Raw genomic sequence first — 72089 nt, 5'->3', positions numbered from 1 at the left:
CATTTCCCACAGGAACAGCTGACCAGGTCAACTCCTATCTTCGCGAGGCTGCTATCACCGTTGCTTAGTTTCCGGGGCTGTCACCGCAACGCTCCTCTCCAAGCAGAAATCTGGCCAAGACAATAGCCAGGGACAAGCCAGTGAGTACTTTGAATGTACTCGCAAACATTATGAACGCTGGGATAATATAATTGATAATCATGCACTGAAAAAATTTCTATGATCACATCGTCAGTCATAAATAAAACATCGTTTATGCACGCAAGCAGGTTGTTTATATGCAACATGAATAAGCAATAATGGAGTGGGGAATAAAATGCCGCAGTCGAGCATCTGAACGACACCACCTAAAGGGCTTATAAAGTAAATAAATAACAAGCAATGCCACAGTCAGGCGTCTCAGCGACACCACATAAAGGGCTTATAAAATAAATAAATAACAAGCAATGCCACAGTCGGGCGTCTTAGCGACACCACATAAAGGGCTTATAAAATAAATAAATAACAAGCAATGCCACAGTCGGGCGTCTCAGCGACACCACATAAAGGGCTTATACAATAAATAAATAACAAGCAATGCCACAGTCGGGCGTCTCAGTGACACCACATAAAGGGCTTATAAAACAAATAATCACAATGAATATCCAGGAGGTAGAACCGTCCCAGGGATACTCGATAATACAAATGGTGCAACGGGTTAGTCCATCACAAAATAGTATTCACGGTCCTCACAAGTCACCAGTCGGTATCCAAGTTTGGTTTAACAATTTCACCTCCGAAGACCGACACTAAGACCAACACTTGACCCATCCCAGACTGTAATCCTTAACCATGGACATGGCTATTCGAATAGGTTTAATCTCTGCAGAGGGTGTACTCTTTACCCACGAGTAACGGATTCCTTTAGTCCATCGGGACTAATTCCGTCTACGGCCTTTTAGTTGAAAACACGCCTAACTTGCACACACCAGCTTAACTCATCGGTGTCTGGAATCACCCACGACACTTGTTAAGCAAAACTCTAAGTGGGGAGGCTACAACCTCGCGTAGCATGGGATCAAATTTATATCGCGCGCTCTAAGGGGTGGCCTCCCCTCTCGGTCCCAACCGGAAACACCCATGCCCCCTGACCAGGTGGCATGCCTGCCGGCTACAACCGACATCTTCCACCATGGCCCCTCTGTATGGTGTGTGCTGGAAAGGGGTTGATGACTTACTGAACCGTACCCTACCTGCGGCAGGGACGAGTGGTAGTACGAGGCAAATATGGGGGTTAGTGGAACAAGACTCGATCTACGGCCGACTCTGGAGGCTTATAAGTTCCCTGCATGACATGTATATCAAATATATTTCAACCGACGAAATCACCACCCATTATACCTTACTATGCCATACCGGACATAACCGTCCCGATGGGGACCGGCGACAAGCTCACTCCTACCCAAGGCAGAGGCTTTCCCGGATTCCTTTCCGGCATGCATGCAAGGCACATGAGGATGATTACCATCACAAGTATATTCATTTCCAACAGCAAGGAAATCACTAATATGCCTTCATGCAAATGATCACATCGCCACATAAAATAACGAGTTCTCCGAAATGAGATGGTGTTATAAACGAGTCAACTAACACACCAAAAATATTATGCCGGGGTTCAGAATGCTTGCCTTCATGGTGTGGAAGGGCAGGGTGCACTCCAAATCTTTTGAAAGCTTTCTTCTCTTCCAAAATCCTATTTTCAAAAATATGCAAATAACATATATTTCAAAAATAGTACAAAAAGGTTGTTTGGAAAATTTTCAAATAAATCTTAAAATAAACTAGATAGAATTTGAGGGATGTAGGAAAAAGAATCAACTCATTTGGAGTTGTATTTAAAAAGTTAAGCTCAATCAAAGTTTGGTCAAAATTTGTTTTAAAAAATAAATCAGAAAAGAAAAACGATTCGAATATATACGTACATGTCGAAAGCTTACTCTGGAAATACGCCTCCACTTATCCAGCGTGGACTGCGCGTGGGTCACCGACGGTGGGCCCGCCTGGCCCACTGGTCAGGTTTGACTGGTCCACGCGCGCGTCGTCTCCCCCTGACCGAACAGAGGCGGAGCTCCGGCGAGGCTCGCCGGCGAATGGCGGCGTCCCTCGGTAATCTGAGCGCATGGGCGTGCTCAGGAGGTCGAGACAAACTCGGGGGTACCCGCGACGGTCGCCGACGTGGACGGAGTCGCCGGCGACGAGCTTCGCGGCGGAGATGGCTTGAGACTGCCTGCGTGCGGAGACGAGCTCGGGGCTCCTTAAATAGGCGATCGGGGTCGGTTCCGATGGTGGCCGCGGATAAGGTCGCCGGCGACCGCCATTCTGTAGCTAGGGCGTCGTGGCGGCGACGAGCGCTAGTGGACACACTTGTGGATGAGCTCGCGCTGTTCCAGGGGCCAGGTGGCGAGCGGGAGAGGCTCGGGCGGCGCCGACATGAGCAGGGGCTGTCGGGCGGCCGTGGCGGCTAGCTCCTGGCTTGCCGGGGACGTGGCGAGGGGCGGCTTGGCGTGATGCGGTGAAAAGGGGAGTGCGTGGCGTGGTGCTGCAGAGTGGGCCAAAACCAGAGGGGCCAGCGTGTTGGCTCGGGCGTGGTTCGTGCAATACGCGCGCTCTGGGCGCGTCCAGTGCACGCACGGAACGTGCTCGACGAAATGCCAATGCATGCCACAGGGCTCGGGTGAGGCTGGCACTTAGCAGACCTAGGTTAGGAGTAATTGGGAGTCTAGTGGACAGGTTAGTTTGATCAGAGGTGCAAGTTCACAGTGCAATGACAAAATTCATGTCAAAGCTGTTCATGCACTCTAGGTGTTTGACAAATTGCCACAGGCACCTAGGCATTTCTTGGAGGGGCCAAAATCTCTAGATGGTGGTCTCATTAGATGAATAAGAGGGTGGTGAGGTTAGTTTGTGAAAAGCACAAACTTGTTAGTGCAAGTTTTGCAAAACTACAATTCTGGATAGGAGATAAATGGCATTATTTCATGAACCAAAAATATTCAAATGGGTGCATGCTCCTGGACTTAGGGGTTTGGTAGGGCTGTCTACAAGTAGGAGAAGGCACAAGGTCACTGGAGCAAAAATAAATAGGGTTGTAGTAGAAATCACAAGGCTGGACCAGAATGGAAAAGAGGTTGATTCACTCAAAATTTTCAAAGAACATCACTGGGTTTTTGCATAATATTGAATCATATGCTACTACCAACATCCCACAATTTTTGTGGAGGCCAGAAAGAAATATTTAAATGGGTTGTAGTGCAAAATTGCACTCTGGACCAGAGAAGAAAAATTGGGTGCAGAGCTCAAAATATTTCATGAATAAAAGATATTTTTGTATAAAAGTGATTTAAAAACATCACATGACATCTCCAAATTTTGGTTGGAACTTTAAGTGAATTTATCAAATGGTTGTAGTTCAAATATGGCCATATAACCTTGAAAACCAATTTTCAAGAAAATAAAGATCAGGCAAATTAATTATGTAATTATTTCTACTAATAAAAGAAAAGTTTTTCTTGAGAGGTTAAACAAGTCCAAAAACATATTTGAAAATTTTTCACTTTGGGGAAAAACTCCATAAATCAAGGGAGGAAAAGGTTCAAAAATAAAAAGGAAGCCCAGAAAATAAAAGTTTTTAATTTCCTGGCAAAATTTTAATTAATAAAACAAGGTCAAAAATTTGGGGTGTCACACCTTTGCCTTCATATGCAATATTTTACTTTCCGCTGCTATACTCTAAGAATTGCAGGTGTAGGTTGATTGGTTGACTTGTCATAATTGGTAAAATCTTCTCATAACTAAAAATGGGAAAGGGAAAGATTTTTATTTGGTTAAATAGTCTAATCACCCCCTCCCACTCTAGACATACTTCCGATCCTACATGCGTAATAGGGGCGGCAAGGCCCGGATACGGGCATGGCACGGGGGCGCGGGTGTGGGTAGGGGCTAGCCGAATCCAACAACGAGGGGTGGCACCGAGGCTCTAAGATGAAGGATCTGGACGGCGACAGCGAGGAGCTCCAAGCGGTGGCGACCTCCTGGCGGCACCGGGACCTACGTGGGAGAATAGCCCGGCAGGGGTGAGATGAATGGAGAAGGAAGATAGGGACGAGGAGCTGGGCGGCGAGGTCAGCCTGGCAGTGGCAGCAGCTCAAAGTCACCAGAGGCGGGGCCGAGCGACGGGAGCACGGGGACGAGGCATGGCCGAGCGGGCGGCTCGGGCGCAGGGGCGCGCATGCAGCTCAGGCCGGCGGGGCGCGAATGGGCTAGGTGGGTCATGTCTGGCTGCTGGAGGGAGGCGGCTGGTTGGCTGGTCCCCTGGCCGTCTGATTTGGCTGCGGACGATCGGGATCGAGGCTCGTTAGCTCATGGTTGTTCGACTTGGAGTTGGCTGCGCGGGTGGCTCAGGTGGCGGTGGCGTCTCGCCAAGTTACATGAATTGGATGGCTAGTGCGGAATCTGAGGCAAGGGTGGCGACTGGGAGGTCGGTGAAGGGTAGGGTTTATGAATGAGGCAGGGGATGTTTAAATAGGAAAGGGCTAGGGTTTCGGGGGGGGGGGGTTCGGAGCCCTCTGATGACTATCGGACAGTTTCCGCTGGAGGGTTGTAGACTAGGTGGCTTTAAGTGGGTTCTCTAGAGGGGATTGGGCCAAGGGACAGAAGAGCATAGAGACCCGACACAAGGTTTCAGATACCGAAAACGTTTAACAATTAAACCGTCTACAGTCCTGCCACATTTAATGGCTGGGATATCAAATGGACTCTGAATGTGATGAAAGTTGGCAGGTGGTCTACCTAAAATATAATAAAACCGCATGCCAACTTTCACCCCATTCTGAGGACATTTTATTCCCACTAATAAAATAATATTATAGAGGTGTCGCGGGCGTGGGCGAATGTGTCTGTACTCGGAACGGTCAACAGAGAGAACGGGGAGAGCCATCAACTACGGGCATATGCATGTTTTTAAAAGAATGATGACATGGAGTGTTGATGCAATGTGAATGATGCGATGATGAATGCCACAAATAGATGAGACACATGGCGACAATGAAAATAAATGGAAGGTAACTAATAGCGTCGGTTCTGGGGCATCACATCCCTCGTACTCAAAATTTTACTGCGGATGAGCTATCAATGTTAGTCACTCGAAAAGGACCTATGGGACCAGGTATTTTCGTGCAAAGACTCTCTCAACCATTTGTGCCTCCTTCTCCCGACTGAAATAAGAACACCACGACAGCACCTGGGAAGGGTCCCTTCCCCAACAAGATGCCCTCCGACGCACAAGAAGGCAAATTTGAAGACACACCTTCAGTCAGCCATGCTGTGTGTGCTGTTGCGACACACATCCCACAATGGGCAGCTAAGGTCACCAAATCTATATACTACTTATAGCGTACCAGCTTTGAATTGGGCATGATCATCAATCCTAGCCATTCGTCTGCTAAATCCAACAGCTAAAAAGAGTACGATTCGTAGTGAATAGTACATCGTTGCTCCATCCACAATCACTGGTACAACGAGGTGCTATACAAACGGTTGTTAACCCCTTTCCGCGACAGCGTTTTGAACTGTCGCCAAGTGAGTGACTGCGATAGGGGGGTCCTTCCCACACGACCCCGAAACCGTCAGGGATAGGGAGCTTTGATGCATACAGTTGTCCCAATAAAACTGTTTCTGATATCTTAAATATCTGAAATGTTTCATCCTTGCAACTCGTTTGTGCTTGCATTGCCATCGTAGTAGGTATTCTGTTGTGCTACGTTTACAATGTCCGACCCATCACAAATAGTTCATGATTATAGAAGCAGTGAATCACGCATATTTACTTTTCCTCGACTATATGTGATTCGATGTAAGAGCGCATATAGTTGTCCCTATAAAACTATATGTGAAGCTTGAATACATCCCACACAATTCATTTGTCGTACTCGCGTCGAATGAAGACCTATCGCATGCGTTCTTCTATGACCAAACGTTTGCGATGCGCACAACATCATAAACAGTCCATAAGTGTAAGCGTGTGTGATAAGGTGACTTTCACAAACATTTAATAAGAAAGAACTATGTGGGTGCTGTTGTTAATCACACACTTTTTTTCTTGGCTGATCGTGTGTGCAGTAGAGATTGATCATCCACGTAGTGAATCCGAGAAATGTGTCTAATCTCCACGTCTATCGCGGATGTTCCACTTTCACAAACCATGTGCAATAATCCCTAATTTAATCCCAAATTTAAAAATCACATATTTCGAATTTGAAAGTAGGCAATCACTTATCTCATATCGAACCATGTTTATTACAAATATAGGTTCAACCACGAATGCATAATTTGATGCATAGGTACATATACTGAAGAACTACAGAAGCACCAAGTAAAGATGATAGAGGCAAAGGTGTCCCGATGTTTCGATGAGATGGTGGCTATCGTTTTTGTGGGAGTCGACCTTGACGATCCGACAACGAACGTGCGAGACGTCGCGCCTTAGCAATCGCTAAACCAACTTCCAAGGGGTTATTGACCATGCAGGAGCACGATCAACCTGACCACGAGGTTCTGTTTCCTGCAAGCAAACAAAGAACAAGCAAGAAACTGAGATTGCAATCTGGATATTGCGAATATAAGACGAAAGCTTTATTGATCAAGGTGGGGTTCTGTGACGTCTTGGTCTGGTCGTTGGACACAAACGAAGTACGAGAAGTTGCAGCTATGGCAAACTTTTAATCTAAACAAAACCCAAAGTCTAAACGATGCCCTAAGGGCTGTATATATGGAGGAGAGAGGGAGAATTTCGTGGCCCTTGGTGGAGGGGTCCGAAACCAACCCTAACTCTTGTTTCCCCACACATACGGACTCTAAAAACAGCCTATACTTAAGTACTTCGAAAATACATGGGCCTGGCCCAATAATAAGGTGACACAGCACCTAGAATAGCCTCTAGACGAAATTTATGATGTGGCATCTTGTATATTTCGTCCCATGCTTCATGCACTCATTATGGTGGCTTCAAAGTCTTGGAATCATCACTTGTAACTCCGTTCTTGTTCCCCTTGCGCATGCCATCATCTCCATGCTTGAACTTGCTCCAAGGTTCATCATTCTTGTCCAAGCTAGGCCCTTTATTTGTAAGCAAAACAAATGTATCCAATTTAGGCAGCATCATATTCTCATGAACATTAGAATCGTTACCAAGAAACGAAAGTACCTGATAATTCAATTGGCGTGCGTGAGCTCTAGTAATTGGTCCAGTATGTATAGCAGCAGGGGTTATGGGTGTAACAATGGTATTGATGTCCTCATCATCCTCCCCTTCTTGAAATGAAGTCGTCCTCGATGAAAGTTCATCGTCCTCACCCAAATAAGGCTTCAAATCTGCAATGTTAAAAGTGGGACTAACCCCAAAATCTATAGGCAACTCAAGTTTATATGCATTATCATTTATTTTCTATAACACCTTAAAGGGACCATCAGCACGTGGCAATAGCTTTGATTTGCGCAAATTTGGAAATCTATCCTTACGCAAATGTAACCAAACAAGATCTCCGGGTGCAAACACAACATGTTTTCTACCCTTATCTCCAGCAAGTTTATATTTAGCATTCATACGCTCAATGTTTTCCTTAGTTAACTCATGCATTTTTAAAATCAATTCAGCACGTTCTTTAGCATCAAAATTAACCTTCTCCGAAGATGGAAGAGGCAACAAATCAATAGGTGCACGAGATAGGAAACCATACACAATTTCAAAAGGGCACATCTTAGTAGTAGAATGCAATGAATGATTATAAGCAAATTCAATATGAGGCAAGCATTCTTCCCACATTTTCTTGTTATTCTTCAAAACAGCCCTAAGCATAGTAGACAATGTTCTATTGACTACTTCAGTTTGTCCATCAGTTTGGGGGTGACAAGTAGTACTAAAAAGCAGTTTAGTCCGCAACTTAGCCCATAAACATCTCCAAAAGTGGCTAAGAAATTTTGTATCACGATCTGAATCAATAGTATTTGGCACACCATGCAAGTGAATAATTTCACGAAAGAACAAATCAGCAACATTAACAGCATCATCGCTTTTATGACATGGTATAAAGTGTGCCATTTTCGAGAACCTATCCACGACAACAAATATGCTATCCCTCCCCTTCTTTGTTCAAGGTAAACCTAAAACAAAGTCCATAGATATATCCTCCCAAGGAACACTAGGTACAGGCAAAGGCATATATAAACCATGAGGATTGAGTCGTGACTTAGCTTTTTGACATGTAGTGCAGCGAGCAACAAAACGCTCAACATCCCGTCTCATCTTTGGCCAAAAGAAATGTGTAGCAAGTATATCCTCCGTCTTCTTGACACCAAAGTGTCCCATTAATCCTACTCCATGCGCCTCCTGCAACAACAAAAGACGAACAGAGCTAGCTGGAATGCATAGCTTGTTAGCACGAAACACAAATCCATCGTTAAGAACGAACTTGTTCCAAGTTCTCCCTTCCTTACAATTCTACAATACATCTTTAAATTCAGCATCATGCACATATTAATCTTTGGTGGTCTCCAAACCAAATATTTTAAAGTCAAGTTGTGAAAGCATAGTATAACGATGAGACAATGCATCAGCAATAACATTTTCTTTACCCTTCTTGTGTTTAATGACATAAGGAAAAGTCTGAATGAATTCAACCCATTTAGCATGTCTACGATTCAGTTTTGCTTGACTTTTAATGTGTTTCAAAGATCATGATCAGAATGTATAACAAATTCCTTGGGCCATAAATAATGTTGCCATGTTTCTAAGGTCCAAACAAGAGCATATAATTCTTTGTCATAAGTAGAATAGTTCAGACTAGGCCCACTCAATTTTTCAGAAAAGTATGAAACGGGTTTGCCATCTTGTAATAACACACCTCCTAATCCAATTCCACTAGCATCACATTCAAGCTCAAAAGTCTTATTAAAATCAGGAAGTTGGAGTAAAGGAGCATCTGTCAACTTATCTTTCAATACCGTGAAGGCTTCTTCCTGTGCGGTACCCCAAACAAAAGGCACATCCTTCTTTGTAAGCTCGTTGAGAGGTGCAGCAATGGTGCTGAAATCTCTCACAAAATGCCTATAGAAACCAGTGAGGCCAAGGAAACTCATCACTTGTGTGACCGTTTTGGGCCGCGGCCAACTCTCAATAGCTTCAATCTTGGCTTTATCAACTTCAATTCCCTGTGGAGTAACAACATAGCCAAGAAAAGATACTCGGTCAGTGCAAAAGGTGCACTTTCCAAGGTTACCAAACAAACGTGCATCACGTAGAGCAATAAAAACAGCACGTAAATGTTCCAAATGTTCCTCCAAAGATTTGCTATAAGTCAATATGTCATCAAAGTAAACTACCACAAATCGTCCAATGAAAGCACGTAAAACTCCATTCATTAACCTCATGAAAGTACTAGGTGCATTAGTTAACCCAAAAGGCATGACTAACCACTCATATAATCCAAACTTAGTTTTAAATGTTGTTTTCCATTCATCTCCCATTTTCATACGAATTTGATGGTATCCACTACGCAAATCAACTTTGGAGAATATTGTAGAGCCACTCAATTCATCAAGCATATCATCTAGCCTAGGAATAGGATGACGATAACGAATAGTAATATTATTAACGCCTCTACAATCAACGCACATACGCGACGTACCATCCTTTTTCGGCACTAAAATGATAGGAACAGCACAAGGACTAAGGGATTCGCGTATATAACCTTTGTCGAGCAGTTCTTGTACTTGACGCATAATCTCCTTTGTCTCCTCTGGATTGGTACGGTATGGTGCACGGTTGGGTAATGATGCACCGGGAATTAAGTCAATTTGATGCTCAATCCCTCGAATAGGTGGTAATCCCAGTGGCACTTCTTCTGGAAAGACATCAGCGAACTCCTGCAAAATCTTAGTGACAGCAGGAGGCAAAGAGGAAGGCACGTCCTTGAATGAAAATAATGCCTCTTTTCACACAAAAGCATAGCAAACAGATTTGTTGAAATCTAGATCATCAATATCAGATTTTGTGGCAAGTAAACATGCACTTTTCAATTTAATTTCAGAAGCAACACTAGATGGTTTATTATTAGGTTTCATTTGTTGCTCAAATTCTTTTGCCACAATCTGATTTTCACTCTTATTTTTCTCCTGTTTTGCTTTATTAGCTCTATTAATATCATCTTTCAAAATGGATTCAGGAGTCATAGGAAGCAAAGTAATATTTTTATCCTTATGAACAAGAGTATACTGATTGTTTCTACCATGGTATACAAAATTTTTATCAAATTGCCATGGTCTACCAAGTAATAAGGAACATGCTTGCATAGGTACCACATCACAATCAACATAATCAGCATATGTAGAGATACTAAAATGCACATGAACAGTATGTGTTACCTTAACCTTGCCACTGTTGTTGAACCATTGGATGTAGTAAGGATGTGGATGTGGTCTTGTGGTGAGAGATAGCTTCTCCACCATCTCCATGCTAGCCAAGTTATTGCAGCTCCTTCCATCTATGATGACGCGAACAGAACATTCCTTCACAACACCCTTTGTATGGAACAAATTATGCCTTTGATTTTGCTCAGCTTGTGTAACCTGCACACTCAAAACACGTTGAGCAACTAGACATTCATACCTGTCAGCATCTTCAGCAGCCATGTATTGCGTTTCATGATCAGAAACCTCTCCACCGTGTTCTTCATGTTTAATAAGTGCTAAAGTCTCCTCATCATAGTCACTAGCGGATTCATACCCACCATCCTCAGTAGCAATCATCACACGCTGAGATTGGCATTCTCTCACAAAATGTCCTCTTCCCTTACAACGACGACAAATAATATCACTTGTGTGCCCTGTTGATGCCATGGAAGAAGAAGAGCTCTGCGCAGGTCCGGCAGGTGTGCTCTTGGCAGATAGTGGTGGTTGTGCCTGCTTTCTTGTATCACGGCTGGAGGTGGCACCTGATGGAGGTGCTGGTGGAGTGGAAGTATAGGATGCACGTGGTGTCCATGATGAAGATCGACCTGTAGAAAAGTTAGTTCACGCCAATGCCTATCGATCATGCACTTCACGTTCAGCTTTACAAGCAAGATGGAATAAACGAGTGATATTAGTATACTCCTTATACTCTAGAATGGTCTGAATCTCTCTATTTAATCCACCCATAAAACATGCAAGCATAGCTTCATTCTCCTCAACAATACCACATCTAATCATGCCAGTTTGTAATTCCTGATAATATTCTTCTACAGAATTTTTTCCTTGTCTTAAACGCTGCAATTTTTGAAGTAATTCACGTTGATAATATGGTGGAACCCAACGAGTACGCATAGCAGATTTCAAAGCAGCCCAAGTAGCTGGAATAGGATATAATGTACAATGTTTAAACCACCAAACACATGCAAAGCTAGTGAAAGCACAAACAGCAGCAGGAACACGTCTCTCCTCAGGATATTGTAAACATGTAAATCGTTGTTCAGTTTCTAACTCCCAAGTAAGATATATACCAGGAACATATCTACCCTCAAATGGTGAAATATTCAATTTTAGTTTAGGAAGATGGTCATGTACCTCAGGTGGTGGTGCAACCCTACCGTTGCGATGATATGCATGAGGACGGCCTGGTGGTGGTGGTGGTTGCACGTAGTTCTGATTTTGGTCAACCTCATCCTCGTAATGGTCCTCCACCTCTGCAGTAGTAGCAGGAGCGGCAGAAGCATGAACAACGACACCAGAATTTTGCCCAGGGTCAATGGGAATGCGCTGTGCTCGTCCCACTTGATTTGGAAAGCGATGTTGTTGTTGTTGTTGTTGTTGTAGAGGTGCATTAGGGGCAGCCGGTGGTGGTGGTGGAAGACGCGCGAGCAATTCATTAAACCTGTTATCGAGCTTTGTTTCAAACGTCTTCTCCATGCCATCTATCTTCTCCATGGCCTCTTCAAATCTTTTTAGCACATCTTGCACCTCTCCACTCATCATTTGCTGAAATTTATCATGCAACTCCTTATTCATCAGGTTCTCCCAGTCAGTCTCGTCGGCTTGTGATCCTGCCATAGTTAGCAGCAATAGAAACACACAAGAATATGATCCTACAGACTGCTAACAAGAGGTGGTGGTGGATGTCACAAATTCGTCAAGCAAATCTCAAATTCTTACCAGTTCTTACCCAGCAGCAGGCGGTGATCGGCAACCATCGTAGTCAAAACTCTCAAAGCTTGGATAGAGCGATTACCAGGGAGAGTCAAGCGCACGAGTAGATGTATGTGGAGCCGGGAAGGCTTATAATATGGTAGCAAAAAGGGTCAGCAATAATCAATTCAGAGATGCAAAGTTGAATAAACACTCAACGACGGTACTGTGCTGGTCCTAGGCTAGACCGTACAAGAGACGCGAGCCTAGAACACTAACAAAATCACGACGCTGCACACAAACAAGGGAAAAGCACACTCTGGAACTTTTTTTTCTCTCTTTTTTTTGCGCCTCTTTTTTTGCGAAAAATCACTATAATGGCGAGTGTCTCAAAACTCTTCCCTCGTCAAACTGATAGGATGGGCACGAATTTTTTTTTTGACTTTTTTTCGGAAATCAGGGCAGCGACGATGAAAACGTGCGACAAAAAATCACTATGATGGCTCATGGCTCAAAAGACTCAGAAAAGCCTAAAAATAGGATAGGGAAAAAAATTTGCCTGTGAAAATTTTGGCCTAAAAACTGCCCGGGGGTCTGAAAATTTTGGCCTGAATTTTTTTTCTGAGACCTCAGGCAAGGAAACACGAATCAGAAATTAGACGGACCTCGAAAACAAACCTAATATGAAAGGAACTCGAATTGGTAGTGGATATATGATGGTAGGATATGGCAGCAGTGGTGGTATATGGATACGGATTGGTGGTGGTATATGGATACAGATTGGTGATGGTATATGGAGACGGATTGGTGGTGGTATATGGATACGGATCGATGATGGATAAGCGGTGGTGGTAGATGGCAGGAGTGAAGATGATGGTGCAGCGGCGGCGTGACAACTTATGACCAGAATTCGAAACTCTAAAAGACTAGACTCTAAGACCAGCAACTAGACATGACGATGCAACCGCAAATTCAACAAAGCAAAATACTGAAAAGAATATGCAAAGGCTCAGATTGGTTCGGATATGATGAACTAACCCCAATTTTTTTGGCTTTTTTCGTGGATTGTAGGTATGAAGAACAGACTCGATCTAAAATATGAAAAACTAGAAAATCTCACCGAGCAACCTGAAAATCTGATACCACTTGATAGAGGCAAAGGTGTCCCGATGTTTCGATGAGATGGTGGCTATCGTTTCTGTGGGAGTCGACCTTGATGATCCGACTACGAACGTGCGAGACGTCGCGCCTTAGCAATCGCTAAACCAACTTCCAAGGGGTTATTGACCACGCCGGAGCACAATCAACCTGACCACGAGGGTCTATTTCCTGCAAGCAAACGAAGAACAAGCAAGAAACTGAGATTGCAATCTGGATATTGCAAATATAAGATGAAAGCTTTATTGATCAAGGTGGGGTTCCGTGACGTCTTGGTCTGGTCGTTGGACACAAACGAAGTACGAGAAGTTGCAGCTATGGCGAACTTTTAATCTAAACAAAACCCAAAGTCTAAACTATGCCCTAAGGGCTGTATATATGGAGGAGAGAGGGGGAATTTCGTGGCCCTTGGTGGAGGGGTCCGAAACCAACCCTAACTCTTGTTTCCCCACACATATAGACTCTAAAAACAGCCTATACTTAAGTACTTCGAAAATACATGGGCCTGGCCCAATAATAAGGTGACGCAACACCTAGAATAGGCTCTGGACGAAATTTATGAAGTGGCATCTTGTATATTTCGTCTGATGCTTCATGCACTCATTATGGTGGCTTCAGAGTCTTGGAATCATCACTTGTAACTCCGTTCTTGTTCCCCTTGCGCATGCCATCATCTACATGCTTGAACTTGCTCCAAGGTTCATCTTTCTTGTCCAAGCTAGGCCCTTCATTTGTAAGCAAAACAAATTTATCCAATTTAGGCAGCATCATATTCTCATGAACATTAGAATCGTTACCAAGAAACGAAAGTACCTGATAATTCAATTGGCGTGCGCGAGCTCTAGTAATTGGTCCAGTATGTATAGCAGCAGGGGATGTGGGTGTAACAATGGTATTGATGTCCTCATCAAAATAATGATGAACCATAGTTGTACTAAAGACTGTAAAGAGAGAGGCGAAATACATTCTGGTTGCTGGAGAAGGTGAAGCGGAATGCCCATATTATGCCCTCCTCCATGCGTAATGTGCGCACGACATTAGGCCAACCCCTTGTCATGGCTGCCCATCCTTCACTGTCTTCATTAGGACATCTCAATACTCATTGTAGTCTGGATGAAATACTTTGACCTTCATTGCGTGTCCACCAGTCATGAACTTTGCGAGGTAATCTTCAGTAAACTGCTTTGGGAACCACTACGAACGAAAAAGATCCAGACATTGTTGTCTAACAACTCATTATGGGCAGTAAAAAGAGAAGGCTGCAGAGTTTGTAGTTACCATCCTACAGCTCACTGTTGTGTTGGATAGAGTGTAAACAAATAATTTGCTTGCCACCATTCATATCTTTTTTCCTAATAATCCTTATCAATTTCCTCACTTGATGCTTGTTCATGAATATCTCATTGTCCCATACACAAAAAGGGTCGATGCGTGGATCCTTGTGAAGGGCATATGTACCTACAAGCAAAAAGTCAATATTAGCAGCTAACAACTGTCCAGGCGAAGATCTATATGCACTACATTATGGAACGACGGGGGGAGTACAAGCCGAGGGATGAAACTAACCTCGGCGTAAAATGGTTGCCACTCCCGTCGTTGTCCTACATAAGTAGTGGAAAGGCATGATAATTACATCAACCTTAACATCAAACAAATATAGGAAAGGTAAACAACATCATCTCCAAATGATAGCTTGAATGTGTTGGTTTCAGCATGGTGTTAATGCAGATATAAAATGGAAGGGGATTGTCGCGGGATATCCACGGCCACCTATGGGACCAGGAGGCCCCTTGCTGGTTCGGCAGGGGGACGTCGCGTTACACGAAGAGCAGACCAGCGCATGGCAGCATGACAGAGAGCACACAAGAGATTTACCCAGGTTCAGGCCGCCGCAAGGCATAAGACCCTACTCCTGCTTTGGTGGATTGATGGTGGAACACAGTACACTTGGCCGGCTGGGGTTGCCGTAGGGCTGTAGTGACTACGCACATATGGTGGTATGGGTTCGTCAACTTTCTAATCCTCTAACCCCTCCTATGGGTGCCATGGGCCTCCTTTTATATATTAAGGGGTCATCACAATGGCAAAGTAGTCACCGTCCACTGATATGGTAGCAAACAGTGCTATCATACCTAACTCTGTGGGCTGACAGGGTGCATTAAATGCACCGCTTAGTGTCACATCACTGGTTGCCCGGCAAGGCTTGCCAGGCTATCTTGCCAGCTCCGCGCCTGTTCTCTTGACATGTCGCAGGACAGGTGTCATCTGTGGGTTTCTTCTGTAGGAAATGGCTGCCATGTGGCGAATGGCTGCCACTTAATCACCCTGTGGCTCGACACCGTACTGATTGACGACATGAGTCATGCTTGAGTGGTTGGTGGGTTGGTTCTGCCCCCGCGAGCCCCGGTAGACCTTGTTGGGGTGCCTGCGTTGCCTGCTTCTGGTGGTGGGCTCGCTTGCCCGGCAAGGGAGGCCCTTCTCTTGCCGATATCTTGCTCCTCTGGCCTGATCTTGGACTCTCTGAACTACATGTTGGTTCTTCAAATCTTTTGATCCTTCAATCTCTGACTTAAGTTGGTGCCTCAATCTCATTCTTGTGCCTGTGCACATTCTGGGCAATGGACCCAGGGTTTGTTGCACAGACAGAAGCCCCTGTGCCTGCCTCGAACGCGCTGCTGAGCATCGTCGGGCTAGGGCCTAATAAGTGCACAGGCAGGGTTGCTGAAGGGGTTGGCCCCTTGAGGTTTCCATTGCTGCTTCATTAGCCTTGATTTCAGGCCAGTTTCCGGTTTCCCTGCGCGTGGTGTAAAGCCAATAGTGGTGGGGCCGCTCCACGGGGTAGAAACTGCCAATTTACTCATCCCATGGCGCGCCCTTATCCTTGGCCACGTATGTTGCATGCATCGTGCGGGATAGGTAACGGAGGCGCGTGGCGCGGGGGAGCATCTTGGAGAGGGTCCGCCCGCCTTGAATTGGTGGAGGAGGACGGTGGTCACCCATTGATGGAGCGGCCGCCCTTTCCCACCCGGCCTATAAAAGGGAGGGGTGGAGGAGAGCAGAGTCACCCATCTTTGCGTTCCCCCTCTTCTTCTCTTGTTCTTTGCTTCCGCTAGTGATGTCGAAGAGAAGAGCCTGGGGTCATCCCCCAGGCTCCTGCTTGGGGTTATTGTTTCCCCATGCTGGTGCTGACGCTGAGGGAGTGAGCTTGGTCCTTGGCGTGGTAAATCTCTTGGTCCCTTCGAGGCTCGGTCGGGAGGCGGGACTGGAGATCATTGGTAATCCCAACATTTCCCCTCCCATAGGTCTTGTGGTTGTTGTCGACGAGAGGTGCACCTCCCTGTCCACCGAAGCGACGATATTGTTGCATGCCCGTTGTGGGTGATGCTGCTACTCTTTCTGCCCCTTTCCTCTTCTCTCCCCTTTTTTGTTTGGGAGGGGGACGGGCCTTGCTCGTCACCTTGCGCAGTTCCTGAGTGCACGCCACCCACGGACTGCGGCGGATGAATGCTCCGCCGGCCCCTCATCACCGCCCTCTCCTAAGAGCTCCTTTTATTCTCCTTTCCCTCTTGTTTCATTATCCCGAGGAGGAGGAGCAAAGAAAGGAAAAGAGGGTTTATAGGGTACTTATCTTTTTTCAATCTTAAATCAGCCGACACTTGCCAAATTCTCGAGTCCATCTTTGTGTTATGTAATGCTTGTACTTGTATTAGCATATAAATGAAAAAGATGAACCTTGTCGGGAACCTGTGTATGTGTACGTCCATGCAAAGGTGGAGCGCCTCTTTAATGAAAATAAATGAGCTTTCCTTGGCAGGATATCCTCCTGGCACCCTCTTTGTCTGCCAAAGAGCTATGTCTGCCAGGGAACAAACAGAGGGGCCAGCCCCCTGGTAACTCCTTTTTACTAAAGGCCACTGCAACCATCCTGACCGAAGCAGCGTTCGAATCATGGATGGGAGCACCTAAGTTTCAAAAGAGAGACGAGGTTTTCCCATGCGAAGTTATAGCTTTACAAAACACTAATGGACAAGAGGTAAAACTTATCTGTTTGGCTTGCCGGGGATTGCTGTGCCATGCAATCTTCTCGTCCCTTGTCGAAGCCAAGTTCACGGCAGGAACCAGCAACTTCATGTAGATGAGGTGAATGCAGGATGCGATCCTATCTATATGCATATGCAAATGCTCATGAGATGTTTATACAGTGATATTGGTGTGCTCAAGCATGCATGCAATCTTAGTTGGGGGCCCCTATAGCGCTTATTTATTTTCTCTTGCACGGGGGTCATCGCCCTGGCTTTGTACAAGGGGTTACATGCAGCTGAGGCAAGGCCTGTACAAAAGGGTGGTTGTCGGGCAGTGCCCGACAGCCTCACGCCTTACGAGTAGTACTTGCAGAGTTGCTCAATATTCCATGAGTTCTGCAACTGAGTACCATCTTCGGTCTCCAGACGGACTACGCCGGGTCTAGTGACTCGTACCACCCGGTAAGGGTCTTCCCACTTTGGTGATAGCTTGTTTGTACCCTTGGCGGACTGAATGCACCTAAGGACAAGGTCACCTTCCTCAAAACACCAGGCATGAACCCTGCGGCTGTGATCGCGACGCAGGGCTTGCTAGTAGCGCGCAACACGCATAGCATCCTGGAGACGGTTCTCCTCGAGTAGCATAGCATCGTCACACCAGTGCTGATCTTGCGCTACTTCATCGTAGGCAAGAATTCGAGGGGACCCGTAAATGAGTTCCGTGGGGATAACTGCTTCTGCCCCGTAGACCAGGGAGAAGGGAGTCTTCCCAGTAGCTCGGTTAGGTGTCATTCTGAGGGACCAGAGAACTACCAGCAGCTCCTCGATCCACCGCATGTCGTGCTTTTGCAGCGTATCGAAAGTTCTTGTCTTGAGTCCACGTAGCACTTCAGCGTTCGCCCTCTCAGCTTGTCCATTGATCCAAGGGTGTGCCACACACACAAATGCAATCTTGTATCAGAGGGTACAAACATATTGCATGAAGATGTGGCTCATGAATTGGGTGCCGTTGTCGGTGATGATCCTTGCTAGAACTCCAAAACGACACACCAATTCTTTCAAGAACTTGATAGTTGACTGAGCAGTCACCTTTCTCATGGCAGTCACTTCCGGCCACTTTGTAAACTTGTCGATGGCGACGAACAAGAATTCAAAGCCCCCGATTTCTCGGGGGAAGGGGCCGAGGATATCGAGCCCCCAGACCGAAAATGGCCATGATAAAGGGATTGTCTGAAGGGCTTGTGCAGGCAGGTGTGTTTTCTTGGAATGGAACTGGTAGGCTTCACATGTCACAATGAGCTCGACCGCATCTTGCAAGGCTGTGGGCCAATAGAATCCTTGCCGGAATGCTTTCCCAACTAATGCCCTTGATCCAATGTGTGAACCGCACATTCCTCTATGAATCTCAGCCAGCAGTTCCTTTCCATCTTCCTGGCAGACACACTTCAATTTCACACAGTTGGGCCTCCTTCTGTATAGAGTGTCATCGACAAACTGATACATACTGGCCCTCCGAGCTACTTTCTTAGCTTCATCTTGGTCGCCGGGAAGTTCTTCGGTTTGGAGGAAGCGGACGATGTGCCTTTCCCAAGTTGGAGCCTGGGGCTCGGCAACAAGGACTAACAACACCTCCTCTGCTGCAGGAGCACCAGCCTCCTTCGCGGGGTGGTCCATAGGCCCGGCTGGAGGGGGTGGTCCGGCAGGCTGTGAGGAGTTGTTTCCGGTAGGGGTCTCTGCCGGGAGCGGACGGCTCGACCGGGAGAGGCTTACCGTAGTCCAACTTTCTCCTTTTCCGGGCCATTGTGGCTGGTTATATGCAGGGCTGAGAGAGACGGAGAACAAAAGTTCCTAGTTCCACAGGAAGCTTCTGAGTAGCACACTTTGACAGGTGATTAGCTATGCTGTTTTCCGCACGGGGTATGTTCTCTGTTTGCATCCCATCAAAGTGCTCCTCCAATCTCCTCACTTCATCGACGTATGCTTCCATCAATGGGCTTTGATAATCCTTGTTGACTTGTCTCGCCACAAGCTGTGAATCTCCTTGTATGATCAGCTTCTTGATTCCCAATTCTGCTACAATTCTAAGTCCGACAAGGAGCCCTTCATACTCAGTTGTATTTTTGGTGGCTTCTTCCTGGGCAGAGTGCATTTGGACAACGTACTTCAAGTGCTCCCCGTAGGGGGCAACAAGAAGCATGCCAGCCCCTGCACCTTGTAGGGAAAAAGCACCATCAAAATACATAATCCATTCTCGGGGTGATTCCTTGCCGGGGATAGCTGTCTCTGGCACTTCCTCATCAGGGGTTGGCTTCCATTCAGCAATAAACTCTGCCAGCGCCCCGCTTTGAATAGTTCATGTGCTCTCAAACTTCAAACCAAAGTTGGATAACTCCAAAGCCCACTCCACTATTCTACCGGTAGCCTCAGGGTTTCAGAGTATCCTTTGCAATGCAAAATGAGTGACAACCATGATCTCATGGGCTTGGAAGTAGTGGTGCAGTTTTCTTGAGGCAATAATGAGACCAAAGATCAACTTTTGCACGCCAGAGTACCTCAATCTAGCCCCCTGCAACAAGGAGCTGACGAAGTACACTGGGCGCTGCACCACTTCCTTTCTTGCCGCGTCCTTGGGGTTGCTCTCGTTGTCGTGCTCACTATTGTCTTCATCCTTTTCTGACTTTGCCGTTACTGCCCACTTTTCGCCTCATCTACTTCTCGCTGTGCTACCAAGGCCGCACTAACCACTTGTTTGGTTGCCGCCAAGTATAGCAACAACAACTCTTGGGATTTTGGTGCAACCAAGGTAGGCACAAACGATAGGTAGGCCTTCAACTCCTATAGAGCTGCATCTGCTTCCGGGGTCCACTTCATAGGCCCTGCCTTCTTCAAATTTTTAAAGAATGGCAGGGCATGCTCGACAGACTTGGAAATGAACGTACTCAGCACGGCAACGCATCCCGTCAAGCGCCTCACATCCTTAACTGTCCTTGGTGCTTGGATCTGCTCGATGGCTTTGACCTTATCGGGTTAGCCTCGATCCCTTGATAGGATATGAAGAAACCAAGCAGCTTGCCGGAGGGGTCACCAAACACACACTTTTCCGGATTAAGCTTCAAATTGATCATGCCCAGATTAGCAAATGTCTCCTCCAAATCCTGGATAAGAGTGGTCTTATCCTTGGTTTTGACCATGATATCATTCATATAGGCTTCTATGTTTCTGTGTAACTGTGGATCAAAACTCATCTGAACTGCCCTTGCAAAAGTGGACCCGACACTCTTTAGTCCGAATGGCATGCGGACAAAGCAGTACGTACCACATGGAGTGATGAACGATGTCTTGTCTTCATCTCCTTTGGACATAAAGATCTGGTGATATCTAGAATACGTGTCCACAAAGGAGAGCAAATCGCACCCTGAAGTGGAATCCACAATCTGGTCGATACGCAGCAAGGGAAATGGGTCCTTTGGGCAAGCCTTGTTGAGATATGTGAAATCAACGCAAAGCCTCCATTTCCCATTTGCCTTCCGGACTACCACTAGATTTGCTAGCCATGTCGGATGCAGTACTCCTCTAAGCAAACCAGCTACCTCCAGTTTCTTGATTTCCTCGGCAATAAACTGCTGCCTTTCCAAGGCCTGCTTCCAGACTTTCTGCTTGACAGGTCGTGCGTGTGGGTAGACAACAAGGTGGTGCTCGATTACTCCCTGGGAACACCAGGGATATCAGATGGTTGCCAGGAAAACACATCGATATTCTCCCGCAATAAGACAATGAGTGCGCTTTCCTATTTGTCATCAAGGGAGGCGCTGATGGTGAAAGTACAATCAACGCCATCCAGCCCTATCGGGACCTTCTTCACTTGAGGTGCAACAACCTTGGATCTCTTGCCGTTCGAACACTCTGGCACGTCGTCAACGGGTGCCATGCACTCGGAGGGGGCACGCTTCCCGGACTCCTTGCTGGAGGTCCTACAATCCCTTTTCTTTCCTTTGTTTTCCTTGGTGGGAGCCTCTACTGCGACTGCATCCTGGTACATCTTATCCACGCAGATAATTGCATCCTTCTCATCTGATGGCATAGTGATGACTCCCAGTGGCCCAGGCATCTTCAGAGTGTTATAAGTGTAGTGGGATGCTGCCATGAACTTCGCCAGGGCCTGGCGCCCAAGAATCCCATTGTATGGTAGGTGGAGATCAACCACATCAAACACAACCTTCTCTGTCTGGTAGTTCAGTGTGACACCCCGAGACCATTGCGCCAGGTGTCTTCCAGTTATTCATTGTTGTTGCCTTGTCTTTCGCTTGCGTGTTGCATCTTGCCATGTCAGCATGTGCATTGCATCATCATGTTTTCAAAACATGCATCCGTCCGGGTTCCCCAGTTCTCCCCGTTGTCCATTCTGAGCCCAACCACACTCACACGCGCCCGCGGCACGTTCAAAGTCAAGTGTTGATTCCATACCTTTCCTAAGCGGTATTCTCATACTCCTATGTGAATACCAATCCTTCATGATAATCGAGTTTGTCATGTCAATCCTTTTTAACCGGCGTGTTTCTCTTCAAGTGGATCCGATCATTTCAACATCCGCAAGATCACCTCTCAGTTTTCCCAACGTTGTTTGTTTCATCTTTCCCCATGTTGCTTTTGTTTTCCCGCCCACCCACCCCTTTTTCTTCGAGGACTTAGATTTCTAAATCGAGTAACATTGTATCGCTGGGTAATCTCTCCATTCTTTTCCGTCAATGTTCTTATCTGGTGATTCTCAGGAAGATGCTAAGGAAGCTTCAAGTTTATCATTCTTTGTTCTCTTATCTTCACTAGCGAATTCAATTCAAGCTTTCGGTGTTGATCATATTATTTTCCTTATTTCAAATATTTTCTCATGCCGGTGCACACCCCTAATCATTCACCTCTCGCTATTCATTTGTTCCAGAGTGCTGAAGATATCTCAGAAGATTCAAGTTTTCATTCTCAATTCGTTCAAGTTCTTTTGAGGATGTTATCTTATTCAAGACATTTAAATCAACCAGTGCCATCTCCCTTTTAAGTAATCGTTCGAAGGTGTTTTTTTCAATGGGCCCTAACCCACAGGTCTTTCCCAGGATCTTACCTGACTCTTCTAATTCTTTCCGGAGTGATTTTCAAATTCATTTCAAAGTTTGACATAAGAATGAATTGTCATCAGTCAAATGTCTTTCTCCAAGATCTTTCAAATTCTTTTCATCGTTGGTTCAACCTTTCTAATTTTCATTCCGGAGTGCCTCAACAATTTATGGTGGTGTTTCTCATCATCATTCTCAACATTTGAAGATGGAATAAGAGTTTTCCTCCAAATTTTATCCATTCTTCCAAAGATTCATGGTTCTAGTGTTATGCCATCCTCTCATAATTGTATTCGAGTGTGAGAATTCTTTTCACCAATCTAGAGCAATTCGGGAGTCTTTTCAGTTTGATTCTCCGAAGACCACCATTGCAGGTTTATTCATCCTCAGCTTTCAGCTCCCATTCTCCAAATTCTTCCGGTGCATCATTCAAATATTCTCTAATAAGCTCGGGATCTCTTCGTTCACATGTATCTAAATTCTCTCAAGTATATTCATTCTCTAATTATTCCGGGTATTTCTTTATATTTTCTTCGTTCATTTTCAATTCTTACGGTGGTTCATTCAAGATTTCTCTTCCTTCGTTATCATATCAATTCATTCGTTGTTTCCAAATCCTACCGGTGGTTCGTTGAAGACCTTTCTCAAGTTTGCACTATCTCTCTCTTAATCCTATCTACGAGAATAAGTAGTATGCCAAATCCGTTGCTTGTCATCAATTTAAATTGGTGAAGGATATGCATAATGTAATTCTTATTATTGTGTCAACCAAGTGTTCTAGTTTATTCTTTCCAGAGTTGTTCATCATGTCTCATTTCTCGGTTCGAGATGCTTCATCTTTTCTTTCCGGAGTTCCAAGTTTTCTCGGTTATATCATCGCGAAGCTCGATCTAAATCATCACAAGGCTTCACCATGTGTTTTCAAATTATCTTTCTTTCTATCATCCTTTATTACCTGAGTTCTTCATGGAGGATCAACATGGTAGTTCGTCAAGGATTCCTTTCATTCTTCAATTGTTTTCAAGATTTCTCTCGGAGTTAAGATCCGTCAAGCTATACTCTAAAATAAACAGGGTGTTCAACACATGTCTTGTTTTGAGGAGTTCAAGCATTCTTCGTCTTGCATTTCGAAGTGCAACTCGTTCTACCTTATATTTTGGGGTGGTGTTATGTCATTTTTGACAATTTCTTTATGTTTCATGATTCACAAGTTGTCCAGAATGACATATTTTAAACCCATCATTTTCAATTCTCTCATGAGATCCTTTGCAACCCATCAATTTCTTCGAGCATGAGCTCTCCTCAATCCATCAACCTCTTCGTTGGAGTTATCTTGAGTTATATTTCACCTAAAGCCTTCCCTAAGGATTGTTTCTATTTATGGTGCCTATAAAGGACCCATGTTCTTCATTTATCCTCCTGGTGAGATAAGTTCCTCGTCTCCGTGTTGATATCAATCCAATCTATCGTTTCTGTTAGTGGCAGAATTTCACCTCATAATTTTGAGTAGTTTTCCATAAGCCCACTACTTACCGCCAGGCCCAATCTAACCTCTCTCGTGAGCCCGCGGCCCTCCTCGCGCGCGCGTCCAAAAGCTGTCCCAGACCCGACCCGGGCAGTCGTCACCGATGTGTCCAGATCATCCCCAAACATCTATAAAAGATCTCCGTTTTCATATTTGGACTTCCTAACTATTTATTCTCGACCGTCCGATCCCAATCCGATGATCCAAATCCCCCTTCTATTACCTACATGCTATATATAGCCCCCTAACTCTAAATTTTAGGCCTCATACCCCATCCATCCCATCATGCACCACCATCCTCCATGGATCCCACATCGCCTCCCCTGGTCTCCTCCTAGTTATCCCCATCGACCCAATCCCCTAACGCCACCACCCACTCCAGATCGAGAGGAGCTCAATCTCGACCTCTCTCCCGACTAGTGCCTCCCCTCATGTCCGGCTCATGTCGAAGCTCGTCGTCGCCGGCCACCCAAACAACTATAACAGCCCCGCCGGCGGCTGATCGAACCAGCAGATGAGCACTTTGCCCCCGCCTTCTTCCTTTCCTTCTGATCTCTCCTTCCGCCTCGTGGTCCTATCTCATTCCCCGATCTCTCTCGCAGGAACACCAGCGCCTCCGAATGATGTTCCATGGCTCCGCGGCCCTCAAACTCACTGCTTCCCCACGCCACCATTCAGATCCTGCCGGAGGTCGACTCCTCGCACCCATTCCCGCCTAATCGTGCAGCGCCTCCACCCGTCTTCTTCGTTCACGATGAGTACTGTGGCTGTCCTGCTCGCTAGCGACAAGTCCGTCTTCGAGCTGCCGTGCCGCTTCCTTGCTGACCTCGTCGACCGGTGCCACCAGCTCCTTAGCTTCGAACGCACGCGCGCCTGCCTCCCTCGCCTCACAACCTCGTCACGGGTCAACCGCATCCACCGCCATGGATTTCCTCATGGAGCACCACCATCGCATCTCCACGAGTCCGTCGGGTTTCGGCCATCCCCGTCGTTGTCGGACCTCCTCAGCTCGCCGGAGCTCCTGCCGCATCACATCGTCGGCATTGTCTGTTGTGCGCCACTAGAGGAGTGCTGCCTCCTCTACTTCCCGAGCGAGCGCTGCCGCCTCGCGTTGACCCATCGTCGTCGAGTCCTCGCCGAAGAACGATGCCCCGCACCTGGACCCGCTCGTCTTGCCGTCGGCAAGCCCTGCCTCCACCGCCCTCGCAGGCGCGTGTTCTTCTGCTTTCAGCGTCGTCCGTGTGTCGCGTTCTGCTGCGACCTCTATTCTTCTGCGACAAGGAGCAACGGGTCGTTCATGCGTTGACCACATTTCCCCCTGGTCGATCGATCCAGCCAGGAGCAGCCTTGCAACCCCGCGGCCCAGATCCAGCGCCCACGTGAGCCTCAGGCAGGCCGGCCAACCGCTGCCTCAGCCGGCCTCCTCTGCTTCCTACTGGGCCGAGCCCATGGTGAGGCCACACCCCAGCGCCCCCTCTTGTTTTTCTACCTGTTGGGCCAGCCTGCCAAATTCGGCCCGTATAGGTTTTTTTAGGCTCTGCGAATATCTTTATTTTTCCAGACAGCGCCTATTTTGCAGAAAAGTCCCTAGAGTTCCTGCATATAATAACTCACAAACCGTGCATCGGACTAAAACAAACTTTATATGTAAAATGCTTAGAATTTTGTCTAGTTTGATAATATCCAAATTACATGCATGTTTGAAATGTTTAAATTGCTGTTTGCTTTAATTTGATAAATGCCATGTTAAAATGATTTATTTCATAACTAAATAACTGTAGCTCCAAACTTAACAAACTTTATATGTAAATGTGGTAGAAAAAATCCTAGTTTAACATGGTGCACTCATCTTGCATGTTTAACAACTCTAAAATATGCTTTAGGGCAGAACAGTACCAAACCTAATATATGCATATGAGGGTTTTCCGAAATTGTTGTTTCGTCAATATGCAACTCGTTGCATATCTAGCTCCACTTAACTTGTAGTTTTGCTTGTGCACTTTGCCGTGCCATGCCTCACTAAACCGGACATGCATCATACTTGGTTGTGCATCATGCCATGATTATGTGATGATGGTTACCATGTTGCTTGCTTCTTTCCGGGTTGCTTCTCTCATTAGCTTCGGTTCCGTTCCGGAGTTGTGAGGATCCGTTCGACTACGTCCGTTTGTCTTCTTCATGGACTTGTTCTTCTTCCTTGTGGGATCTCAGGCACGATGACCATACCCTTGAAATCACTTATATCTTTGCTTGCTAGTTGCTCGCTCTATTTCTTTGTCACGCTACCTACCACTTGCTATATCGTGCCTCCCATATTGCCATGTCAAGCCTCTAACCCACCTTTCCTAGCAAACCGTTGTTTGGCTATGTTACCGCTTTTGCTCAGGCCCTCTTATAGTGTTGCTAGTTGCAGGTGAAGCTAAAGTTTGTTCCATGTTGGAACATGGATATGTTGGGATATCACAATATCTCTTATTTTAATTAATGCATCTATATACTTGGTAATGGGTGGAAGGCTCGGCCTTATGCCTGGTGTTTTGTTCCACTCTTGCCGCCCTAGTTTCCGTCATACTGGTGTTATGTTCCTTGATTTTGCGTTCCTTACGCGGTTGGGTGTTATGGGAACCCCTTGACAGTTTGCTTTGAATTAAACTCCTCCAGCAAGGCCCAACCTTGGTTTTACATTTGCCTAAGAACCTATTACCCTTCCCTTGGGTCGGCCAACCCGAGGGTCATCTTTATTTTAACCCCCCCGGGCCACTGTTTCTCTTAGTGTTGGTCCGAACCGAGTAGACTGCGGGGCCACCTTGGGGAAACTTGAGGTTTGGTTTTACTCGTAGGATGTCTCATCCGGTGTTGCCCTGAGAATGAGATATGTGCAGCTCCTATCGGGATTGTCGGCACATCAGGCAGCTTTGCTGGTCTTGTTTTACCATTGTCGAAATGTCTTGTAACCGGGATTCCGAGACTGATCGGGTCTTCCCGGGAGACGGAATATCCCTTGTTGACCGTGAGAACTTGTGATGGGCTATGTTGGGACACCCCTACAGGGTTTGAACTTTCGAAAGCCGTGCCTGCGGTTATGTGGCAGATGGGAATTTGTTAATATCCGGTTGGAGAGAACTTGACATTTGACTTGATTAAAATGCATCAACCGCGTGTGTAGCCGTGATGGTCTCTTCTCAGCGGAGTCCGGGAAGTGAACACGGTCCTCGTGTTATGCTTGAATGTAAGTAGTTTCAGGATCACTCTTGATCACTTCTAGTTCACGACCGTTGCGTTGCTTCTCTTCTCGCTCTTATTTGCATATGTTAGCCACCATATATGCTTAGTGCTTGCTATAGCTCCACCTCATTACCCTATCCTACCCATAAGCTTAAATAGTCTTGATCTCGCGGGTGTGAGATTGTTGAGTCCTCGTGACTCACAGATACTTCCAAACTGTTGCAGGTGCCGATGATACCAGTGCAGGTGCCGCAACCGAGCTCAAGTGGGAGCTCGATGAAGATCTTGATCGTGGTTTTGTGTCTTGTCTGGTTGATCAGTAGTGGAGCCCAGTTGGGACGATTGGGGATCTAGCATTTGTGTTATCTACCTTTATTTTGGTTCCGTAGTTGGACGTTTGATTGTATTTTGGATGATGTATGAATTATTTATGTATTGTGTGAAGTGGCGATTGTAAGCCAACTCTTTATCCCTTTCTTATTCAGTACATGGGATTGTGTGAAGATTACCCCTCTTGCGACAAACCTACCATGTGGCTATGCCTCTAAGTCGTGCCTCGACACGTGGGAGATATAGCCGCATCGTGGGTGTTACAAGTTGGTATCAGAGTCATCCCCGACTTAGGAGCCCCCTGCTTGATCGAATCGCTGACGTTGTTGAGTCTAGAACAAAATGTTTTGAGTCTTAGGATTATATATATCGGAGAGTAGGATTCTTTTTACTCCTCAGTCCCTTCGTCGATCTGGTGAGGCCTCCTGACGTAGAAGTTTTTACTTTCTCTCCTCAAATTTCTCTAAAAAATTTTAGGATCACACGTGTATCTTGGAATCGTTCCGATAGTCTTGTGACAAGAACATTGTTCTTGGTGCCTCCTGACATTTAGGGGTTGTGGCAGTGTCCCGGGTAGTTGAGCTCCGAGGTGTTGTCGTCACAATTTTATCGTTGCAGTTCTGGAATACCTGAGTTCGCCGACATTGAAAATCTCTTTTATGCAGTTGTTGGTGAGATAACCTCGATGCCACCCTGTACTGGGGCAGGAGTTCGGGAGTATTGTCATAACTCGTATAACAGCTTTCGAAGGTTGAGGTAAATGATTTCTGAAGGTTTCTTGGTTATGTGTTGAAGGATGGATACAACTTGATGTAGGAATTGTTAGTTTGGGTGAGATATTATGCTTCCCCTGTATCCCCAACACCTGATTGCATGACCAGAAAGTTTCGAGAGTTTATAGGTGGGAATTCAAGTAGCTCCTAGAATATCTTTCCAACAAACACATGATACGATATGGGATCTATCATATGTTTGTTTCCCGCTTATTCTATGAGTCAAATCCTTGTTTTGGTTTTGTTGTGGTATTCGAGTTGCTTCGAAGTCAAGTGTTGATTCCATACTTTTCCTAAGCGGTATTCTCATACTCCTATGTGAATACCAATCCTTCATGATAATCGAGTTTGTCATGTCAATCCTTTTCAACTGCCGTGTTTCTCTTCAAGTGGATCCGATCATTTCAACATCCGTAAGATCACCTCTCGGTTTTCCCAAGATTGTTCGTTTCATCTGTCCCCAAGTTGCTTTTGTTTTCCCCCCCCCCCCCCCCTTTTTTCTTCGAGGACTTAGATTTCTAAATCGAGTAACATTGTATCGCTGGGTAATCTCTCCATTCTTTTCCGTCAATGTTCTTATCTGGTGATTCTCAGGAAGATGCTAAGGAAGCTTCAAGTTTATCATTCTTTGTTCTCTTATCTTCACTAGCGAATTCAATTCAAGCTTTCGGTGTTGATCATATTATTTTCCTTATTTCAAATATTTTCTCATGCCGGTGCACACCCCTAATCATTCACCTCTCGCTATTCATTTGTTCCAGAGTGCTGAAGATATCTCAGAAGATTCAAGTTTTCATTCTCAATTCGTTCAAGTTCTTTTGAGGATGTTATCTTATTCAAGACATTTAAATCAACCAGTGCCATCTCCCTTTTAAGTAATCGTTCGAAGGTGTTTTTTTCAATGGGCCCTAACCCACAGGTCTTTCCCAGGATCTTACCTGACTCTTCTAATTCTTTCCGGAGTGATTTTCAAATTCATTTCAAAGTTTGACATAAGAATGAATTGTCATCAGTCAAATGTCTTTCTCCAAGATCTTTCAATTTCTTTTCATCGTTGGTTCAACCTTTCTAATTTTCATTCCGAAGTGCCTCAACAATTTATGGTGGTGTTTCTCATCATCATTCTCAACATTTGAAGACCGAAGAAGAGTTTTCCTCCAAATTTTATCCGTTCTTCCAAAGATTCATGGTTCTAGTGTTATGCCATCCTCTCATAATTGTATTCGAGTGTGAGAATTCTTTTCAACAATCCGGAGCAATTCAGGAGTCTTTTCAGTTTGATTCTCCGAAGACCACCATTGCGGGTTTATTCATTCTCAGCTTTCAGCTCTCATTCTCCAAATTCTTCCGGTGCATCATTCAAATATTCTCTAATCAGCTCGGGATCTCTTCGTTCACTTGTATCTAAACTATCTCAAGTATCTTCATTCTCTAATTATTCCCGGTGTTTCTTTATATTTTCTTCGTTCATTTTCAATTCTTACGGTGGTTCATTCAAGATTTCTCTTCCTTTGTTATCATATCAATTCATTCATTGTTTCCAAATCCTACCGGTGGTTCGTTGAATACCTTTCTCAAGTTTGCGCTATATCTCTCTTAATCCTGCCTACGAGAATAAGTAGTATGCCAAATCCGTTGCTTGTCATCAATTTAAATTGGTGAAGGATACGCATAACATAATTCTTCTTATTGTTTCATCCAAGTGTTCTAGCTTCTTCTTTTGAGAGTTGTTCATCATGTCTCATTTCTCAGTTCAAGATGCTTCATCTTTTCTTTCCGGAGTTCCAAGTTTTCTCGGTTATATCACCGCGAAGCGCGATCTAAATCATCACAAGGCTTCACCTTGTGTTTTCAACTTCTCTTTCTTTCTATCATCCTTTATTACCGGAGTTCTTCATGGAGGATCAACATGGTAGTTCGCCCAGGATTCCTTTCATTCGTCAATTGTTTTCAAGATTTCTCTCGGAGTTAAGATCTGTCAAGCTATACTCTAAAATGAACAGGGTGTTCAACACATGTCTTGTTTTGAGGAGTTCAAGCATTCTTCGTCTTGCATTCTGAAGTGCAATTCATTCTACCTTATCTTTTGAGGTGGTGTTATGTCATTTTTGACAATTTATTTACGTTTCATGATTCACAAGTTGTCCGGAATGACATATTTTAAACCCATCATTTTCAATTCGGTCATGAGATCCTTTGCAACCCATCAATTTCTTCGAGCATGAGCTCTCCTCAATCCATCAACCTCTTCGTTGGAGTTATCTTGGGTTATATTTCACCTAAAGCCTTCCCTAAGGATTGTTGCTATTTATGGTGCCTATAAAGGACCCAAGTTCTTCATTTATCCTCCCGGTGAGATAAGTTCCTCGTCTCCGTGTCGATATCAATCCAATCTACCGTTTCTGTTAGTGGCATAATTTCACCTCATAATTTCGAGTAGTTTTCCATAAGCCCACTACAAGCTTTTTCGTTTCGTTGTCGGTTTTCCAACAACTCCGTTATAACCTTCTTGGAAGGGTGCTTTCCAAGCTCAATTGTGGTAGAAGTTGTCATTTTCTTCTCCATTTTGTTATTCAAATGATCTATCTTCTATTCTTTATTCCAGAGGCATTGTGATGTTGCTCTCTTCATCATCATCTCGGATTGTGAGGACCATGTTCTTTTCGTGCTTACCCATTTAACCGGAGTGTTGTGTCCTCTGCTCATGTTCTTTTCGCCTTATCAAGTCTGCATCTCTTTTCAACCGGAGTGTTGTTCGAATTTGTTCTTCCTTGTTCCTTATTTATCTCGTTTCAACCAGAGTGGTTTCAATTCCTTCTTCTCGATTGTGCTCGGCATTCATAGTTTCGCAAACTCCAAGGTTCACATGGTGTTCTTTGTTCCTCTTTTATAACAGAGTGTTTTCAACTTCATCCATCTCCGTTGTATTCTTTTGTTAAAATGTTTAACCTCTCAAGGTTATTTGGTTTCACTCATTTGTCGAAGGAGCAACTTAGTTTACCTCTTCCCATTCCTCTTCCGTTTCCCTCCGGTGCCATCCTAGATCTCTGGACGAGATCCTCTTGTAGTGGTGGAGTGTTGTGACGCCCCGAGAACGTTGCGCCAGGTGTCTTCCAGTTATTGGTTGTTGTTGCCTTGTCTTTCGCTTGCGTGTTGCATCTTGCCATGTCAGCATGTGCATTGCATCATCATGTTTTCAGAACTTGCATCCGTCCGCGTTCCCCAGTTCTCCCGTTGTCCGTTCTGAGCCCAACCACACTCGCACGGGCCCGCGGCACGTCCGAAATATTATTTTTATAAGTGGCCAGAAAATGTTCTCAGAATGGGTTGAAAGTTGGCATGCGGTGTTGTTATGTTGTTAGTAGGCCCCCTGCCAAGTTTCATCGCATTCGGAGTCCGTTTGATGCCCCAACGATTAACTATAGCGACAATAAAGTCGGTCAAATCGTCGGACGTTTTCGGTCTCCGAAAACTGTTGCCGGGATTTCCTTCTCTTTCCTCCCTAGACTGTCGACACAATCCACTACTTACCGCTAGACCCAATCTAACCTCTCTCGTCAGCCCGCGGCCCTCCTCATGCACGCGTCCGAAAGCTGTCCTGGACCCAACCCGAGCAGTCGTCACCGATGGGTCCGGATCATCCCCAAACATCTATAAAACATCTCATTTTACCTATTTGGACTTCCTAACTATTTATTCTCGACCGTCCGATCCAAATCCGATGATCCAAATCTCCCTTCTATTACCTACATGCTATATATAGCCCCCTAACCCTAAATTTTAGGCCTCATGTGCCATCCATCCCATCATGCGCCGCCATCCTCCTTGGATCCCGCACCGGCTCCCCTAGTCTCCTCCTCATTATCCCCATCGACCCAATCCCCTAACGGCACCGCCCACTCCAGATCGAGCGGAGCTCGATCTCGACCTCTCTCCCAACCAGTGCCTCCCCTCGCGTCCGGCTCATGTCGAAGCTCGTCGTCGCCGGCCACCCAAACAACTACAGCAGCCCCGCCGCCAGCTGACCGAACCAGCAGATGAGCACTTTGCCCCCGCCTTCTTCCTTTCCTTCCGTTCTCTACTTCCACCTCGTGCTCCTCTCTCATTCCCCGATCTCTCTCGCAGGAACACCAGCGCCTCCGAATGATGCTCCATGGCTCCGCCGGCCCTCAAACTCGCTGCTTCCCCGCGCCACCATTCAGATCCTGCCGGAGGTCGCCTCCTCGCGCCCATTCTTGCCTGATCGTGCAGCACTGCCACCCATCTTCTTCGTTCACGGCGAGTATTGCGGCTGTCCTGCTCGCTCGCGACAAGTCCGTCTTCGAGCCACCATGTCGCTTCCTTGCTGACCCCGTCGACCGGCGCCCCCAGCCTCCTAAGCTTCGAACGCACGCGTGCCTGCATCCCTCGCCTCGCAACCTCGTCATGGGATAACCGCTTCCGCCACCATGGATGTCCTCATGGAGCACCACCATCGCATCTCCACGAGTCCGTCGGGTTCCGGCCATCCCCGTCGTTGCCGGACCTCCTCAGCTCGCCGGAGCTCCTGCCGCGTCGCGTCACCGCCGTTGCCTGTTGCCACGCCACTAGAGGAGTGCTGCCTCTTCTGCCGCCTCGTGTTGACCCGTCGTCGTCGAGTCCTCGCCGGAGAACAACGCCCCGCACCTGGACCCGCTCGTCTTGCCGCCAGCAAGCCCTGCCTCCGCCGCCCTCGCCGTCGCATGTTCTTCTGCTTCCGGCGTCGTCCGTGCGTCGCGTTCTGCTGCGGCCTCTTTTCTTCTGCAACGAGGAGCAACGGGTCGTTCGTGCGTTGACCACGTTTCCCCCTGGTCGATCGATCTAGCGAGGAGCAGCCCTGCAACCCCGTGGCCCAGATCCAGCGCCCGCGTGGGCCTCAGGCAGGCCAGCCAACCGCTGCCTCAGCCGGCATCCTCTGTTTCCTACTAGGTCGAGCCCGTGGTTGGGCCACACCCCAGCGCCCCACCTCTTATTTTTTTACCTTTTGGGCCAGCCTACCAGATTCGGCCCACATAGGTTTTTTTAGGCTCTGTGAATTTCTGTATTTTTCCAGAGAGCGCCTGTTTTGCAGAAAAGTCCCTAGAGTTCATGCATATAATAACTCACAAACCGTGCATCGGATTAAAACAAACTTTATATGTAAAATGCTTAGAATTTTGTCTAGTTTGATAATATCCAACTTTCATGCATGTTTGAAATGTTTAAATTGCTATTTGCTTTAATTTGCTAAATGCCATGTTAAAATGATTTATTTCAAAACTAAATAACCGTAGCTCCAAACTTAACAAACTTTATATGTCAATGGGGTAGAAAAATGCCTAGTTTAACATGGTGCACTCAACTTGCATGTTTAACAACTCTAAAATATGCTTTAGAGCAGAACAGTACCAAACCTAATATATGCATATGAGGATTTTCCGGAATTGTTGTTTGTTATTTCCGGTCTCATTTAAACTTGCCTAGATAGGTAGTTTTCATATGCTTCACCTCTTGCCATGCTAACCATCATTTAATATTGTTGAGTACATAACCGAGAGAGAACTAAATAAGTCATGTGGTGTTTCGTCAATATGCAACTCGTTGCATATTGAGCTCCACTTAACTTGTAGTTTTGCTTGTGCACTTTGCCATGCCATGCCTCACTAAACCGGACATGCATCATACTTGGTTGTGCATCATGCCATGATTATGTGATGATGGTTACCATGTTGCTTTCTACTTTTCGGGTTGCTTCTCTCATTAGCTTCGGTTCCATTCCGGAGTTGTGAGGATCCATTCGACTACGTCCATTTGTCTTCTTCATGGACTCGTTCTTCTTCCTTGCGTGATCTCAGGCAAGATGACCATACCCTCGAAATCACTTCTATCTTTGCTTGCTAGTTGCTCGCTCTATTGCTTTTTCACGCTACCTACCACTTGCTATATCATGCCTCCCATATTGCCGTGTCAAGCCTCTAACGCATCTTTCCTAGCAAACCGTTGTTTGGCTATGTTACCGCTTTTGCTAAGGCCCTCTTATAGCGTTGCTAGTTGTAGGTGATGGTGAAGTTTGTTCCATGTTGGAACATGGATATGTTGGGATATCACAATATCTCTTATTTTAATTAATGCATCTATATACTTGGTAAAGGGTGGAAGGCTCGGCCTTATGCCTGGTGTTTTGTTCCACTCTTGTCGCCCTAGTTTCCGTCATACCGGTGTTATGTTCCTTGATTTTGCGTTCCTTACGCAGTTGGGTGTTATGGGAACCCCTTGATAGTTTGCTTTGAATAAAAATCCTCCAGCAAGGCCCAACCTTGGTTTTATATTTTCCTAACAACCTATTACCCTTCCCTTGGGTCGGCCAACCCGAGGGTCATCTTTATTTTAACCCCCCCTGGCCAGTGATTCTCTAAGTGTTGGTCCGAACTGAATAAACTGTGGGCCCACCCCGGGGAAACTTGAGGTTTGATTTTACTCGTAGGGTTTCTCATCCGGTGTTGCCCTGAGAACGAGATATGTGCAGCTCCTATCGGTGTTGTCGGCACATCAGGCGGCTTTGCTGGTCTTGTTTTACCATTGTCGACATGTCTTGTAACCGGGATTCCGAGACTAACCGCGTCTTCCCGGGAGAAGGAATGTCCTTTGTTGACTATGAGAGCTTGTGATGGGCTAAGTTGGGACACCGCTGTAGGGTTTGAACTTTCGAAAGCCGTGCCCGCGGTTATGTGGCAGATGGGAATTTGTTAATATCCGGTTGTAGAGAACTTGACACTTGACTTATTTAAAATGCATCAACCGCGTGTGTAGCCATGATGGTCTCTTCTCGGCGGAGTCCGGGAAGTGAAAACGGTTCTCGTGTTATGCTTGAAAGTAAGTAGTTTCAGGATCACCTCTTGATCACTTCTAGTTCACGACCGTTGTGTTGCTTCTCTTCTCGCTCTTATTTGCGTATGTTAGCCACCATATATGCTTAGTGCTTGCTGCAGCTCCACCTCATTACGCTATCCTACCAAATGCTTATATAGTCTTGATCTCGCAGGTGTGAGATTGATGAGTCCTCGTGACTCACAGATACTTCCAAACAGTTGCAGGTGCCGATGATACCAGTGCAAGTGACGTAACCGAGCTCAAGTGGGAGCTCGACGAAGATCTTGATCATTGTTTTGTGTCTTCTCCGGCTGATCAGTAGTGGAGCCCAGTTGGGACGATCGGGGATCTAGCATTTGGGGTTGTCTTCTTTTATTTTGGTTCCATAGTCAGACCTTTGATTGTATTTTGGATGATGTTTGCATTATTTAGGTATTGTCTGAAGTGGCGATTGTAAGCCAACTCTTTATCCCTTTCTTATTTAGTACATGGGATTCTGTGAAGATTACCCCTCTTGCGACAAACCTACCATGCGGCTATGCCTCTAAGTCGTGCCTCGACACGTGGGAGATATAGCCGCATTGTGGGTGTTACATTCAGCTCTCCCCTAAACATAACCGGCAACGTAATCTTCCCTTTAGGATGGTTCCTGCTGGGGTTAACTCCTTGAAATGTGTCGGTAAACTCTAGCTCTTATTCTCCTATCTGAAGCTTGTTGATGACTGCTGGGGAAATCAGATTCAGCCCGGCCCCGCCATCCGCTAACATCTTTGTGAACTTGAGGTTGCGAATTGTCGGGGAGACCAACAATGGCAAGCATCCTACTGATGTGGGGCGGCCAGGATGATCCTCCTCATCAAAGATGATTGGCGTGCGGGACCATATGAGCAGTTTCCGGGCCTCTGGTACTGGCTCCACGTCATTGATCTCTCGTGCCCATCGCTTGAGCTAGTGGTGGGAGGTGTGCAAAGATGCACCCCCATCAATGCACAGGGCGTTAGTGGACTTCTGAAATTTATGCTCACTAGCTTCCTCTTCATTCCCTTCATCACTCACATCATCACAGACTTCCTTCTCTTGACCAATGGCGGGTTTTCCTTGGTCCCGAAAGGGTTTGCCGGGGCGATTTGCTTCACCGCCTCATCCCTTTCCGCCAGTGGCATTCTGACCTTTTTCCTTGTCACGCTTATCATATTCCGCCCTCTGTTTCTTGACAAGCTGCTCGACCTGGTAACACTCTTGAAGGTCATGGCCCTTGGTCCGGTAGATCTAGCAGTACAGGCCATCGCCTTTCCTAGCTTTCTGGGTGGCAGCGGCTTCCCGGCAGGCTGTGCAAGCAGCAACTTCCTTGCTAGGGGCCTCAGCCTTGGCCTTCTTGCCGGTACTAGGTGTGCCCAAACCTTCTATACTCATCACTACCTTTTCTCTTGGCTTCTTACTGCGCTTCTTGCCCTTCCTCTGACTGGTTGATTCATCTTCATCCTATGAATCAACGTTGATGCAATCCTCCTCTCTGGGAAACTTCCTTCCTTCCTCCATTCGAGCACACTTATCACCAGCGTGTATAGCTCCTTCAATGTCTTGGGCAACTGCACATTCATCTTAGAACGAATGCGACGGTTGCGCATATTGGAATGGAAAGCTGCTATAACAGCTGCCGGATGGATATTTGGAATATTCCTATGAACTTTACTGAATCTCTGTAAATACTTACGGAGAGTTTCTCCTTCCTTTTGCTAGAGAAGTTGCAGGTCGCTGGGCCTGCCGGCCTCTTGGTGGCCACCAGTGAAGGCACCGATGAACTCGTGGCACATGTCTGCCCATGACGAAAAGGAGTTCTCCGGCAGGTGCATCAACCAAGACCTCACGTTGGACTTGAGATCCAAAGGGAAGTAGTTGGCGAACACCTTCTCATCTCTTCCCCCGACAGCTTGAACAACAATGGTATAGATGCTCAGGAACTCTGCCAGCTTCAGCCTCCCGTCGTACTTCTTAGGTATCTCTGGCTTGCATGTGCGAACGGACGGCCAATGGACTTGCCGCAGCTCTCGTGTAAAGGCAAGGCAACCGACCTCGCAAGGTAGGCACCCGCCAACACCGAGCGCAAGCTCGTTGACGTTGAGGCCGCTGCACCCGTTGGTCTGGCAGAGGTCATCGCAGCGCCGATCTATGACGATGCATGCATCTCCCCGTCGCCTATCCTCCAGGGCTCGACGTTGTCCTGGACGTGCTCGAGGGTCAGAAGAGGCCATCGAGACATCGTCAGGGTCTTGATTCTGCTACGCCCGCGTTGGCTGCCATGGTGGGGACTGCACCGTGGGGACAGCCCCCCTCCATTCGGCCATCGGTAGAGGCGGTTGCTGTCACTTGGGGAGGTCATGGCGGGCCAGCTTGTCATGAGCCCCCAGCTTCGGCGAAACCGAGCAAGCTCTGGATGGTGGCACACCATTCATCCATCTGCTCGGCCGCTGGAGGAAACCTCAGTAGCAACTAAGCTCGCGCCATAGCCTCCATGGCTATGCTTGGCATAGATGTTGATGACGTCGACCGCACCATTGCCTGGCTCTTGACGGTGCCAACGGCGGTGGTGCCGCGTCCACGCAGCTGTGGGACGGCAACCTAGATAGCGGGGTCGCGTGGCGGTGGTGCTCGAGGGTCAGCGGCTCCGCTGAGCACAGCGGTCTGGTCGGCTCTGTTGGAAATATGCCCTAGAGGCAATAATAAAAGTATTATTATTATATTTCTTTGTTCATGATAATTGTCTTTATTCATGCTATAACTGTATTATCCGGAAATCGTAATACACGTGTGAATACATAGACCATAATATGTCCCTAGTAAGCCTCTAGTTGACTAGCTCGTTGATCAATAGATAGTCATGGTTTCCTGGCTATGGACATTGGATGTCATTGATAACGGGATCACATCATTAGGAGAATGATGTGATGGACAAGACCTAATCCTAAGCATAGCACAAGATCGTGTAGTTCGTTTGCTAGAGCTTTTCCAATGTCAAGTATCTTTTCCTTTGACCATGAGATCGTGTAACTCCCGGATACCGTAAGAGTGCTTTGGGTGTATCAAACGTCACAACGTAACTGGGTGACTATAAAGGTGCACTACAGGTATTTCCGAAAGTGTCTGTTGGGTTGACACGGATCGAGACTGGGATTTGTCACTCCATATAACGGAGAGGTATCACTGGGCCCACTCGGTAATGCATCATCATTATGAGCTCAAGGTGACCAAGCGGTTGATCACGGGATCATGCATTACGGTACGAGTAAAGTGACTTGCCGGTAACGAGACTGAACAAGGTATTGGGATACCGACGATCGAGTCTCGGGCAAGTAACATACCGATTGACAAAGGGAATTGTATACGGGGTTGTTTAATCCTCGACATCGTGGTTCATCCGATGAGATCATCGTGGAGCATGTGGGAGCCAACATGGGTATCCAGATCCCGCTGTTGGTTATTGACCGGAGAGTCGTCCCGGTCATGTCTGCATGTCTCCCGAACCCGTAGGGTCTACACACTTAAGGTTCGGTGACGCTAGGGTTGTGAAGATATGTGTATGCAGTAACCCGAATGTTGTTCGGAGTCCCGGATGAGATCCCGGACGTCACGAGGAGTTCCGGAATGGTCCGGAGGTAAAGAATTATATATAGGAAGTGATGTTTCGGCCATCGGGACAAGTTTCGGGGTTATCGGTATTGTATCGGGACCACCGGAGGGGTCCCGGGGGCCCACCGGGTGGGGCCACCTGTCCCGGGGGGCCACACGGGCTGTAGGGGGTGTGCCTTGGCCTAGATGGGCCAAGGGCACCAGCCCCAAAAGCCCATGCGCCTAGGGTTCCACTTAAGGGAAGAGTCCCAATGGTGGAAGGCACCTCTAGGTGCCTTGGGGGGAAGGGAAACCTCCCCTTGGCTGCCGCACCTAGGAGATTGGATCTCCTAGGCTGGCGCACCACCCCCCTTGGCCCTCCTATATATAGTTGAGGAGAGGGAGGACTTCATACCTCAGCCTTTGGTGCTTCCCTCTCCCCTGTTACATCTCTCCCTCGTAGTACACGACGAAGCCCTGCTACTGTGACGCCCTGCATCCACCACCACGCCGTCGTGCTGCTGGATCTTCATCAACCTCTCCTCCCCCCTTGCTGGATCAAGAAAGGAGGAGACGTCATCCGTTCCGTACGTGTGTTGAACGCGGAGGTACCGTCCGTTCGGTGCTAGGATCTCCGGTGATTTGAATCACGTCGTGTTCGACTACATCAACCCCGTTCTTCGAACGCTTCCGCTCGCGATCTACAAAGGTATGTAGATGCATCTAATCACTCGTTGCTAGATGAACTCCTAGATGGATCTTGGTGAAACGAGTAGGAAAAATTTTGTTTTCTGCAACGTTCCCCAACAGTGGCATCATGAGCTAGGTCTATGCGTAGTTCTCTTGCGCGAGTAGAACACAATTTGTTGTGGGCGTAGATGTTGTCAACTTTCTTGCCGCTACTAGTCTTATCTTGCTTCAACGGTATTGTGGGATGAAGCGGCCCGGACCAACCTTACACGTATGCTTACGTGAGACCGGTTCCACCGACTAACATGCACAAGTTGCATAAGGTGGCTGGCGGGTGTCTGTCTCTCCTACTTTAGTTGGAGCAGATTCGATGAACAGGGTCCTTATGAAGGGTAAATAGAAGTTGACAAATCACGTTGTGGCTTTCACGTAGGTAAGAAAACGTTCTTGTTAGAACCCTACTTCAGCCACGTAAAATCTGCAACAACAATTAGAGGACGTCTAACTTGTTTTTGCAGCAAGTGCTTTGTGATATGATATGGCCAAAGTTGTGATGAATGATGAATGATCTATATGTGATGTTCATGCTATTGTACAAGGAATCACAACTTACATGTCGATGAGTATGACGGTGACAGGATGATCATGAAGCCCCAAGATGGAGATCAAAGGAGCTATGTGATATTGGCCATATCATGTCACTATTATTATTTGATTGCATGTGATGTTTATCATGTTTTGCATCTTGTTTACTTAGAACGACGGTAGTAAATAAGATGATCCCTTACAACAATTTCAAGAAGTGTTCTCCCCTAACTGTGCACCGTTGCTACAGTTTGTCGTTTCAAAGCACCACGTGTTAATCGGGTGTGATAGATCCTTACGTTCACATACAACGGGTGTAAGACAGTTTTACACATGCAAAAACACTTAGGGTTAACTTGACGAGCCTAGCATGTACAGACATGGCCTTGGAACACAGAGACCGAAAGGTCGAACACGAGTCGTATCGAAGATACGATCAACATGAAGATGTTCACCGGCGATGACTAGTCCGTCTCACGTGTTAATCGGACACGGCCTAGTCGACTCGGATCGTGTAACACTTAGATGACTAGAGGGATGTCTAATCTGAGTGGGAGTTCATTAATAATTTGATTAGATGAACTTAATTATCATGAACTTAGTCTAAAATCTTTACAATATGTCTTGTAGATCAAATGGCCAACGTCGTATTCAATTGCAACGCGTTCCTAGAGAAAACCAAGCTGAAAGACGATGGCAGCAACTATACGGACTGGGTCTGGAACCTGAGGATCGTCCTCATAGCTGCGAAGAAAGATTATGTCCTACAAGCACCGCTAGGTGATCCACCCGTCCCACAGAACCAAGACGCTATGAACGCTTGGCAGACACGTACTGATGACTACTCCCTCGTTCAGTGCGGCATGCTTTACAGCTTAGAGCCGGGGCTCCAAAAGCGTTTTGAGAGACATGGAGCATATGAGATGTTCGAAGAGCTAAAAATGGTTTTTCAAGCTCATGCCCGGATCGAGAGATATGAAGTCTCCGATAAGTTCTTCAGCTGGAAGATGGAGGAAAATAGTTCTGTCAGTGAGCACATACTCACTATGTCTGGGTTACATAACCGCTTGACTCAGCTGGGAGTTAATCTCCCGGATGACACGGTCATTGACAGAATCCTCCAGTCGCTTCCACCAAGCTACAAGAGCTTTGTGATGAACTTCAATATGCAGGGGATGGTAAAGACCATTCCTGAAGTATTTGCTATGCTGAAATCAGCAGAGGTAGAAGTTAAGAAGGAACATCAAGTGTTGATGATGAATAAAACCACTAAGTTCAAGAAGGGCAAGGGTAAAAAGAACTTCAAGAAGGACGGCAAGGAAGTTGCTGCGCCCGGCAAGCAAGCTGTCGGGAAGAAGTCAAAGAATGGACCCAAGCCTAAGACAGAGTGCTTTTATTGCAAAGGGAAGGGTCATTGGAAGCGGAACTGCCCCAAATACTTAGCGGACAAGAAGGCCGGCAACACCAAAGGTATATTTGATATACATGTAATTGATGTGTACCTTACCAGTGCTCGTAGTAACTCCTGGGTATTTGATACCGGTGCCTTTGCTCATATTTGTAACTCACAGCAGGAGCTGCGGAATAAACGGAGACTGGCGAAGGACGAGGTGACGATGCGCGTCGGGAATGGTTCCAAGGTCGATGTGATCGCCGTCGGCACGCTACCTCTACATTTACCTACGGGATTAGTTATAAACCTCAATAATTGTTATTTAGTGCCATGTTTGAGCATGAACATTGTATCAGGATCTCGTTTAATATGAGATGGCTACTCATTTAAATCCGAGAATAATGGTTGTTCTATTTATATGAGAGATATGTTTTATGGTCATGCTCCGATAGTCAATGGTTTATTTTTAATGAATCTCGAGCGTATTACTACACATATTCATAGTGTGAGTACCAAAAGATGTAAGGTTGATAATGATAGTCCCACATACTTGTGGCACTGCCGCCTTGGTCACATAGGTGTCAAACGCATGAAGAAGCTCCATGCAGATGGACTTTTAGAGTCTCTTGATTATGAATCATTTGACACGTGCGAACCATGCCTCATGGGAAAAATGACCAAGACTCCGTTCTCAGGAACAATGGAGCGAGCAACCAACTTATTGGAAATCATACATACTGATGTGTGCGGTCCAATGAGTGTTGAGGCTCGCGGTGGCTATCGTTATGTTCTCACCCTCACTGATGACTTGAGTAGATATGGGTATGTCTACTTAATGAAACACAAGTCTGAAACCTTTGAAAAGTTCAAGGAATTTCAGAGTGAGGTTGAGAATCAACGTGACAGGAAATCAAGTTTCTACGATCAGATCGTGGAGGAGAATACTTGAGTCACGAATTTGGCACACACTTAAGAAAATATGGAATAGTTTCACAACTCACGCCGCCTGGAACACCTCAGCGTAATGGTGTGTCCGAACGTCGTAATCGCACTCTATTAGATATGGTACGATCTATGATGTCTCTTACCGATTTACCGCTATCTTTTTGGGGCTATGCTTTAGAGACTGCCGCATTCACTTTAAATAGGGCTCCGTCGAAATCCATTGAGACGACACCGTATGAATTATGGTTTGGGAAGAAACCTAAGCTGTCGTTTCTAAAAGTTTGGGGATGCGATGCTTATGTCAGGAAACTTCAACCTGAAAAGCTCGAACCCAAGTCGGAAAAATGCGTCTTCATAGGATACCCTGAAGAAACTGCTGGGTATACCTTCTACCTCAGATCCGAAGGCAAGATCTTTATTGCCAGGAATGGATCCTTTCTAGAGAAAGAGTTTCTCTCGAAAGAATAAGTGGGAGGAAAGTAGAACTTGATGAAGTATTGCCTCTTGAACCGGTAAATGGCGCAACTCAAGAAAATGTTCCTGAGGTGCCTGCACCGACTAGAGAGGAAGTTATTCATGATGATCAAGATACTTTTGATCAAGCTCCTACTGAAATTCGAAGGTCCACAAGAACACGTTCCGCACCAGAGTGGTACGGCAACCCTGTCTTGGAAATCATGTTGTTAGACAACGGTGAACCTTCGAACTATGAAGAAGCGATGGCGGGACCGGATTCCGACAAATGGCTAGAAGCCATGAAATCCGAGATAGGATCCATGTATGAAAACAAAGTATGGACTTTGACTGACTTGCCCGTTGAACGGCGAGCCATAGAAAATAAATGGATCTTTAAGAAGAAGACAGACGCGGATGGTAATGTGACCATCTATAAAGCTCGGCTTGTCGCTAAGGGTTATCGACAAGTTCAAGGGGTTGACTACGATGAGACTTTCTCACCGGTAGCGAAGCTAAAGTCCGTCCGAATCATGTTAGCAATTGCCGCATTCTACGATTATGAAATATGGCAAATGGACGTCAAAACGGCATTCCTTAATGGTTTCCTTAAGGAAGAATTGTATATGATGCAGCTGGAAGGTTTTGTCGATCCTAAGAATGCTGACAAGGTGTGCAAGCTCCAACGCTCGATTTATGGGCTGGTGCAAGCATCTCGGAGTTGGAACATTCGCTTTGATGAGATGATCAAAGCGTTTGGGTTTACGCAGACTTATGGAGAAGCCTGCGTTTACAAGAAAGTGAGTGGGAGCTCTGTAGCATTCCTCATACTATATGTAGATGACATACTTTTGATGGGAAATGATATAGAACTCTTGGACAGCATCAAGGCCTACTTGAATAAGAGTTTTTCAATGAAGGACCTTAGAGAAGCTGCTTATATATTAGGCATCAAGATCTATAGGGATAGTCGAGACGCCTCATAGGTCTTTCACAAAGCACGTACCTTGATAAGATTTTGAAGAAGTTCAAAATGGATCAGTCCAAGAAAGGGCTCTTGCCTGTTTTGCAAGGTATGAAATTGAGCTCGGCTCAATGCCCGACCACGGCAGAAGATATAGAAGAGATGAGTGTCATCCCCTATGCCTCAGCCATAGGTTCTATTATGTATGCCATGCTGTGTACCAGACCTGATGTAAACCTTGCCGTAAGTTTGGTAGGAAGGTACCAAAGTAATCCCGGCAAGGAACACTGGACAGCGGTCAAGAATATCCTGAAGTACCTGAAAAGGACTAAGGAAATGTTTCTTGTTTATGGAGGTGACGAAGAGCTCGTCGTAAAGGGTTACGTCGACGCTAGCTTCGACACAGATCTGGATGACTCTAAGTCACAAACCGGATAACGTGTATATGTTGAATGGTGGAGCAGTGAGCTGGTGCAGCTGCAAGCAGAGCGTCGTGGCGGGATCTACATGTGAAGCGGAGTACATGGCAGCCTCGGAGGCAGCACATGAAGCAATATGGGTGAAGGAGTTCATCACCGACCTAGGAGTCATACCCAATGCGTCGGGGCCAATCAAACTCTTTTGTGACAACACTGGAGCTATTGCACTTGCCAAGGAGCCCAGGTTTCAAAGGAGCCCAGGTTTCACAAGAAGACAAGGCACATCAAGCGTCGCTTCAACTCCATTCGTGAAAATGTTCAAGATGGAGACATAGAGATTTGTAAAGTACATACGGACCTGAATATAGCAGATCCGTTGACTAAACCTCTCCCTAGGGCAAAACATGATCAACACCAGAATTCCATGGGTGTTCGATTCATCACAATGTAACTAGATTATTGACTCTAGTGCAAGTGGGAGACTGTTGGAAATATGCCCTAGAGGCAATAATAAAAGTATTATTATTATATTTCTTTGTTCATGATAATTGTCTTTATTCATGCTATAACTGTATTATCCGGAAATCGTAATACACGTGTGAATACATAGACCATAATATGTCCCTAGTAAGCCTCTAGTTGACTAGCTCGTTGATCAACAGATAGTCATGGTTTCCTGGCTATGGACATTGGATGTCATTGATAACGGGATCACATCATTAGGAGAATGATGTGATGGACAAGACCTAATCCTAAGCATAGCACAAGATCGTGTAGTTCGTTTGCTAGAGCTTTTCCAATGTCAAGTATCTTTTCCTTTGACCATGAGATCGTGTAACTCCCGGATACCGTAAGGAGTGCTTTGGGTGTATCAAACGTCACAACGTAACTGGGTGACTATAAAGGTGCACTACAGGTATTTCCGAAAGTGTCTGTTGGGTTGACACGGATCGAGACTGGGATTTGTCACTCCATATAACGGAGAGGTATCACTGGGCCCACTCGGTAATGCATCATCATTATGAGCTCAAGGTGACCAAGTGGTTGATCACGGGATCATGCATTACGGTACGAGTAAAGTGACTTGCCGGTAACGAGACTGAACAAGGTATTGGGATACCGACGATCGAGTCTCGGGCAAGTAACATACCGATTGACAAAGGGAATTGTATACGGGGTTGTTTAATCCTCGACATCGTGGTTCATCCGATGAGATCATCGTGGAGCATGTGGGAGCCAACATGGGTATCCAGATCCCGCTGTTGGTTATTGACCGGAGAGTCGTCCCGGTCATGTCTGCATGTCTCCCGAACCCGTAGGGTCTACACACTTAAGGTTCGGTGACGCTAGGGTTGTGAAGATATGTGTATGCAGTAACCCGAATGTTGTTCGGAGTCCCGGATGAGATCCCGGACGTCACGAGGAGTTCCGGAATGGTCCGGAGGTAAAGAATTATATATAGGAAGTGTTGTTTCGGCCATCGGGACAAGTTTCGGGGTTATCGGTATTGTATCCGGGACCACCGGAGGGGTCCGGGGGCCCACCGGGTGGGGCCACCTGTCCCGGGGGGCCACACGGGCTGTAGGGGGTGTGCCTTGGCCTAGATGGGCCAAGGGAACCAGCCCCAAAAGCCCATGCGCCTAGGGTTCCACTTAAGGGAAGAGTCCCAATGGTGGAAGGCACCTCTAGGTGCCTTGGGGGGGAGGGAAACCTCCCCTTGGCTGCCGCACCTAGGAGATTGGATCTCCTAGGCTGGCGCACCACCCCCCTTGGCCCTCCTATATATAGTTGAGGAGAGGGAGGACTTCATACCTCAGCCTTTGGTGCTTCCCTCTCCCCTGTTACATCTCTCCCTCGTAGTACACGGCGAAGCCCTGCTACTGTGACGCCCTGCATCCATCACCACGCCGTCGTGCTGCTGGATCTTCATCAACCTCTCCTCCCCCCTTGCTGGATCAAGAAAGGAGGAGACGTCATCCGCTCCGTACGTGTGTTGAACACGGAGGTACCGTCTGTTCGGTGCTAGGATCTCCGGTGATTTGAATCACGTCGTGTTCGACTACATCAACCCCGTTCTTCGAACGCTTCCGCTCGCGATCTACATAGGTATGTAGATGCATCTAATCACTCGTTGCTAGATGAACTCCTAGATGGATCTTGGTGAAACGAGTAGGAAAAATTTTGTTTTCTGCAACGTTCCCCAACAGGCTCATCCGGGAGGAGGCATATGGGTCGCTATCGCTCCCATGGTGGGGGCGGCTGGAGGGTGATGGTTCACCCCGGACCGAGCGCCATTGTTGCGGTTGTGCCTGTTAGTGGGAGGAGAGGGTGCAAATGGAGCGACCCCCTCGCCCACACCTTGCGGAGCGTGACCGCCAAGGCGTTGCTGATGCTGTTCTCCTCTGACATATCCAGCCCCCGTGTCGGCCGCGGGGGAAGTGGCGTTGGCACCACTTGCTCCAATCACGCCCCCAGCAGTGTTCACATCCTCGCTTGCCCCCATATCCTTCAAGGCACTAGAGGTCGCGGGCGGCGGAGCTTTTGAGGTGGACGGATGGGACGAAGGGCCAGACTTCTTCTTCTTAGGCACCATGGTCGATGGCGTCGTCGAAGACGAAGATGGTGATGAAGATGACGCGCTGTGCACAATTTCAGGTTCGCGGAAGAGAGCCCCCTACCTGGCGCGCCAAAGATATCGCAGGATACCCACGACCACCTATGGGACCAGGAGGCCCCTTGCTGGTTCGGCAAGGGGACACCGCGTTGCACGAAGAGCAGATCAGCGCACGACAGCATGGCAGAGAGCACACAAGCGATTTACCTAGGTTCGGGCCGCCGCGAGGCATAAGACCATACTCCTTCTTTGGTGGATTAATGGTGGAATGAGGATGGTGAATGCAGTACACTTGCCCGACAGGGGTTGATGTAGGGCTGTAGTGACTACGCGCATATGGTGGTATGGGTTCGTCAACTTTCTAACCCTCTAACCCCTCCGATGTATGCCATGGGCCTCCTTTTATAGATTAAGGGGTCACCACAATGGCAAAGTAGTCATTATCCACTGATATGGTAGCAGACAATAGTGCTATCATACCTAACTCTACGGGCTGACAGGGTGCATTAAATGCACCACTTAGTGTCACATAACTGGTTGCCCGGCAAGGCTTGCCGGGCTATCTTGCCAGCTTCACGCCTGTTCTCTTGACACGTCGCAGGACGCGTGTCATCTATGGATTTCTTCTATCAGAAATAGTTTCCATGTGGCGAATGGCTGCCACTTAATCACCCTACAGCTCGACACCGCACTAATTGATGACGTGGGTCCTGCTTGAGTGGTTGGTGTGGTGGATCTGCCCCCGCGAGCCCTGGCAGACCTTGCCGGGGTGCTTGGGTTGCTTGTTTCTGGCGGTGGCATCGCCCCTTGCCGGGCTCGCCTGCCCGGCAAGGGAGGCCCTCCTCTTGCCGATATCTTGCTCCTCTGGCCTGATCTTGGACTCTTTGAACTACATGTTGGTTCTTCAAATCTTTTGGTCCTTCAATCTCTGACTTAATCTGGTGCCTCAATCTCGTTCTTGTGCCTGTGCACAGTCTGGGCAACGGATACAGGGTTTGTTGCACCGACAGGGATGTTACCTACAACAGGCTTAACAGCCATTAAATATTGCAATTCAAACTGGTATTGTTGAAAATGAATAGAACGTAGGTCATGCTTAAACATCACACTCGATAAATGTGTAAAACTGAAATAAAGGACATGTGTTAACTACACCAGGCATAACTGGAACCAAATATAGCCGTTCAATCTAGTATTGATGCAATTGAGCGGCACAGTTCCGACTTGCACATAATGAACATCACATTTTGAATGACTGAAATAAACAAGGCATAAATGATCAGTATAACAACCAAATATAGCCATTGAAAACTGGACACAGTCTCACTGCAACCAACCTAACAAGCAAATACAGATAAATAGGGCATATGCTTGAAAACTGGACAAATGCTCACTGCAACCAACCTAACAAGAAAATACAGATAAACAAGGGATCTGCTTGAAAATTGGATAAGTGCTCACTTCAATCAACCTAACAACCAAATATAGGTAAACAAGGCATCTGCTTGATAACTGGACAAATGCTCACTTCAACCAACCTAACCACCAAATACACATAAACAAGGCATCTGCTCGATAACTGGACAAATGCTCACTGCAACCAACCTAACAACCAAAAACAGATAAACAAGGCATCTACTCACTACAACCAACCAAATATATCCATTCGTGAAATTGAAGTGGACAATTCATACTTAAACATCACATAGCCCTATTGAACATTAGATTTTTGCATAACTTAAATAATTAAACACGGCAATGTTAACCCACTGCATGGAAAAACCTACTACAACAAAGGGTGCGGGTTGGCAAGCTAGAAAAGGTAAGATTTAGTGATAGGATGTTGCCTCACATGTCATGGACGGGATCCTTCTAGTTGGAAGAGCACGGACCCATGGTGCTCTCTCTGATGTCACAGATGGGTTGTTTCACCTTGGAAGAATCTTCGTGGGTGCCCTGCTCATGCTCGTGGTCGATGAGATATGACTTGGCAATTGAGGATCCCAAGCCGCCGCCATAGAACGTGTCCTTCAGAAATGACAAAATGGGCTCAATGGCATACAAGGATAGCAAATCCTTGATTGGATGGTAGAGGAGATTAGTGGCAGGGCCATCGAAGAGATCGATGATGGTTGAACCAGAGGGGTTTGGGATGGACCACTTAACCTGTGACATGGCTCGCGTGAAGCTGTCGCTGTCGAAGAGCTTGATGTCGTAGCCAGCTTTCCCGAGATACAACAATACGCTAGACCAATAACGTGAAGCCTTCGGCATGGCAATGTAGTCAACGTCTTCGCCGGCTTCCACGGCGAGGTGTTTCTTCGAGATCGACAGGTCGGGACGAACGGCGGCCACCTTGCCAATGTCCTCCGGAGAGGCCATGATAAACCTCTTCTTCGTCGAAGGCTCATCGGATTCCCCAGGATACGTGGTCGAGCTTAGGCTGTGACATTCTGGACCAGGGATGTGGATCTGGCAGGGAGGGACACCGCATGCGTCATCTAAAAACTTAGGGGAGTGGGGCGATGGTATGGGAATCGCCGGGTTACCTGAACTTTATTATCTAAGCTAGGAGGAACGGGCAGGCTGATAGGGGTTGGCGGCGGCGGTGCCGACAAGCTAGGGTTCAAGGGTGAGGGGGCCGCGTGGGGGGACTGTGGAGGGGGGCGGGTGGGCGGTGTGGTGTTTGAGGATACGCCGCGGCTACTGAAATTTTAGTGATGGTGGGTGGAGATAGTGGTAGGCGGGGGATGGCGACTGTTCAAATCCCTCGGCTACTGCAATTTTACTATAAGGTTGGTGCTGGAGGAGTGTGGGCGACAATTGAAGTATGGTGGCTACTAAAATTTGGGTAAAGGAATTGGTGCTGGGCGGGAGTACACAAGAGCGCACACAGTCCAATAAGAATATGTGTGTATGATCATAAGGAAAAGCATGGCGGAACCACCGATTTTTGCAACGCTCAAGGCGTGTAGTTTGTTTTTAGATTTGACGTGGAATTCAATCTAAATAAACTACCCGCCTTTAGCTTGTGCAGGTGGTGATTTTATAGCACACTAGCATGTCACACGGTTAAGCCAGTACCTCCATCTTTACTCGCCCTTGCACAGTCATGGTGATTCACAGCGCACGTGCATCGCACATGGTTAAACCACTACCTCCACCACTGCTCGCGCTTGCGCAATCGTGGTGATTTCACAGCCCACTAGCATCACACACAATTAATCATTACCTACACCCTTGATCGCACTTGTGCAGCCATGGTGATTTCACAGCACACTTCCATCGCAGACGGTTAATCCAGTAAACCCATGTCCGTTGAGCCTCATCTGAGTCGTTGCAGCAAAAAAACTTTGGAGAGGGTCAGAAGACAGGCACACCAGCATGTGTCCCAAATATATATGAGTGAAAAGGGTGGTCTGTGATGTTCAAAATTCATATGCACAATATTGACCGCGCGGGCCCATGGATGGGCGCGTCGTCGAAGATGGATGAGAGGGGCCAGAAGTCAAGAACCAACTGGAATTGGCCAAATATATGTAGTAATATAGGGTGTGATGTTTAAAACTTTAAATACACAATGCACAACTTTGGTGGCACCTGCTGAGGGAGTCCTGGATTAAGGGGTCCTCAGGCGTCTGGCCTGTGTGACATGGGTCGGACTAATGGGCTATGAAGATACAAGACAGAAGACTTTCTACCGTGTCCGGATGGGACTCGCCTTGGCGTGGATGGAAAGTCTGGCGTTCGGATATGAAGATTCCTTTCTCTGTAACTGACTTTGTACAACCTTAGTCCCCTCCGGTGTCTATATAAACCGGAGGGTTTAGTCCGTAGGGGCAATCACAATCATACAGGCTAGACTTCTAGGGTTTTAGCCATTACGATCTCGTGGTAGATCAACTCCTGTAATCCTCATACTTATCAATACCAATCAAGCAGGACGTAGGGTATTACCTCCATTAAGAGGGACCAAACCTGGGTAAAACATTGTGTCCCCTGCCTCCTACTACCATCAACCTTAGACGCATAGTTAAGGACCCCCTACCCGAGATCTACCAGTTTTGACACCGACATTGGTGCTTTCATTGAGAGTTCCAATGTGTCACCGTCAGAAGGTTCGATGGCTCCATCAATCATCTACAACACAGTTGCCCTGGGGGAGGTTTTCCTCCCCGGCCAGATCTTTGTGTTTGGCGGCTTCGCACTGCGGGCCAACTCGCTTGGCCATCTAGAGCAAATCGATAGCTACGCCCCAGGTCACCAGATTAGTTTTGGAAACTTGGATTATGTCGCTGATATCCGAGGAGACTTGATCTTCTAAGGATTCACGACCCCAACCTCCGCTCTGGCCTTAGAGCCGGAGCGCCTCGCCAGGACCGAACATGGGATTTCTAAACCCGCAGGACTATCTGTGGCCACTAGGCCCAGTACTGGAGAGCCGAAGGAAGCAGTGTCGTCGGCAACCATCACAAAGCCGCACTCTTCCCAGGACGCTGGCTCCGAACTCTCAGAGTCAGCATCGTGTGAGCTCGGCCGAGGAATTCCCTTCCCGCCATACTTCACGGATTCTTTTCTCCCATGACAAACCTCGCCTTTAAGCGAGGCTCTGGACTTGATGCGATCCCTGGTGATTACAGAGGAGCAACGTCTGAACTACACCCAGCCCGGACAAGGGGATGAGAGCGGGGAATTTTACGTCCCACCCACTACCCACTTCATCGCCACAGTCGAGGACTTAACTGACATGCTCGATTACAACTCCGTAGAGATCGACGGTATGGACGACGATGCCGGAGAGGAGTAGGCCGAAAACCCGCCGTTTAATGGATGCTGGACGGCCACATGTTCGTATGGCGTGTACATGGTGGATACACCCAAGGAGGGTGACAAGGATAATGAGAAAAATCCAGTAGAGGATAAACCTCCCGAGATACAACCAAAGCGCTGACGGCGCCGCTCTAAATCACACCGCAGCAAAGATAGCAATACGGGCCCAAGAGACAACAATACTCCGGATGATGCCGAAGACCAAGAAAACCCTGTCGAGCAAAACTCTGAACAAGACGATCGGGAGGATGGGAAAGTTAGGCCTGACGAACAGGCTGCAAACGAAGACTCGGAGGACAGTAATTACCTTCCACCCTCCCAGGATGAGGTGTGCCTCGGCGATGAAGAATTTATCGTGCTTGAGGAACCTCTCGGGCAGGACCGCTTTAAGCAACGGCTAATAGCCACTGCAAGGAGCCTGAAAAAGAAACAGCAGCAGCTTCAAGCTGATCAAGATCTACTCAACGACAGATGTACTAATGTCCGGCAGCCGAAGAATACGACCTCGTGTGGCCAACCAAAAGTTTCCCGGAGCATTAACTGCTACCTCAATTCGACGACGAGGAACGCGAGCCCGTACCAGCAGAATGTAATGCGGCTGAGTGACCACCACATGGCCGGGACAAAACGGTAACTCAAGCCGAACACTGGCCCATACTATCTCGCCGTAAAGGTAGATACACAAAAGTTCGAGGATACACATATGACATGCGGCAGGACCTGAAGAATACAACAGGTCCGGCCAGATCGATCTACGGATCGTGGGGGCGTGCCCTAACATGCGACGACGGCTATCAAGCCGAACATGACAAGCACAATCATGTCCGGGTCGAAAGCCGTAGACGGAATCCATCCGAACTACGTCGCGACCTAGCCCGATATAGAGGCGCCGCACACCCCCTCTGATTCACTGAAGAAGTAACGGAACATGAATTCCCAGAAGGGTTCAAACCTATGAATATCGAATCATATGATGGAACAATAGATCCCGCGGTATGGATTGAAGACTTTATTCTCCATATTCACATGGCCCGCGGTGATCATCTTCATGCCATCAAATACCCCCCCCCCCCCTAAAACTCAAGGGACCGGCCCGACACTAGCTGAACAGCCTGCCTAAAAATCTATTGGCAGCTGGGAAGACCTTGAAGACGCCTTCCGTGACAACTTCCAAGGAACATACGTCACACCTCCGGATGCTTTTTGACTTAAATCACATAGTTCAACAGCCCGAAGAGTCAGCCAGGAAATTCTGGACCAGGTTCTTCACTAAAAAGAATCAGATCGTCAACTGCCCGGATGCCGAAGCCCTAGCGGCCTTTAAGCATGGCGGCCCTCACGGCACTTATGACTTGCTTCTGCGCGGGCGAAGATAGTTGGCTAGCCCGTAGCAATAATAATGCAAGCGAACCCGGCACCTCTGAAACCAAGAATAGCAACGGCAAGACCCGACGCAACAGGCATAAGCGTCGAAACAATAGTGACAATACCGATGACACGGTGTTCAACGCCGGATTCAGTGGCTCCCAGTCCAGTCAGCGGAAGAAGCCATATAAAAGGAATAATCAGGGCTCTTCCAGCTTGGACCGCATACTCGATCGTCCATGTCAGATCCATGGCACCCCTGATAAACCAGCCAATCATACCCACCAGAGCTGTTGGGTCTTTAAACAGGCCGGCAAGTTAAATGCCGAAGACAAGGAGAAGGGGTCGCAAAGCGAGAATTACGACGAGGAGCCCTGTCTGCGGAACACAGGGGGGTAGAAGAAGTCCCCCCAGGTCAAAATGGTGAACATGATATACGTTACCAATATCCCCAAGAGGGAGCATAAACATGCGCTCAGGGACGTCTATGCGATAGAGCCAGCCGCCCCAACATTCAACCCATGGCCGTCCTATCTGATCATCTACAATCGCAGGACCATCCGACCAGTATCCTCCACGGCGGTTCAGGCGCAATGGTCCTCGACCCAAGCATTGATGGAGTCCACCTTACGCGCGTCCTCATGGACGGTGGCAGCAGCCTTAACCTACTCTATCAGAATATAGTACGCAAACTAGGCATTGATCCATCAAGGATCAAGCCCACCAAAACTACCTTTAAAGGAGTTATACCAGGTGTAGAGGCCCGTTGTACGGGCTCAATCACATTGGAGGTTGTCTTCGGATCTCTGGACAACTTCCGAAGCGAAGAGTAAATCTTCGATATCATCCCCTTCCGCAGTGGCTATCACGCACTGCTCGGACGAACCTCGTTTGCCCGATTTAATGCGGTGCCACACTATGCTTATCTCAAGCTCAAGATGCCCAGACCATGCGGTGTTATAACAGTCAATGGAAACATCGAGTGCTCCCTCCGCACCGAGGAGCACACCGCGGCCCTGGCAGTAGAAGTACAGAGCAGCCTTAACAAGCAGAACCTTAATTCGGCGGCCACACTCCTTGACATTGTCAAACGAGTCCGGACTACTCTGCAGCAAGACAGTCCAGCTCATCAGGAGCTCGACTAGCAATTCGGCCTCCGTCTTAGTCCCGACCAAATGGTGGCACATGTAGCGCGCGTACATAACTACACACTCAAAATACCATGGGCAGAGACGGAGGCATAACTAGACTATGGTCCACAATACGGCTCGACCTTCCCTGGACACACATACTTTCACTTTTCTTCTTATTCTTTTCAGGTTTCTTTTCCATAGTCCTCTCTTGACGGCCTGATCATCAGTCGTTTCGAAGGACGGATATACCAAGGCGGCAAGCAGCACAGACGTGTGGGGGAATCTCTAGATGTTCTTCTTAACGATCATTCTACCTATTTTCAGGACCCGTACGCAGCTCCCCCTTGGTCTTGGCATGTTAAATAGCCAATGTTGCTTATCGCACTATTTCTACAAATACGCTTTGACGTATTAGTCAAAACTATAATGGAAATAGTTCGCGGCCCAACTTATGTGGCACTAGCTTACTACTTCATTTTATTTTTGCTATTCCTATTAATTGCACCCGTACACTTTGGTACGCTTTTTGGCCAGCGGCTTCATTGGGCTCCATACTATGGCAGCAAAGTCCGAACACTTCTACAGTATAGTTCGGCCCCCGAATTTAGCATTATATGCATCGGCTCCGAATCATGTCTTTGGTCAATAGTTGGGTTTCCTGGCTCCTATGCTTACTACCTTACGTTCCACTCTATCGGCTTGGGTAGTAAAGGGAGAACTACTGCGATTGTCTCCTGGTTTATCCGGATGAGCACCTCAGTAGAGAATGGAGAAAATTGAATGTCATGATGCGGCGTGAGCCGGTCAGCTCTTCGGAGGTTAAAATCTCTTGCGATTTTTTCCGCAATATGCAACAGATCGGCCTTCACCCGATCAGGTGTCTACATCACCCTAGTCCGGACTAATGAATACTAGGGGTTGTGCCTACATTTCTATTGTCAAACTCCTATGGCTAACTCAGGGTGATAAAGCCACATCGTCCGATTGCCTAGATCGCTGCGCTAAACACCTCCTTTAAGGACCAAAATTTTGGATCAAGAGTGTTTAGGTTTCAACCGGAACACCCCCGTACTACCTACGTGGGGGCTGAAGCCGACGACTGGCCAACTCTCAGATTTAATAAAATGGCCGCACAGGAGGTAAAATTCCAAAATAAACAACAAGCATTATATTACATATCATTCTTGTTTTCATCATACAGGGCGGGATAACATGAAGGTATTCATTCAAAGATAATGTCTTTTGAACACTGGCCCTCTACAATGCGGGATCCCTTGAGGACATCACCAAAATACCGCTCTGGCGTGCGGTGCTCCTTTCCAGCGGGCGGTCCCTCGATCACGAGCTTGACGGTGTCCATCTTTGCCCACTGCACCTTGACACGAGCGAAGGCCATCCGCGCACCCTCGATGCAGACTGACCGCTTGATGACGTCAAGCCGGGGGCAGGCATTAACCAGCCGCTTCACGAGCCCAAAGTATCTGCTGGGTATGACTTCGGCATGCCATAGCCAGATTATTAAATCCTTCATGGCTAGTTCGGACACCCTATGCAGTTCGACCAGCTATTTTAGCTTATCGCTAAAGGGCACCGGATGTTCTGGCGCAAGGTATTGTGACCAGTACAGCTTCTCCGTCGAGCTCCCCTCTTCGGCTCAGAAGAACTCCGCAGCGTCGGCAACACTGCGCGGTAAATCCGCAAATGCTCCTGGAAAACTCCAAATCCGAGTTAGTAAGAGATACCTCTTCTTCACATATTTTCTCTGCATAATGAAGGCCTTACCCGCCGCAATTTTTCTGGCCTCTTGGATTTCCTGGAGGGCGCCCTGGGCTTCAACCCGGGCATCTTTTGCGCTTTGGCGGGCCTTGGCTAGTTCGGAATCTTAATCTGCAACGTTGCGCTCCGAGGACTTGTATTTCCTCACGACGTCCTGGAGCTCCTGCTGGACCTCACCGACCCTGGCCTCAAGTTTTTTGCGGGCGGCTTCTTCCTTTGCCTCTCTCTCCTCGGCCTCGGCCAGCGCCTTCTTGAGGATCTCCACCTCGGTCGCCGCTCCTAACAAATATCATGGCACTATGGTCAGCACAAATCATTCATCCCTTCTGGATCTACAAAAGGTCATTGGATACCTTGCTTTTCTTCTAGCTGCTTTTTTACACGGCCGAGCTCTTCCTTGGCCCGCTCCAGACTCTGCTTCAGTCCAAAGACTTCGGCAGTATGAGAGGTCACAGCCAACAACGACACCTGCTTATTCACATAAGACACATTTGTTTTGTCTCCTATGAAAATTACTTGATCCTCTGTCCGACTTTTCATTCCGAACACCGGACAGAGTCTCAGGGGCTACTCTCTATACTATGACATTCTTTTTATACAATTACGTCGCTTACCTCAAAGCCTGTTAGGAGGCTGGTGCAGGCTTTGTTCAGTCCGCTATTCGCGGACTGAACACTCTCAATCACCGTACCCATAAGGATACGGTGTTCCTCAACAATGGAAGTGCTTTGCAGCGCTTCTAGTAGAGTATCCAGTGCCTCTAGATGGATAGAGGTCACCGATGGAATTGGTGCACCTCCTTCTTTAAAAGGAGGCTGCTTGCCGGATTCCAGAGCCGTATAGGTCTCCGGGATCATATTCGGCTGGGGGCCGAATTGGATATGGCCCCCATCGCCAGTCTCCACGGGGATCTGCTCCCCCATGCGTCCGGCGGCTAAGGATCATCCTCTGGCGCCACCGTGACTGCCTCCTGTGCCTCCTCCTGAGCCGGTCCATAGTCTTGGGAGAGGAGGCCGCCGAAAGGGACCCGTTGTCCATCACCTTCGGATCCAGCGAATTTCCCGAAGATGATGATCGCTCGAGGTCGGAACGAGCCGGACTGCAAGTGCATGATTTAACATGTTAAAATTATGAAGTAAAGAGGCTGGGCATATGAATGCATCAGTGCCTTTGAGTACTCACGATTCATCCAGGGACTTATCTCTGGCGTGCTACTCTGAGCTGCCGTCGATGTCCCACACGGAGTTGTCCGCGAGGGAAACCTTCCCCTTCTTGGACGCCTCTGCCTCCAGATGCGTGGAGGCCGCCCTTTTCTTCCCTCCCCCTCCGGGGGAGAATCGCTTTCCTCCCCCTCCTCGTCGTCATCGGTGTGGGAGGAGTGGGTCTCGGCATCTTCGGACGTCACGTCCGAAGTGCCCTTACGGCGGAGACCACTCCTGGTCTCCTTGGCCTTCTTCTTGGCCTTCTTCTTGGCCTTCTTCTCCGACGCTTGGTAGGGCGCCGGAACCAGCATCCTCATCAGAAGAGGGATTGCTGGGTCTTCGGGCAGCGGAGCCGGACACTGGATCCGCTCCCCCTTCTTTGTCCAGCCCACAAAAAATGAATGGGGAAGCTTAGACGTCTTCCTTGAATATGCAAGTAAAGGATACACCTTGAAATATGGAAAACCTACCGCACTAGCGGGATGGGCCAGGTCGTGCCCGCGGTCCTCGGTCGTCGCCGGCCACGTCTCGTTGGTCTTGAAGAGAACCTTCCAGATGTCTTCGTGCGTAGTGCCGAAGAACTGTTGGAAGGTCTGGTGCTTGGCCGGATCGAACTCCCACAGATGGCATGTCCGGCTTTGGCATGGAAGGATCTGGCGAGCAAGCATCACCTAGATCACATTGACACACTTGACGTTCTTTTCCACCATGCTCCTGATGCGCGTCTGAAGCGCTGTCAGCTTGTCCGACGAACACCAATCTAGGCCCTTCTCTATCCAGGAGGTGAGCCGCATCGGGGCGCCAGGCTGGAATTCAGGAGCCGCGTTCCAGGTGTCATTGCGAGGCTCTGTGATGTAGAACCACTGTTGTTGCCACCCTTTGACGGTCTCCATGAAGGTACCTTTGGGCCATGTGACATTGGGAAGCTTGCTCACCATGGCGCCTCCGCACTCTACTTGTTGACCGCCCACCACCTTCGGCTGCACATTGAAGATCTTTAACCACAATTCGAAGTGGGGTGGGATGCGGAGGAAGGCCTCGCACACGACAATGAATGCTGACATGTTGAGTAAGGAATTGGGGGCCAGATCGTGGAAATCCAGCCCGTAGTAGAACATGAGTCCATGGACGAATGGGTGGAGAGGAAATCCCAATCCGTGGAAGAAGTGGGGGATGAATACCACCCTCTCATGGGGCTCTGGGGTGGGGACGAGCTGCCCCGTTGTTGGAAGCCGGTGGGCGATTTCTTTGGCTAAGTACCCGGCCTCCCGGAGCTTGGTGATGTCCTTCTCCTTTGACGGAGGAAACCATTCACTTGCCTTGTGCTCCAGATTCGGACATGGCTGGAGTGCTTTTTTGAGGTGGAAAGGATGGAAGCTTGAGGACTGGAGCTCGAGAATGGATGGGCAGGGAGAAGGAAGGCGTGCGTCAAAGAGGTGAATCCTTATCCCTTTATAAAGGCAGTGAATATCAAGCGCCTCCCCACTCGCCTTAAAACTCGCCTATTCCCCAAGGGTCGTGCAGGCGGCGCGGTTGGATTACCCACGCCCGTATTGATGAGAATCCCGCAATAAGGGGACACGATCTCTGCTTCGACAAGACGTGCCAATAAAACCGCATCTTGAAACATGGAGCAGGAGGCTAAAGAAATAAATGGTTTGAAATAATGACCAGGCTATGACATGATGTCACGCTACAAAAGTTGTCAGTGGATTGGACTCATAAAATATTATATTCTCTGTGTGTGTGCGGTACTCGTTTTGCAGAGCCGAACACGTTTTCTGTATTCAAAGGCTCTTTCAGAGTATTCGGAGGAGGAACCCGCCTTGCAATGCCGAAGACAATCTTCGCGCCGGACACATCGTCATTGAAGCCTGGTTCAGAGGTACTGAGGGAGTCCTGGATTAAGGGGTCCTCGGGTGTCCGACCTGTGTGACATGGGCCGGACTAATGGGCTATGAAGATACAAGATAGAAGACTCTCTCCCGTGTCCAGATGGGACTCTCCTGCCTGGCGTTAGGATATGAAGATTCCTTTCTCTGTAACCAAATTTGTACAACCCAAGTCCCCTCCGGTGTCTATATAAACCAGAGGTTTTAGTTCGTAGGGGCAATCACAATCATACAGGCTAGACTTCTATGGTTTTAGCCATTACGATCTCGTGGTAGATCAACTCCTGTAATCTTTATACTCATCAATATCAATCAAATAGGATATAGGCTATTACTTCCACCAAGAGGGCCCGAACCTTGGTAAAACATCGTGTCCCGTGCCTACTGTTACCATCAACCTTAGACGCATAGTTTGAGACCCCCTACCCGAGATCTGCCGGTTTTGACACCGACACCTGCCTCACAAACCCGAAAGCACCCTTGCATATCTCTATGATGACATAATGCCGTAGCTAGCTACCTAGCTAGGGTGCTTGACCCACCTACCACTTCGTGTCGGCGGGGTGGATGCACGTAATGATACTTTGGTCATACATGCATGTCGCCATGACCTACCATAAGACGGACCAGTGAATCTATCTCTTGGTCAAACGACAATTGTTGTTGTCGATAAAAAATGGATTGAACCATCATAAAAAATCGCATGAGAGGGACCACAAAACTAGCACCTCCTGCATGCGGCCCAAAATGATGTACGTTGGAAGGGGTGATGTGTGTTTTCAATATCAAATAATGTACAATTTAGATGTGGGACCTGCCTCTCAATATAGACAACAACCATGAAAGCCAGGTGGTTAAGGATGAGATACGCAGGGTACGGTGCCGGTCGAACCCAGCAATCCGAGCATGTGGGAGGGAATCTTGACAACGCATGAGCTTGAGCTTTGGTTGAACGACATGTGATAGTGACCGTATCCAAAACGTACTAGGAGGAATCCATTCATGGCCAACACATACCCCTCATTGTTGGTTAAAGGGATGATATATATATACACACTTGAGGAGCCCACATATATGTGTGTCATCACAAAAAGCCGCACAAGGGAGACGTGGTCGATCTAAAGACCCCCTATACACTGCATGCGGCCCGAAAAAATGTATGGGTGGTGTGTGATGTGTTCAAATCCTGAATTCACAACTATGATGGGGCACCAACTACATTACAAACCGAACACCATACCCGACCCCTAGCTAAGTTCAATACGTACGATGCTGGTTCCCCAACTTCGAGGCGGGGGTGGGGGTGTCGTCCAACGCATGCGCTCAAAATTTATTTGGTCTAACATGGCACACATATAAATAGGAAACCATCATGGTCAAACCCTTCTTGTATGTTGGGTCAAAGGGATAGATTGTGATGAGGACATCAATACCATTGTTACACCCACATCCCCTACTACTACATATACTGGACCAATTACTAGAGCTCGGGCACGCCAATTAAATTATCAGGTACTTTGGTTTCTTGGTAATGATTCTAATGTTCATGAGAATATGATGCTCCATAAATTGGATACATTTGTTTTGCTTACAAATGATGGGCCTGGCATGGATAAGAGGGATGAACACTGGAGCAAGACCAAGCATGGAGATGATGACATGCACAAGGGGAACAAGAACGGAGTTACAAGTGATGATTTCGGGACTTTGAAGCCACCATAAGGAGTGTATGAAGCCTTGGACTAAATATACAATATGCCACTTCATAAGTTTCGTCCAAAGGCTATTCTAGGTGCTGCATCACCTTATTATTGGGCCAAGACCATGTAATTTTGAAATACTTAAGTATAGGCTATTTTTAGAGTCCGTATGTGTGGGGAAACAAGAGTTAGGGTTGGTTTCGGACCCCTCCTCCAAGGGCCATGAAATTCCCCCTCTCCCTCCATATAGACAGCCCTTAGGGCGTCGTTTAGACTTTGGGTTTTGTCTAGTTTAAAAGTTCGCCATAGCTGCAACTTCACATACTTCGTTTGTGTTCACCGACAAGACCAAGGCATCACAGAACCCCACTTGATCAATAAAGCTTTCCTCTTTTATTCGCAATATCCAGATTGCAATTTCAGTTTCTTGCTTGTTCTTCATTTGCTTGCAGGAAATAGACCCTCGTGGTCAGGTTGATCGTGCTCCGGTATGGTCAATAACCTCTCGGAGTTGGTTTAGCGATTGCTAAGGCGCGACGTCCTTGCACGTTCGTAGTCGGATCGTCAAATTCTACTCCACCATAAACTATAGCCACCATCTCATCGAAAGACGGGACACCTTCGCCTCTATCCGGACCAATATGAGTCATTGCATAATCTTTTTAGAGTTTTGCTTTGTTGAATTTTCGGTTGCATCATCGTGTCGAGTTGTTGGTCTTAGCATCTAGATTCTTTAGAGTTTCGAGTTCTGGTCATAGGTTGTCACGTCGCCGCCGCACCATCTTCATCATTGCCATATACCACCACCCCACCACATCAATCGCCGCTGCCATATACCACCACCCCCACCATATCAATCGCCGCTGCCATATACAACCACCAATCCGACTCCACGTATACCATCGCCATATACAACCACCAATCTAAGTCCACATATACCATCGTCATATACCACCACCAATCCGACTCCACATATACCATCGCCCTATACAACCACCAGTTCGAGTTCCAACAGATTCATCTCCGACACGAGTCCTAGTTTGAGTCCAGTATTTGTTGCTTTGTTTTCGATTTCCAAATCACGCCATACTCTGAGTCGCGACATAGTAGGTTTCCCAAACTTCCGTGTTACCTGCAATAGAAAAAAGAGTTCTAGTTTCACAAAAAAAACTAAGTCTGGAAAATTCTAGCTAGGCGGCTTTTAGATCATTTGTATAATTTTTCGAAATTTTTTGTTGCGGAGCAAAAAAGAGCAAAAAGGTGAAAAAGGATAAAAAAGAGATTCTGAGTGTGCTCCTCCCTTGTTTACGTGTCACGCCGTGATTTTGTTAGTGTTCTAGGCTCGCGTCTCTAGGACGGTCTAGACTAGGACCGGCACAATACAGTCATTGAGCATTTATTCAACTTTGCATCTCTGAATTGATTATTTCTGACCCTTTTTGCTACCATATCATAAGCCTTCCCAGCTCCACATACATCTACATCGTGCGTTTGACTCTCCCAGGTAATTGCTCTATCCAAGCTTTGAGAGTTTTGACTACAACAGTTGCCAATCACCACCTGCCGCTTGGTAAGAACTGGTGAGAATTTGAGATTCGCTTGACGGATTTGTGGCACACCACCTCAACTTCCTAGTAGTCTGTAGGATCATATTCTTGTGTGTTTCCATTGCCGCTAACCATGGCAGGATCACAAGCCAATGAGGCTGACTGGGAGAACATGACGAACACACATCTACATGATAAATTTCAGCAAATGATGAGTGGATAGGTGCAAGATGTGCTAAACAGATTTGAAGAGGCCATGGAGAAGATAGATGGCATTGAGAAGACGTTCGAAACAAAGCTCGATAACAAGTTTAATGAATCTCTAGCGCATCTTCCACCACCACCGCCAGTTGCACCTGTCGCATCTCTACAACAACAACAACAACAACAACAACAACTCTCTCATAACCTTGATCCCAAAAAAGCTATCACCTGAGGGTTTGAATGACTACAGGCCAATCTCTTTGAGAAATACCTGTTTGAAATTTCTCACTAAACTTCTGGCAAACAGGCTGTAGAAAGTGATTCTTCCCTGTATTCATAAAAACCAATATGGATTTATTAAATCTAGGTCTATTCAGGATTGTCAAGCTTGGTGTTTTGAGTACATTCACCAATGTAAAGCTTCAAAAAGACCAATTGCTTGCTGAAATTGGATTTTACTAAGGCCTTTGACACTCTTAGCATGATGCCATTCTTAGAATTTTAAGATACAAGGGTTTTAATGACAAATGGATATCTTAGATGCAATCCATTCTGTCATCTGGTTCATTTTCTGTGCTTCTTAATGGTGTACCTGGCCACCACTTTAAATGTAAGAGGGGAGTTAGACAAGGAGACCCAATGTCACCTCTACCTTTTGTGCTTGCTGCTGTCCTGCTTCAGTTTGTAGTGAATGATATGTGCAGTAAAGGAATTTTGACTCTCCCAATCCCTTCTCACTGCCAGGATTTTCCCATAGTGCAGTATGCTGATGATACACTAATTGTGTTGCCCGCTATTAACCATCAACTACTTGCTCTTAAAGACATGCTTGATGTTTTTGCTGCTACAACAGGGTTATCTGTGAATTTTGCAAAATCCCTTATGGTGCCTATGAACATGTCAGCTGATGAAGCTAACAAGTTGGCCTCAATTCTAGGATGCAATGTGGGAGTCATGCCTTTTACTTATTTGGGTCTGCCCATGGGGACTACCAGGCCCTCAATTCAGGATCTCATGCCTCTTGTGCATAGGATTGAAAGGATATTGTCTGCCACTTCTTGCTTTCTGAACCAAGGAAGTAGGTTACAGTTGCTCCAGTCCGTTTTAACTTCAATGCCCATATACTTCCTCTGCACACTTGTCATCCCACCTGGAATTCTGAAACAAATTGAAAGGATTCAGAGACAATGCCTCTAAGAGGGAACTCTGATACTCCAAGACAATCTCTGGCTGCTTGGGATTTGGTATGCCTACCAAAAAATAAAGGGGGTCTTGGTGTGCTCAATCTAAGGGTATAGAATGAGGCCTTACTTATGAAGTTCTTGCACAAGTTTTATATTCATCATGACATCCCCTGGGTTGGTCTCATCTGGAATGCCTACTATGATAGCTCTGTCCCTCATACTACCAGCCTTTGTGGGTCCTTTTGGTGGCGTGATGTGTTTAAATTGGCACATAAATATTGTCAACTGGCTGCTCCAATGTTGGGGGATGGCAGGTCTATTCTCTTTTGGACTGATAGATGGGTGGTTGAGCTTAAGGGTTCTTCCCTTAGTGAAAAATTTCCTAGGCTCTCTCATTTGTTATTGATGGACAGCTTTCAGTGTCTGATGTGCTTTCTCAAGAGTTTTTGTCAAATATGCATATACCCCTGTCTACATAGGCTTTTGCTGAACTTGAATGCCTCCAACAATTGACAAATGCTTATACTTGCTCTGCAGATCATGACACATGGATATGGCCTTTTAATAAGGGCTGCTTCAAACCTAAATCCTTTTATGTGCATGAGCATCAAGATATTGTTGTAGATCCCATTTTCCAATGGATTTGGAAATCTTCATGCACCTTGAAAATTAAAATGTTTGGATGGCTTCTGCTGAGGGGTCGTTTAAATACCAGAGACATGCTACAGAGGAGGCATTAGCATGTGGAGGATCATTCTTGTGTTTTATGCCCATATCTCATCCATGAGGACATTGCACATTTGTTCTTCTCTTGTAATTTTAGTGTTAGAGTCTGGAATTACTTGCTGATTCACTGGGATCCTCAGCCTGGGATGACCACCTACAACATGGCTGTAAAGGCTAGGAAGGATTTTGGTCATATTTTCTTCACTGAAGTGGTCTTTACAGCTGCTTGGAATATTTGGATCTTGAGGAATGGCAAGGTTTTCAGGAATGAGAGACCCTCTTTCAGAGCTTGGAGGCACAATTTTCTCCATGACAGAACTTTACTTTCTCATAGGATAAAATGTAAATACAAGGATAGGCTTCTAACTTGGATCTCTAATCTCCCATAGTTAGTGCTTTTACCCTGCTTGGGTTGTAAGTATTTCTTCCTTCTTCTTTTCTTTCCATGTAATTGACTTGTAACAGGACTCCTTTTACTTTGTTGCTTTCAATAAAGAGCTGTGAGGCTGTTGCCTTGCAGTATATATTCAAAAAAACAACAATGTCGCCTTCCAAATCCAGTGGGACGAGCACTGCGTGTTCCCCTTGAGCCTGGACAAAATTCGGGTGCTGCTGCTACTACTGTTGATGCTTTTGTAGCTCCTGGTGCTACTGCAGAGGTGGAGGACTATTACGAGGATGAGGTTAAACTACGTGCAACCACCAGCAGGATGACCTCAAGCATATAATCGCAACGGTAGGGCTCCAGCACCACCTCAGGTATGAGATCACGACCATCTTCCTAAATTAAAATTGAATATTCCACCATTCGAGTGTAGATATGTTCTTGATATATATCTTACTTGGGAGTTAGAAACTGAACAATGTTTTACATGTTTACAATATCCTGAGGAAAGATGTGTTGTTGCTGCTGTTTGTGCTTTCACTAGTTTTGCATGTGTTTGGCAGTTTGAACATTATAGATTATATCCTATTCCAGCTACTTGGGCTGCTTTGAAAAATGCTATGCGTACTCGCTGTGTTCCACCATATTATCAACGTGAATTGCTTAAAAAATTGCAGCATTTGAAACAAGAGAATTTTTTTGTAGAAGAATATTATCAGGAATTATACAAACTGGTATGATTAGATGTGGTATTATTGAGGATAATGAAGCTATGCTTGCATGTTTTATGGGTGGATTAAATAAAGAGATTCAGACCATTCTAGAGTATAAGGAATATAATAATATCACTCGTTTATTCCATCTTGCTTGCAAAGCTGAATGTGAAGTGTAGGATCAACAGGCATTGGCGCGAACTAACTTTTCTGTAGGTCGGCCTTCATCATGGTTACCGCGTGCATCCTCTACTTCCACATGTTCTGCTACACTGGCTCCTTCGTCAGCTGCCACCTCCAACCGTGATAAAAGGAAGCAGGCACAACCACCACTATCTGCCAAGAGCACACCTTCTGGGTCTGCACATAGCTCTTCTTCATCCATAGCACCAACATCGCAAACACATGATATTATCTGTCATCGTTGCAAGGGTGGAGGTCATTATGCGAGAGAATGCCCATCTGAGCATGTGATGATTGTTACTGAGGATGGTGTGTATGAATCCGCTAGTGACTATGATGAGGAGATTTTGGCTCTTATTACAAGTGAAGAACACGGTGGAGATGATTCTGATCATGAGACGCAATACATGGCTGCTGAAGATGCTGAAAGGTATGAATGTTTAGTTGCTCAGCGTGTTTTGAGTGTGCAGGTTACACAAGCTGAGCAAAATCAGAGACATAATTTGTTCCACACAAAGGGAGTTGTGAAGGAACATTCTGTTTATGTCATCATAGATGGAGGGAGCTGTAACAACTTGGCTAGCATGGAGATGGTGGAGAAGCTATCTCTCACCACAAGACCACATCCACATCCATACTACATCCAATGGTTCAACAACAGTGGCAAGGTTAAGGTAACACGTACTATTCGTGTGCATTTTAGTATCTCTACATATGCTGATTATGTTGATTGTGATGTGGTACCCATGTAAGTGTGTTCCTTATTACTTGGTAGACCATGGCAATTTGATAAAAATTCTGTACACCATTGCAGAAACAATCAGTATACTCTTGTTCATAAGGATAAACATATTACTTTGCTTCCTATGTCTCCTGGTTCCATTTTGAGAGATGATATTAAAAGAGTGTAGGATCGAAAGTATGTCTAGAGGGGGGGTGATTAGACTACTTGACCAAATAAAAACTTAACCTTTTCCCAATTTTAGTTCTTGGCAGATTTTAGCTATTTTAGGATAAGTCAAGCAATCATCACACAATTCAAGCAAGCATGCAAAGAGTATATTGGCAGCGGAAAGTAAAGCATGCAACTTGTGAGAATGTAAAGGGAAGGGTTTGGAGAATTCAAACGCTATTGGAGACACGAATGTTTTTCCCGTGGTTCGGATAGGTGGTGCTATCCTACATCCACGTTGATGGAGACTTCAACCCACGAAGGGTAACGGTTGCGCGAGTCCACACAGGGCTCCACCCAAGGGCAATGGTTGCGCGAGTCCACACAGGACTCCACCCACGAAGGGTCCACGAAGAAGCAACCACCCACAAAGGGTCCACGAAGAAGCAACCTTGTCTATCCCACCATGGCCATCGCCCACGAAGGACTTGCCTCACTAGCGGTAGATCTTCACGAAGTAGGCGATCTCCTTGCCCTTACAAACTCCTTGGTTCAACTCCACAATCTTGTCGGAGGCTCCCAAGTGACACCTAGCCAATCTAGGAGACACCACTCTCCAAGAAGTAACAAATGGTGTGTAGGTAATGAACTCCTTGCTCTTGTGCTTCAAATGATAGTCTCCCCAACACTCAACTCTCTCTCATAGGATTTGGATTTGGTGGAAAGAAGATTTGAGTGGAAAGCAACTTGGGAAGGCTAGAGATCAAGATTCATATGGTAGGAATGGAATGTCTTGGTCTCAACACATGAGTAGGTGGTTCTCTCTCAGAACAAATGAGTTGGAATGATGTGTGTGTTCTGATGGCTCTCCCACTTAATGAGAAAGAGGTGGAGGGGTATATATATAGCTTGCACACAAAATCCAACCGTTACACACAATTTACCAATCTCGGTGGGACCGAATCAGAAAACTCGGTCTGACCGAAATAGTAAACCTAGTGACCGTTAGGAATTTCGGTGGGACTGACATGCAACTCGGTAGGACCGATTCGGTTAGGGTTTGGGCATAACGTAATCTCGGTGAGACCGATTACACAAACTCGGTGAGACCGAATTTGGTAATTAGCTAACCAGAGAGTTGGTCAGGCAAACTCGGTGGGACCGATTTGCTCTTTCGGTGAGACCGAGTGGAACTCGGTGAGACCGAAAAGTTACAAAGGGGAAACACTGAGTTTACATTGCAATCTCGGTGGGACCGATTCGCTCTTTCGGTGGGACCGAAAAGTTACGAAAGGGAAACAGAGAGTTTGCAACCCCATCTCGGTGGGACCGAGATCCTTACCGGTACAACCGAATTGCTAGGGTTTGGCAGTGGCTAATGACAAGTGAAACTCGGTGGCACCGGATAGGAAGAATCGGTAGGACCGAGTTTGGCTTAGAGTTTTGGTCATATGTGGATATGGGAAAGTAGTTGAGGGTTTTGGAGCGTATCACTAAGCACATGAAGCAAGAGGCTCATTAAGCAACACCTCATCCCTCCTTAATAGTATTGGCTTTTCCTATGGACTCAATGTGATCTTGGATCACTAAAATATAAAATGAAGAGTCTTGAGCTTTTGAGCTTGAGCCAATCCATTGTCCTTAGCATTTTGAGGGTTCCACTTTCACATCCATGCCATGCCAATCATTGAGCTTTCCTGAAATAATTATCTTGGAATAGTATTAGCTCAATGAGCTATATGTTGTTATGAATTACCAAAACCACCTAGGGATAGTTGCACTTTCAAAGAGCTAATAAAGCAAAATAGGAGAAAAATAAGAGTGAAAATCAGATTGTGGCAAAATAATTTGAGCAACAAATGAAGCCTAATAATAACCACCCAATGTTGCTTCTAAAATTAAATTGAAAAGTGCATGATTACTTGGCACCAAATCTGATATTGATGAGCTAGATTTTAGCAAATCGGTTTGCTATGCTTTTGTGTGCAAAGAGGAATTATTTTCATTCGAGGACATCCCTTCCTCTTTGCCTCCTCCTGTTACTAACATTTTGCAGGAGTTCGCTAACATTTTTCTACAAAATGTGCCACTGGGATTACCACCTATTAGAGGGATTGAGCATCAGATTAACTTAATTCCCGGTGCATCGCTACCCAAGCGTGCACCATACCGTACCAATCCAGAGGAGACAAAGGAGATTATGCGTCAAGTCCAGGAGCTGCTCGACAAAGGTTATATATGCAAATCCCTTAGTACTTTTGTTGTTCCTATTATTCTAGTGCCAAAAAAGGATGGTACCTTGTGTATGTGTGTTGATTGTAGAGGCATTAATAATATCACTATTTGTTATCGTCATCCTATTCCTAGGCTAGATGATATGCTTGATGAATTGAGTGGCTCTACAATATTCTCCAAAGTTTATTTGCATAGTGGATACCATCAAATTATTATGAAATTGGGCGATGAATGGAAAACAACATTTGAAACTAAGTTTGGATTATATGAGTGGTTAGTCGTGCCTTTTGGGTTAACTAATGCACCTAGTACTTTCATGAGATTAATGAACGAAGTTTTACGTGCTTTCATTGGATGATTTGTGGTAGTCTATTTTGATGATATACTAATTTATAGCAGATCTTTGGAGGAACATTTGGAACATTTACGTGTTGTTTTTATTGCTTTACGTGATGCACGCTTGTTTGGTAACATTGGGAAGTGCACCTTTTGCACCGACTGAGTGTCTTTTCTGGGCTATGTTGTTACTCCATAGGGAATTGAAGTTGATAAAGCCAAGATTGAAGCTATTGAGAGTTGGCCATAGCCCAAAACTGTCACACAAGTGAGAAATTTTCCTGGACTCGCTGGTTTCTGTAGGCGTCTTGTGAGATATTTTAGCACCATTGCTGCACCTCTCAATGAGCTTACAAAGAAGGATGTGCCTTTTGTTTGGCATACCGCACAGGAAGAAGCCTTCACAGTATTGAAAGATAAGTTGACACATGCTCCTTTACTCCAACTTCCTGATTTTAATAAGACTTTTGAGCTTGAATGTGATGCTAGTAGAATTGGATTAGGAGGTGTGTTATTACAAGATGGCATACCTGTTGCATACTTGTCTAAAAAATTGAGTGGGCCTAGTTTGAACTATTCTACCTATGATAACGAATTATATGCTCTTGTTCGGAACTTAGAAACATGGCAACATTATTTATGGTCCATAGAATTTGTTATACATTCTTACCATGAATCTTTGAAACACACTAAAAGTCAAGCAAAACTGAACCGTAGACATGCTAAATGGGTTTAATTCATTGAGACTTTCCCTTATGTCATTAAACAGAAGAAGGGTAAAGAAAATGTTATTGCTGATGCATTGTCTCGTCGTTATACTATGCTTTCACAACTTGACTTTAAAATATTTAGTTTGGAGACCATCAAATATCAATATGTGCATGATGCTGAATTTAAAGATGTATTGCAGAATTGTAAGGAAGGGAGAACATGGAACAAGTTCGTCGTTAACAATGGATTTGTGTTTCGTGCTAACAAGCTATGCATTCTAGCTAGCTCCATACGTCTCCTGTTGTTGCAGGAGGCGCATGGAGGAGGATTAATGGGATACTTTGGCGTGAAGAAGATAGATGATATACTTGCTACACATTTCTTTTGGCCAAAGATGAGATGGGATGTTGAGTGTTTTGTTGCTCGCTGCACTACATGTCAAAAAGCTAAGTCACGACTCAATCCTCATGGTTTATATATGCCTTTGCATGTACCTAGTGTTCCTTGGGAGGATATATCTATGGACTTTGTTTTAGGTTTACCTCAAACAAAGAAGTGGAGGGATAGGACATTTTTTGTCGTGGATAGGTTCTCGAAAATGGCACACTTTATACCATGTCATAAAAGCGATGTTGTTGTTAATGTTGCTGATTTGTTCTTTCATGAAATTATTCGCTTGCATGGTGAGCCAAATACAATTGTTTTAGATCATGATACTAAATTTCTTAGCCAGTTTTGGAGATGTTTATGGCCTAAGTTGGGGGCTAAACTGCTTTTTTGTACTACATGTCACCCCAAACTGATGGACAAACTAAAGCAGTCAATAGAACATTGTCTACTATGCTTAGGGCTGTTTTGAAGAATAACATGAAAATGTGGGTAGAATGTTTGCCTCATATTGAATTTGCTTATAATCGTTCATTGCGTTCTACTACTAAGATGTGCCCTCTTGAAATTATGTATGGTTTCCTACCTCATACACGTACTGATTTGTTCCCTCTTCCATCTTCAGGGAAGGTTAATTTTGATGCCAAACAACGTGCTGAATTGATCTTAAAAATGCATGAGCTTACTAAGGAGAACATCGAGCGTATGAATGCTAAATATAAACATGCAGGAGATAAGGGTAGAAAACATGTTGTCTTTGCACCTGGAGATCTTGTTTGGTCACATTTGCGTAAGGATAGATTTCCTAATTTGCACAAATAAAGCTAATGCCACGTGCTGATGGTCCATTTAAGGTGTTAGAGAAAATAAATGATAATGCATATAAACTTGAGATGGCTGCAGATTTTGGGGTTAGTCCCACTTTTAACATTGCAGATTTGAAGCCTTATTTGGGTGAGGAAGATGAGCTTCCGTCGAGGACGACTTCATTTCAAGAAGGGGAGACATCAATACCATTGTTACACCCACAGCCCCTACTGCTACATATACTGGACCAATTACTAGAGCTCGCGCATGCTAATTAAATTATCAGGTACTTTCGTTTCTTGGTAATGATTCTAATGTTCATGAGAATATGATGCTACCTAAATTGGATACATTTGTTTTGCTTACAAATGCAGGGCCTGGCATGGATAAGAGGGATGAACAAGAGAAAGACCAAGCATGGAGATGATGGCATGCGCAAGGTCAACAAGAATGGAGTTACAAGTGATGATTTCAGGACTTTGAAGCCACCATAAGGAGTGTATGAAGCCTTGGACTAAATATACAATATGCCACTTCATAAGTTTCGTCCAAAGGCTATTCTAGGTGCTGCATCACCTTATTATTGGGCCAAGACCATGTAATTTTGAAATACTTAAGTATAGGCTATTTTTAGAGTCCGTATGTGTGGGGAAACAAGAGTTAGGGTTGGTTTCGGACCCCTCCTCCAAGGGCCATGAAATTCCCCCTCTCCCTCCATATAGACAGCCCTTAGGGCGTCGTTTAGACTTTGGGTTTTGTCTAGTTTAAAAGTTCGCCATAGCTGCAACTTCACATACTTCGTTTGTGTTCACCGACAAGACCAAGGCATCACAGAACCCCACTTGATCAATAAAGCTTTCCTCTTTTATTCGCAATATCCAGATTGCAATTTCAGTTTCTTGCTTGTTCTTCATTTGCTTGCAGGAAATAGACCCTCGTGGTTAGGTTGATCGTGCTGTGGCATGGTCAATAATCTCTCGGAGTTGGTTTAAAGATTGCTAAGGTGCAGCATCCT

The sequence above is a fragment of the Triticum urartu genome, chromosome 6 (assembly GCF_003073215.2).
Source record: "Triticum urartu cultivar G1812 chromosome 6, Tu2.1, whole genome shotgun sequence".
NCBI lineage: Eukaryota > Viridiplantae > Streptophyta > Magnoliopsida > Poales > Poaceae > Triticum > Triticum urartu.
The sequence above is the reverse complement of the archived record's forward strand: the minus strand, read 5'-3'. Positions refer to the sequence as shown.